The sequence below is a fragment of the Conger conger genome, chromosome 5, assembly GCF_963514075.1.
Source record: "Conger conger chromosome 5, fConCon1.1, whole genome shotgun sequence".
NCBI classification, from domain to species: Eukaryota; Metazoa; Chordata; class Actinopteri; order Anguilliformes; family Congridae; genus Conger; species Conger conger.
The window spans coordinates 17,081,215-17,153,303 of record NC_083764.1 but is presented as its reverse complement, the minus strand read 5'-3'; the positions used below and the strand labels follow the sequence as shown (position 1 = coordinate 17,153,303).

Sequence of the window (72,089 nt, the reverse complement as noted above, 5' to 3'; positions counted from 1 at the left end):
ACGAGATGACATTTCAAATCGAATCAATATAGTCAGGTGATTTAAATGAATTTCCTTTCTCCGCGTTTGGTGCTAATATGTTTTAGTCTGTGAGATTTCCTCAGCATAGATAAGGAGAGTGGCAGTCAAGTGCATAATTCCTTTGACAACGTTTCCAAAGCGTGCTCCACCAAGGGGAAAAAACCCACAAAAGGCCACATATTTGATTAAACACGATGAGCTCTTGAGAACCATACAAACATTCTAACCTTTTCAAAGAGAAGACCAGTTTTATTAGCCACAATTAGATTTAATTTGGCATTTGGCTTTCACTTGGCAAGGCAATAACCTGGCCGGATTTGTGAGCACAAACTACGCGGGGGGCTACTGCTATCGACAGCTCACAGTTCCCGCATTAGGCTAATTGGATATTGTGGTTAACCATATCCCTGGCCTTTGTCTAACCTGATCAGTATCGGAATCGATACTGAGCTGTCTTTGACAAAATCTTACTGAATACTCTCAAATCTGATTTAGACCTTTTCCTTACGTTTAGTGTAAGGCTGTGGGTAGAATAGGTTTACTCTATGGCTAGCTAGCTCCAGAATTAAGGACATAGCTACATAGGGCAGTAGCTCTTCTCATATGTTTTACTCACATTGTAACTTCGGGAGCAGTACATATTCACAACAAGTTGGTACAATTCCCACAGGTGTGTAACGATGTAGGTCTTCCACACTTCACTTCCTCATCTAGTACATTTTAAAGGAGCAGTCAACAATTATCCCACATTGGCACAAGCTGTTGGAATTTCAGGGTGATATTTACTCAAAGACTGGATGTCTACTTGTGCATGTATTGTCATTAATGCGCCATTAATTTTGAGACTCCACCACAACATGGCAACTGATAGTGTTTTCTTGTTTGTCAAAGTGACCTGTAGAAGAAGGAACCGTGTAAAACATTAAAACCAGGCAGCCCCAAAAAGAGAAGAAATGTTAAAATCTCCAGTTTGCTGGTGTCCTCACAATGATCCCTCACCTCTGTAACCTTCTCCTCTTTGGGAAAAATGATGTGGCGTGTCCTGGACAACAAGCAAATGGACAGTAATCTCCAGCCCCTCATTCAGCCAGGCAGCGACGGAGCACAGCGAGAGAAGAGTGCACACTGTGAAACGATGCCAGGAAAGAGATGGACACATTTTGTTCAATGTGCCAAATGGAGGGATGCTGAGTGCACAGGTCTCACTGCAGCTATATCGGGTTTCATCCAAGACAAAACTTGATAAAATTTGCAGAACTCACTCCTTCAGATACCAACTAGACACCACTCCCTCCTCTGCCTTATGAGAGCCTCTACAGACAGTCTATCGGGAGGAGACTAGGTTTTTTTTTTTTTTTAAAGCCGTTAATGTCCAGCCCTGTAAAGAAAATGATGTGGCATTAGCATTAGCACATTAGTAAGTAAGGTAACATTTAAAATGATAAACAAGCCACAGTACCTTGCAGCTAGTCCTGTGTCCACGGAGCCTTCAACCAAGCTGTACTTAATGTGCAAATAAAGTTTGATTGATTAATGTGTGGTGAATTTATGCTCTCACCTGTCTCTCCCCCACCCACCTCATGCCCCACACCCCTGCCAGCAAGCCCCAGAGCTGTGGTGGGTGACCTGTAGCAGCCAAACCACTGTCAGCATTGCCACCCACCTAGAACCCACCTGGGTGATGCGTAGATGCCATTTTGGGACAGAACTCACACCAGTTGAGGTGGAGTGGGTGAGAGCAATGTTTTTGCCAATTGTATGAGGCGATGATTAGGTGGCAGGTTGAAAGGAAGAGGGTTTATCCAGGACACAATGGAACCGCCTACTCTTTGCGAAGAGTGTCATGGGATCTTTAATGACCACAGTGAGTCAGGATCTCAGTTTGCATGTTGCATCCAAAAGACGGTGTCTACTACAGCACCGTGTCCCCATCACTGCACTGGGGCATTGGGGATAATTACCAAAGAGATCATCCCCTACTGGCCCATCAACACAACTTCCAGTGACAACATAGTTGTACCTGGACACCTCCCATCCAAGTACTAACCAAGCCCACACCTGCTTGGCTTTAACCATTTGGCAGGAGTTGAATGCATGATGTCATAGCTGCTAGCACTAGTAGTGTTTCCAATTAGTGAGGTGCATTCACTAGTGCAGGTCTAATAGAGCTTTCAGTATCTAGTCTTTTGATTGCTTTTGGAGTCAGTTATTGCTGTTTGTGAACATGAGGACCAGAATTGTGCCCATTAAAGTCAAGGAAGCCATTATGAGGTTGTGAAAAAAAAGTCAGAGCCACATTGGCCAAACAACCAAAATAAACAGTTTGGAACATTATTAAGAAGAGAGTACTGTAAGGTCAGTAATCGCAAAGGGACTTGTAGGCCAAGGAAGACCTCACAGTTGATGACTGAAGAATTCCCACCATATAGAACAAAACCCCCCAATCACCTGTCTGACAGATCAGAAACACCCTTCAGGAGGCAGGCATGAAGTGTCAGTGATTATTGTCTGCAGAAGACTTCACATGCTGAATTACAGAGCAAGATACAGCACTGCAAGATGGAAACCACAAGTTAGTCACAAAATAATATTTAATATATCATAAAGTAGTATATCATATATACATATTATGTATGTTTATTTATGTTTACATACAGTTTATACACTCAGTGAGCATTTTATTAGGTATTTATTAGGCTTTTTTTTTTCTTCTGCTGCTATAGCCGATCCACTTAGAGGTTTGAAGCGTTGGGTGTTCAGAGATGCTCTTCTGTAATGCATGGTTATTTGCGTTACTGTCACCTTCCTGTCAGCTTTGACCAGTCTCCTCTGCCCTCTCTCATTAACAACGCATTTCTGCCCACAGACCCGCCACTCAATGGATGTTTTTTTGTTTTTTGCACTATTCACTGCAAACTAGAGAATGTTGTGTCTTAAAATCCCAGGAGATCAGCAGTTTCGGAGATACGCAAAGTCATTTCTTTCCCACTCTGACATTTGGTCTGAAAAACAGCTGAACCTCTTGACCACGTCTGCATGCTTTTATGCATTTAGTTGTTGCCACGTGATTGGCTGATTAAATATTTGCATTAACAAGCTGGTGTACAGGTCTATGTAATAAAATGATCACTGAGTGTATTACTGCTGATAGAGAGAGAGAGGGCAAGAGAGAGAGAAAGATAATTACTGTGTTGTCAAACACCCAATATTGCAGAGTATAAAAACATTCCACCATTTCAAGTAACTGAATGCAGTCCAGGTGCAGTAGTTGAACAGGTGTCATACCGTAGCATTTGCAAGTACCATATGGTTATCAAATGTGTTTATTCAGAGCTGAACTGAAGGGTCATGCTCCACTGGCCGATAGTATATTGGACTTTAGAGACCGTAAAGAAGAGCCTTGATTGCCTCTTAGAAGGCTAAATGAGCGCATCGCTCATGTGGTAAACAAGCTGTTTTACACTGCTAAGTAGTTTGTAGCACCTCTGTGATTGGGGTTATTTCCCATCAGACGAGTCCCTTTATGCTGGCAGCTGGAGAAAAGTCTCATAACACGTATGAGATATGGCCCCGCATCATAGCGATTATTGATTCAGTGATCGAATCTCATCTCTAGAGACGCATGTAACATTACAGTACGCTTCAGGTTTACATGACACATGCATTCCAAAGAGCTAAGGCACACAGATATCCTGTTTATATATTTGTGGCTACTCTTGACCCAGACTGCCCTTCTTTAAAATATTGAGGACACTCGTGCAATTACAGAGTTGTCTGTCCTGACCTCCAAGATCCTGTATTTGTGCCCTGTATTTTTTTCTTCATTTTTGGGGTGCCAGCTTTGCCGGTTGCTCCAGTCACCCCTCAAACTCTGTCCTGCTTGTCTAAGAGAATGAAATTATTTATAAGTCTGTAAGACCTCAAGTTTAAGACTACAACCTCCACTATATCATACTCCACACACGCTCCAAGTGTGCAAACCTCCCTGTTTCCTTGTCTGTCAGTTTTGCTGTAGTTATTGAGAAGAAATATTCCATGCCCATTCTTCTAGTGGCATATCCATTGCTGATTTTTTATGTGTGAAATTTTCAGACACACTGTTAAAATGACGACGTATAAAGGATTTAATGTTGCACTATGTGAACTATGCATGGACAGAAATATATTTTTCAATTAGCTATGTCTTCATGCCTGTCTAGTGTGTTATTACAAGTAAAACCTGTGGATAAGGAAGCCAGCATATGTCTAATTGCTAACAGCATCAAAATTTGGAGAACTATTTTATTGTACACATTTCAGTTGCTTGGAGATAAAGCATTCCCTTGCTTTAGTCTTGCCATTTCGCCAATATAGCAGATCTGTCTCCACTGTCCTCTTTGCTGAAGCAGCTTTGACATTGTGGAGACATGCTAATGAACTGATTGGCATTCCACACTACAGAAAAGCAATGATTGATTTTAATAGGTTTTCAAAATGATAAAACTGTGGTGGGATATCAATTAAGTATACTTCGTGTTTATATTGCATAATCTTTAATCCCTGGGGAATTGTAATGTTCCGAGAGGATCAAAATACATAATAAATAAATGTAAGTGAGCACATTGGGGGAAGATGAGAACGTACACTGCATGATTATGTGGATTAGCTCTACCTGCTGAAAGGAATATGCTCTCAGGGCAATTCATGTCACTCCTGTTTGTATGTACATCTTTTTCAAATTGTAAATGCTAGAAACAATTTTGTTTTGATGTTGTGTTTTCTTTTTTGCTCCATGTTTCAGTTCAGTAGAAAAAGACATGAAGTCAGAAGTGCAGGGTGGGGCTTGTCACAAATAATTCTGTGGCAATAAGAGATCTTTCACAGATTGTCTTTTATCTGCACAGCAAGCAAGTTACAGTGTGTTGTACTGCAATTACTTGTGAGATATAATCTGAGTGACAAGTGACTGGGATATGCAATCGCAGAAACAGTAGGCAAGCTATTTCCAATATAAACACTGTGGCATTTACAGTATGTTGTCCAGCATAGTTTCATTTAGCAAGTGCAATAAACAAAGCACAAATTGTAAGTGGTTGGATTCTTAAAATGTAGTCAAATGTTATACAACCCTACCATGTGACAGAGATAAAGAGTCACATTCAGTGAAACAATTTGCTTCCTATGCTTGCCTCCAAATGCGATTTTTACATTACATGCATCACAGATTTTGCTTGCGTGTTTTGGCCAGTCCGCGCGTGATTATGAACAGCTCTCTACAGATAAAAGATGGATGAAAGGCCTCTTGCTGCCACACCTTCTATACTAACAGAGCAGAGGCATGCTTACCCATTCTAATGTCATCACATTGACTAGTAACTATAGAAACACAAAATCTGTTGGAAATGAGGCAATAATATAGCAAAATTGTATTTTCTTGATTCAGCTATTATACTGAACAGGTTCTCAAACCAATACACTTGGATTGTATGAACACATATGAGTACATTCAACCTTGCAGGGTTTTGTCTCTCTGGAACTCACATGGAGTTAATCTGAAATGTTTGTTCATTTTTACACAGGTTGTGTAAAGTATATGGGTCTGACCTTCTGGAAACTCACTGTTCTCACTCAGACCACAAGCCGGACCACACTTGGCCATCCCATCGGGACTTCAAATATCCATCACATCACCTGATTAGTAATAAGTAGGGCAAAACCATAGACTGGAGAAAAGATATGGAACCCAAGTGCCTTTGATGTCACCCATTTACTTTACATGGGCTTGTAATAAGTGTTTTAACACCGCGGAAGTGGAGTTTTCAGGCGCCACCATGTTGTACAAATTGGAGTGAGACTTTGCAGTATGAGGAAGGGAGACCCGTATATTGTTGTGAAGTTCTGCTGAATTAGAGTCATCCTCTGAAATAGAATGATTCGGCAGAGATGCAAACTGCTCTTGATTTCTCCACCAAAAATTTCTATGTTGTCCGAATAACACAACCACTAAATAAATAGGCAGATGGGAAGACATTAAAGCTGGGGTAGGCAATTTTTTGAGGGTAATATTTGATGAAATTCTCTTCAAATTGCTACAGCTATCAATACACCAACTGCTCCGGGGGAAAAAATCAGATATTGGTGACTGTCCCAGGACAGATTTTCAGGGACTTCTGTTTTTCATCGCTCCTGATAGCAACATCCAATGAGGGCAGCTTTCAGCCAAGAGGCGGCCTTACCTGCCGATCAAAATTGTTCCCCGAGAGGCTGACTGGAGAGGAGGAGGTGGGTTTTGCATCTAGAGTTTCTTGTGGCAAAAAATTATGAACATATTTTTACTGTATTGTTACCATGGACTGCAGCTGCTGGCTGAAACAGTCTGCTAGTCTCTCAAGAAGACCAGGAAATGAGCTTCAAAAACAGAGCCCAGTTTCGGCCGCTTGGGCAAAACACATATCATTAAGTTATTACAGGATCAATAACAGAGGCCTGAGGCTGAAAGTTGATGCAGAAAGAGTTATTACCATGAGACTACGGTTTTCTGGTGACGTGTTTGGCATGAGTTATCCTCACAAAATTAATGAGAAGTCCTTCTTTCTCCTTTTCGTGGTGCTGTTTTTTCTCATTAGTGTATCGTTATGCTCATAATTAAGATGGATAGTGTTCTGAAGTGTTTCTCCAGAATTCTTCACATTTGTAATGTGAACAGGCCAGCATAGCAGTAGACTTGTATTGCATTCCCTTATCATTTTGACTTGGTATAAGGGTACGGGGTATGGTTTTGGGGTTATGATTGTGAGGCAGGGAGAAAGACCTCAGGGATACCAGCATGGTTCCATTTCATTAAACTGGGGCTCAATATAACTCAATATATCTCCGTACACCTCTCAATATCTCTTCTCACACTCTTACTGATGGCTCAAAAAATCTCTGTTAACACTATCACAAAATATCCACACGGACATACTCTCATACACACAAATGCAATCTTTTCTCACAAACTTTAAAGTATGATTTTATTTTCCAATCTTTTTTTCAGTTGAATATTTGTTTTCAATCTGCCACAGTCTATTGTCAAGTCTGGTCCAAGAGAACAGTTTTCAAAATATCTATATGAATTTCAGTCCCTCTGATCCCAAAAAATGCATTAGTTTCATTTTCCAAACAGGATATTATTGAATGAAAGGTATTTAATAACCATATGGCACAGCCAGCAGGATTTTAATTTGAGTCTTTTATATACCCACTGATTAAAATATAGCTTGTATTCTCTCTCCTCTGTAGACACAAATTATTGTGCACACCAGCACATCTGTACTTTTTCATTTGCATTTTCATAATTGTGTTTTTGGAACACAATTAATAAAGCAGTCACATTGACAATATCCTTGCTTTTCAAAAGTATAAAGCAAATTTACACTGTCATGCCTTTATATTTTACATTCATCTGCATATTATATTGTCAGCTTTGTTCCAGCAAGCCTGTAAATAAACAATTGGCCTTTGACAACACTTGGATGATCTGTACTGTATGTTAAGAACCTGACTAATTTCACTGTGCCTTTGGTACAGTATGACAAGTCATAGCTTACTTACTTACTTACTTACTTATACACAAGTCAACATATTGCCTGGATACAGTAAATGCAAATTAGACAGCTTCTCTATAATTTGCTATGGCTAAAACTCTGCATGCATGTGCAGTAGCGGTCATGACTAATGATGGGCCAAACATTTGATACCCCAAGGGACAAAAGGCTTTTGACCTACAGTATAATGACAAGACCATTAATACCCCAACCAGGAACATATTCCCTTCTAGTTGATCATGAACAGAAGCTCAATGAAGCCATTTATCCTGATTCCATGAAAAGAATCAAGGTTGAATGAACAAATGAGATAAACCATTTGAGTCTCTGCAAAGTGAACACTTCAGCAGAAATGATGCAAAGGGCTGTCAACCATTCTCAAAAATGCTAAATATTCTAAAAACTTTAATACATTTTTGTAGGGCCATACGAGCTTGGGGAACTGTATTCAAGCTAAATTTAGGCTGAAATCACCTTAGAAATCAATTATGACTTGGATAAGACCAGTGGAATGTCAATGACAAAATGCAACAATTTCTCCTCATGTCAAACCTCATACAGATCTAAATACACTCACCGAGCACTTCATTAGGAACATTTTACATTTATCACACCTACTTATTCATGCGATTATCTAATAAGCCAATTGTGTGGCAGCAGTGCAATGCATACAGTCATGCAGAACAGCATCTCTGAACACACATCGCATCATAACTCTAACCCTAAATGTGTATGTGCATGTGTGTGTGTGTGTGCATACTCAAGATCATGTGCTTCTAACAGATCCTTCTGTCATTCTTCTAAAATCTCCAATGAAACGGGCAAATTCCTCAAAATTTTTCAGTTAAGATTTTATTTATTGTATCTTTTCATAGCAGCAGCAATTTTAGCTCCATTTTGAGGGAACCTCACCCACAATTCACAGCACAGTCGCATGTGTGCAGAGAAGCTTTTATTGTACAGCAGACCTTGCATGAAAGATGATTTCCATTACACGGGTACTGCAATTCTGGTGTTCCACATGGAACAGAACACATTTTCATGGCAAATTGTGTCATTAAACACATGTATTATTCCTGTCGTAGATTTAGGCACACTTTTGGTCATATCAGCTGCAACTACCCCTCTAATAAAATGTTAGTTATGTTTTTTAATCTTATTCCACTTCTCAGAACTAAGTAATGCAGGTGTTCTATTATGGGATTCAGAATACATTATGACTGCTTTCCAGATATGTAGCTCTTGCACAATAACATATGGAGGCTGGCATATCAGAATTACATTGTGCAAACGGCAAGCAACAAACTGAAACTAGTACAGTAAGAGAAAAAAATAATACATATTTTGCCATTCTCTGACCAACAGGTAAAATAAAATGTCTGGCTTCAATAATTCTGCCTTTGTAGAAATCTACCATTTTAAGGCTGCTATCCTGTTTAGTTTAATGTCCACACAATCACCAATATCCATATAGCAATAGATAAGTTGGCCCCAAAAATAAATAAAACTGAGAAATGAATACATGGATGTATACATACGTGCATACATATATTTTACTGTACATACATTTCAATTTACACATTAGGTTTTAATAAAAACATGTATTGAATCATTTAAATTGTTAAACATTATCCATAATACAACTAGGAAGTCATTTTCATGGGAAGACGTGCTAACCCACATGTCATTTGTTTCCTAAACGTTTGTGTAATATTTGCAGTAAGTTGCAGTCATGTTATTATTTTCTTTTCCATTACACTACTGGGATGTTGAAAATGGAATAACCCAAGCTCATAATACGCCTCATTCAGACGTAACATTAATTTGGGTATACATAATGATCTATAGATCACATTTTACCAGCTGACACCATTTTGAAATCTGATTGTATATGTTTAAATAATTCAATCAACGACTGGCATACTTTAGCAAACAATTGGTTACATCCACGAATGTCAATTTTATTTTATTGATTTTTTAGTCGCTTAGAAAATCGCATACTTTAATGAATATGGGTAGCCTGTATGACGACATAAGTAAATATAATACATATTCATACATTTACAAAAAACACAAACTATATAAATTATATTAACAATTACACTGCTTTAAGCCACGTTGTATATTAATAACCAGTCTGGAAACAGTTATTTTGGTAGTAACGGATGCCACATGAGGGTTTATTCTGTTTGTTTTAACAGGCCGTCATGAATAATACGATAATGATGAAGTTTAACTATTACATAATGATCAATGGCCAAACTGAAACGTTCGCCATATTAACTCGCTGACGGGTAGGCTATAATGTTCTTTCGTTCAGAAACTGCTTGGCTCCATTGATTCCGTACAGTGAAGATAATAGCCATTTGTCTCGGATTTTAGATTATAATTAGACATCTTAGACAAAACAGAAATTGCGCAACGCAGCGACACAATCAGATCTTCAGAAACTGGGCATTTATTTTGTATGACGAACTCGGTGACAGTATTAATAAATAAATAAATAAATAAATAAATAAATAAATAAATAAAGGCTTGTGTAGGCTACATAGAAGCAAATATTTTGTCAGAGATTACTTCTTCCAAACCTTTGACAGCTTTAAGCTTGTGTATATGCACAAAGCCAATCTTAATAGCAATATTGTGTTGTGTCGGTTTTAAAACACGGTTTTGTCATTTAAGGATACGCAGTTCTGAATTTGTGCAAGCTTTCTGAGCAGTGCTTTTGGCCGTAGGCTAGCCCACAAGATGTTTTGCTACAGTGGTGTAAACTCGAATTGTAGTCATGTAGGCTACTTCAGTCTAACTGGAAACGATATGTAGCCCGTGTTTACCAGGATCACGTGATAAAGATTTTTTGTCAACCATTAGAACAGGAGAACATTTTGGGAGCGATAGCCTATGTTTCACGTAGCGCTTTACCAATATCTCAAGATCTACAACACCTAAAGCGTAGGAGTTTGTGAAAAGCCTTTTTGAAATCATCGTTGGACATTGTATAAATTATGGGATTTATTAAAGAGTTAAGGTAACCTAGCCAGGTGAAGATGTCAAACAACTCTGGATAGAAAGTGCAGGTTGTACAGATAGACACCAATAACGTGTAAATGAAGAAGGGCAACCAGCATATTATGTACGCGCCCAATATTATTCCCAAAGTTTTAGTCGCCTTTCTCTCCCTGGCAGCGGATATTCGCTTCTTTTCCAGAAGTGCATCGGACACTGTTACTTTAACCTGATTTGCACTGATGGAGGAACCTGTGTCGCAAGAGGAGGAATCGTGCGTACCGTAGGTCAGAGACGTTGTAGACGCCACGGATCCCGGCGAGTTTGTGATCAAATGAGCTGAAGTAAGTCTTTTCCCTGTTTTTTTAGGCGACTGTTTTAAGATCCGTTTTCGGGCTTCAACGTAGATCCGACCATAGAGAGCTATAAGCAGCAGGGTGGGTATATAAAAAGCCCCAAATGTTGAGTAGATAGTGTAGAAAATGTGGTCTGTATTTACATCACAGCTGGTCAACTCCCCCGCTTTGACCTGGCGCCAGAACAAGGGCGGCATGGAGATGGAGATAGCAATCACCCAAGCGGTCGCAACCATGCCCGCCGCGCGCGTTGAGGTGCGCTTTTTTGAATATTCGACTGCATCCGTTATAGCCCAGTAACGATCCAAGGCAATCACACACAAATGAAGAATTGATGCTGTGCAACACGTGATATCCGAAGACAACCAAATGTCGCATATAACTTGGCCCAAAGACCATGTGTGGCTTACCGTGTACAATGCGCTTATGGGCATCACCAAAATGGACACTAAAAGGTCGGTGACGGCCAGTGAAGCTATAAGAAAGTTCGCCGGAGTGTGCAGCTTCCTGGACTGATAAATTGTAGCAATGACGAAAGCGTTTGATAATGTTGTGGCAAAAGTTATAACTGACAGGGCTACCGCCAAACCTGCCTGGAAAATAAGACTGGCGTCTTTTTCCTCCACTTTCGAGGTGTAGTTCGCGTTGGTGTCGTTGGTTGAAATATTTATCAGCCCTCCGTAAATCACGGGCGTCGGCTTGAACTGACTAGAGCGCTCCATCCCTCACAACTGTCTAATCGTAGGTCTGATGAAAAGCACTATCTACAAAATTATCAATGAGCCTTTTCTTTTAAAAAAAGAAAGAAAATAGAAACATTGCCGAAGCAGAGGCTTGTCTTCTCGATAGAAAATCGATTTCCTGGACATGTTTTCCACGTATAACTCAGTTCCACAGACAGGTCACAGCAGTTACCGTTAAATAAATGTCTAGAAACGTTGCATTGGCTAGTTGCGCTTTCCGTTCACAAAAACTCCTCATTCACATTTTCCAAAAGTTAAAGCCTAAGGTCTCGATTACCGAAGATTCCACTGTACCCCACTTAACTTATATAATTCTGTCCATATTTGAAAAATAACTGTACATTTAAGTATAAAAAATACATGATCCCTTTACAGATGTAATATTCTAGTCCATTTTTGAGGCGCCTTATTGCAATATGCAGTTCTTCAGAAGTTGGGCAATAGAGTGAAAGGGTGTACACCCAGCTCTGTACAACGCATTCTGGCAGAAAACAAGCAGCACTGATCGAAATGACCCTTTTCCTCTCCGAAAGGAGCAAGAGTTGTCGTCCACCGGGTCGTAACGTCCATGCGTTTCTCATGCGTTTGCAATGCAGCTGTCTACTACCAACGAAGAGTGGAAACTGTGCCGTTATGAGGTTGAGGATTCAACTAAATTTAGTTTCACTGGACTGCGTCAGGACATTCGTGGGTCCAGCATTAGGTACTCCAAGAGGCTCGACCCTCGGGTTACTCTCGAATTTCAGATTTGAATCACAGCTCGTATTGGCTGTAAAACCTTGGACAACTCTCATCTCAGCTCCATGGGGAATCCGTGAAGCAGCCTTTTACGCATGCTGTAGGCTATGGTTCTTTGCTGTTTCTGAGGAAATGCCATGCGACTTCGTTGTCCAAGTTACTTTGACTTTTTAAATGAAATCAGCATCTGTCGGTGACGTAAAATGAACTTTTAAAAATGCACAATTGTACCTGCAACACACGCCCAAAAGATGATAATCATCCGTTTATTCGTCGTAGCAATTCCATTGACCGTGGTACACAAGATCAGTTAGTCCACCATGCCGAATAGTATTAGAGATGCGAAGCGTTGACAATGTCGTCCTAAAGTCGAGTGGGATGTCTTTCCACAGTTTCCAGCCCAAATGTAAACGCCGCTCTCCAGTTCTGAAAGCTGTAGTACAATGCGTTCCACTACTGGTTCGCGCCATGTCGCGTGTCAGTGTTTACCGAACTAGCCTGCTGCACCACCCCTTACCCACAGGGGTCTCTCTAATCACATTTGCCCATTGACATACTACTTGTGTCTTGAGTGCTCTCGGGTGCCCTGATGTTTTGAATATTCAGTGTGTTCTCACCTAGCTGGAAAACATAAATCGCACTTTCACCGTCTTTTAAATGTATTTTTAGTTGCCTTTTGACATTTATTGGTGTGAGTTCAGCTATTATCCCTTTAATTGTTCCACTATTCACAATCCATTCTACTTAAAAGTAAAAAAGAACGAAAATCTCTCTGTGTGTATTTCTGTAATGTCTTCAACAAATTACATTCTAGGCAATGCATCCATTATTTAAACAAGGCTTTTAGTGGAAGTTAATTGGATCCATCCCTTGCAGTAAAATAAAATTTTGGTAGCTCCTTACTCTGAGTAGCAGTATTTGGGAGAATAGGGGCCGGCCAGGCACACAGGAATCATAATGGTTGGGCAGGCCAAAAGATGCTTTTCAAGTGTTATCTGTGGCATTTCTAACTTGAGGTTTGTGACAAATGCATTTATACCATATGTTCAAACACACACACACCCACCCACACACACGTACATATGCATGAATGCACGCACGCTCGCACACACATTCAGGATGGTCGGGCGATGTTACACCTCCTAAGACTCAAAATCATTACCCCTCCACAAGCTGGTTTGTGATTTTTATAGTAGCACTATTCATAAAACTGGGGTATGAATAAAAAAGGCTGTAATTCCTATGCACCCCATATGGATTGAAATACAATACAATTCTGCATATTAACCTCATGATTACATTACATTACACTACATTATTGGAATTTGGCAGACGCTCTTATCCAGAGCGACGTACAGTTGATTAGACTAAGCAGGAGACAATCCTCCCCTGGAGCAATGCAGAGTTAAGGGCCTTGCTCAAGGGCCCAACAGCTGTGCGGATCTTATTGTGGCTACACCAGGATTAGAACCACCGACCTTGCGTGTCCCAGTCATTTACCTTAACCACTACGCGACAGGCCGCCCTATCATTGTTCCATTTCAAATCCAATGTGCTGGAGTACAGAGCCAAGACAACAAAAATTGTGACACTGTCCAAATACTCACTGAGTGCACTGTAGCAGCTGAAATGGATTCAAAGACAATATCTGCAAGCCCAGGGTCTGAATACCCTAGAGAAAGGAGCTTTCCACTTGACTTTTCCGCTCTGACATTGTAGTGTGTACTTTGCCAAGGAGAGTGTAGAAAGAGGCTAGTATATTTTCTGCAAGGTATTTTCATGCATCTAGAACAGTGGTTGCAGTGGTTGCAACACAGCACACTATGCAACGCAGTCAATGGAATCCAATTCACTAAGTATTGCTATGAAGAAAATGTGAAATGTGAAAACATGGAGGGTAGTCACTAAAAACCAAAGAGTGGAAGGTTTAAAAATATCACTACAACCAATTGAGCGCTTTTGCTGTCTCAGGGCAGGGGGCATATGCTTCAGCATATGTTGGTGTCTCTCTGTGCATGTACCTGCTGCGAAGGGCTTCATGAACACATTGTATTATAAAACAGGAAAATAGTCAAAAAGGTGTACAAAAAAGATGAGATGCTGCAATTACCGCTAATGCCACAATAATTACTTGGTAGGGATGCTAAATCATCTTCTTTCAATTAGCTAAATTTCTCATTCAATACTGAAAGTATAAAACACAAGGTCTGTAGATATATCTGTGTAACTGTGAAGGATTGGTGGCCTGCCCAGGTTGTATTCCCGCCTCTCCCCCAATGCATCCTTGGATGGGCTCCCGCATCTGCTGTGACCCCGACCAGGAACTGTACGGGCTCGGTAATAGAAGGATGGATGGATATCTGTACATGGGATGAAACGGAAAATGGCATGATGTGTGGGACTCCCAACTTGTGAGCAAGTCACGTAGACAATATCACACAATCACACTGAAGGATAACTGGCTTACGGAGACAAGGATTGTTATACAAAAGGTACACCCTACTGTTCAACTGCACAGCCTTTCTCGGTGTCAGATCATACACAAAAAAAATCCATTTTAATTACCCATTATTTCTGCTCTCTGCTTGTATAAATAGGCGATAACAGGATTTCTCCAGGGGCATCTGCAGGATTGAATCTGTCACCCCTACAATGCTGATATTATAACACTGCCAGTAGTGTCTCCTCTGGGCCTAGTATTGATCCACAGCTATGTAAGTGTCAAAATGGGGGTATAATGGGGATTCTGACTACACCACCTTTAATGTAATTAACACAGGTTATTTTATTTGAATTAGACAGGGTGGCTGTGGAGTGCAGTCAAGAATGAGAAAATAAATCCAGCCAATAATTGTATTTTCTGTTTTTTTAAAGCAGAGTATCTTTAGTTGCAGTACAATTTAAACCTGTACATCTAGCTGTAGCAACTTGTAGAAAGGACATGCTTTATCTTCACGTTCATATTGAATGTATCTCTAATATGCATCTGAATGTATGAATAAATGTGACCTTTTGTTAGACTTCAGTGTAGATTTTATGATAGTAAAATGATAATTTAGGAAACAGGATTCAAATATAATGACACGTGTGCTATTACTATGTAGCAGTGAGGTATCTCACATCTTCTATGTACAGAATATAGTATCTGTAATCAAGCGTGACTCTAAATCTTGAAAATGATGCTGGTCAATGGTGAACTATTGCCACAAGTCTCAGTTTATAGAGAATGGTCCTGGTGAAAAAGGTTATTTAGCAAGAACTGACCACTGCTCTCACATGCACATAGGCATATGATCACTCATGTTCTCATTAAAGCCAACCATGTTCAAACCAGTTTCAAGTGGCTACAGTCCAGTTAAGATTGATCCTAAGGATCCATGGTCCCTAGTAGGCCATTGTTAGGTAAGGACACATAAATTAAACTGAAAGAGAAACAAAAACTGGTGATATTGATTGACCCTGAGGTTCAGCAAGAATCATTCAATTTTTATGGCGCTATCAATTTAAATGGGACGGAGTATGTTTAGCTATGCATAATGACATTGTGGTTAGTGTAGCTGCCCTCATGGTATGGGTGAAGAATATGAATGGGCAGGAGCAGTCACACATTCTGAATTATTTCATAAGTAATGAAAGACTCATGCATAATAACATTGGATGCATTGACCAATTGTATGCAAGTAATTTCCAATGCTTGTATTACATTTAAAATTCAGCAAACAGTAAACAAAATAGTAGCATTTGGTGTATTTCAGAATTTTTTTTTAAATCAAGATGTTGTATTACGCTATCTTTTTTCATTCTCCGGTTTTCTTGTGTAAATATAAACACTGCTGAGAAATAGAATTAAATCGCTCATCTTCTGTAGTTAGCAGAACTTCAGGCACATTATAACTGTCGCAAACGCGTCTAAAAGCACTATAATCATTTTCTCAGGCCATTTTGAGATTTGAGTCTTGCCCGAAATGTGGACTACAGTTAGATCCACTTGCACAAAGACACATCGAATCAATTATCTGTGGCACCATGTTATTTTCGAAAGCAGACACGATTCTGACAGCAGACATGTCACCCTTAGCATCTACCCCAAGACTCTGGAGGATTTGTCTCTAGACTCATCGTCATCCATGCCTCGCCTCATTTTTCAAAAAAACATCTGTCAGCTCAGTTCGTCTTGACAGGTATCTCCATGTCTGACATGGGTTTTCACAAAGAAACAATGAATAATTCTGAATTAACCACTTAAAACAGAGAACAGTAGATAGCATCACAATTCTGCCCATTCTGTAGTATATTTACTGCTCATCACCCAACGTCTACTGAGGTTCAGCTGGAGGACAGCCACCCTGACATTATCCTGCAGAATACCTTGATAAACTTGGGTTATTCATTTTTCCCTTGATAATACCAAGCTGTCCAGGCCCTGAGGCAGCAAAGCAGCCACAAAGCATGGTGCTCCCTCCACTGTACTTCACTGTTGGGATGATTTTTTCATGTTGCTATGTGGTGACCTTTTTACACCATATGCGTGTTCTTCCTGAACAATTCAACTTCAGTCCACAAAAGATTTTCCCCAGTAGTGTTTTGGAGTGTCAAGGTGGTCTTTGACAAACTTCAGGCACACAGTGATGCATTTTTGGAGAGCAGTGGCTTCCTCTGTTGCGTCCTGCCATTGACACCATACCTGTTCAATGTTTTGCGTATGGTAGACTCATGAACAGAGATGCTAAGTTCCAATGATTCTTTCAAGCCTTTAGCTGTTACTCAATGTTTTTTTGTTTTTTTTACCTCATTCTGCATTGTGCCTTTGGAGTCATCTTGGCTGGCCACCCACTTCTAGGGAGAGTAGCCCGTGTACTAAATCGTCTTCATTTATGGACAATTTGTCTAATTATGGACTTATGAATATCAAAACTCTTTGGTATTACTTTGTAACCCTTTCCAGCTTTATGCAAATCAACAATTCTTGATTGTAGGTCTTCTGATCTCTTTTTTTGATGCGATGGTTCACATCAGCAGATGCTTCTTGTGAATAGCAGACTCAAAAGGTTTGAGTGTTTTTTATGAGTGCAAATATCTCTAGCCCACACCTCCAATCTTGTTTCATCGATTGGACTCCAGGTTTGCTAACTCCAATTAGCTTTTGTTGCAGTCATTAGTCTAGGGGATCACATACTTTTTTCAACCTACACTGAATGTTTGAATGATGGATTTAATATGGAAAAGAACAATACAATAATTTCTGTGTTAAATCAGATCGTGTTTGTTCATTATTGTAACTTAGATGAAGATCAGACCATATTTTCAGCCAAATTTATACATAAATGCAGGTAATTCAAGTGCACATAAAAGTGTTCACTTACTTTTTCTTGCCGCTGTATATCTTATATGGTATTCAAAATAAAAAAAGTTTTTACTGTGACGCAACATTCAAAAATGTTTCCATTTTACACTTATAATTAATTGGGTGCATCTGCTAAAACTAATCTCAGTTGTGTTTGAAACAGATTGCATGCATAAAACATGGTCTAATTATGGCTGGAAAAAGGTTTAGTTATCGACATCTGGTGTTACCAGTCAACAAGATCACATCTGCAAGTTCTGATACTGTATATTCAGAAGGCTTCAACACCTCCTGACTGACAACAATTTGGACAGTAGACATGCCAGCATCCCATTCCATCTTCAGTGTCAGCTTGAGAAAGTTTGAGGGTTAATGTTTCCTGGCTTTCCCAGGTGCAGCAGAGACATTTGGACATTGCCAGACTGTACAGTAAAGTAACAGGCTCAAGATAAAAGCACAATGGTCTATTGCACAATGTGTACAATGTCTTGAAAGACAGGAATAAGACAGTATGTTCTGGATGGACATGTATATATTACAACAGAACCTATCCAGGTAAAAACCGGTGCAATCATACATTCAATGGTGACTGATGGCTCAGTCTGTTCCAGCACTGAGACAGGTGGAGAGTGTACACTGCAGGAGGGAGAGAGATATATTGCTATCCATGTGCACTGTGCAACTGAGGTGATTGGAGTTTTCTTGATGACTCCTTGACTGAACTGATTGCCATTTCACCATGACTACAAACACATAACCTTGCATTGAGTTATGTGCTATACACTCACTGAGCACTTTATTAGGAACACCTGTACACCTATTTATTAATGTGATTATCTAATCAGCCAATTGTGTGGCAACAGTGCAATGCAGACAATCATGCTTCAGTTAATGTTCACATCAACCATGAGAATGGGGAGAAAATGTGATGTAAGTGACTTTGACCATGGGATGATTGTTGGTGGCGGACAGGGTGGTTTGAGTATCTCAGAAACTGCTGATCTCCTGGGATTTTCACACACAACAGTCTCTACAGTCTGCAGAGACTGGTGCGAAAAACAAAAAACATCCAGTGAGCAGCGGTTCTGTGGGCAGAAATGCCTTGTTAATGAGAGAGGTCCGAGGAGAATGTCCAGACAGGTCAAAGCTGACAGGAAGGTGACAGAAACACAAATAACCACACAAGAGCATCTCTGAACACACAAAGCATCAAACCTAAGTGGATAGGCTACAGCAGCAGAAGACTTAATAAGTCTAAAAAATACATAATAAAGTGCTCGCTGAGTGTATGTCCAGGTGAGAGGAATACGTTTTCCTAAGGATAAATAAGCAGGTGTGAGCATTACTAGCAGCAAATTGAGAGCATATTACATTTTTCACTCTGTGAAATATTTGTTGAAAAAAGACCCCTTCAGTAAGTGCATTTTGCCAGCATTCATACTATCCCTGTACCTCTTTTCATGTCAAAGTGTTGCAGCTAAGCAGTGGGTTGGTTAGTTGGATGGGAGACCTCATGAGAATGTTAAGTTGCTGCCGCAAGAGGTGTTGATGGGCCAATAGGGGGCACCCTTCCCTCTGGAACAATTTGAAAATCGAATGCCCCAGCACAGTGATGGGGACACTGCTGTAGATGGTGCCATCCCACAGATTGGATGTTAAATAGAACTCTAAACTAAGGTTTAAACTGTGGTCACTAAAGATTCTGTTACACTTTTTGAAAGAGGAGGGCTGTTAACCCTGAAGTCCAGGTCGTCACTGCAAAAGCAAATTGAGTTCTCAGTTTAACTACCTGGTAATATACATTATACAGTCAGCCACAGATTTATTGAGAAAAAGAAAAAAGGCCCCAAATGATAAACAACAGATAATTATCTATATGTCATGTTCAACCATATGGGAAAACAATATACTTCATGTTTCAAAGTTTTTTATTATCTATTTTTTTAATAAAAACGATAGGTGTCAAAAGTATTGTCACCCATAACAATTATTGGAAATAAATTCAAACAAAGTGAAATTTGCAATGCTTACTTCATTTAGTTAGCCTACTCTCGGTCTAAAGGAACAATATTGTGTACATTATTACTGGAAGAGAGTGCTATGGTCAGATGAGACCAAAAATGAACTGTTTGGCCGTACACGCCATTGTACACACCAAAAAGGAATGCACACAAGGAGAAGCACATCATACCTACTGTAAAATATGTAGGTGGGTCATTGATGTATTGGGGACGCTTTCCTGCTAGTTGTGCAGGAGCACTATTTAATATCAATGGCATAATTAATTCTGGTTTACTAGGCTATAGGCGGAGTGTCCCGCAGGAAATTGACTCCAAACTTAGGCTACAAAGCCTTTGGTTCGAAAATGAATGTGTAATAAATGTGCGTGCTCCGTCTTTATACTTCGGTTTTTTCCTATTATTATTCTCTGATCGGGTATTAAACAAGCGGCGGCACGGATGGTGCAGTGGGTAGCACTGCCGCCTCACAGCAAGGAGGTCCTGGGTTCGAATCCCTGTCGGCCGGGGCCTCTCTGTACGGAGTTTGCATGTTCTCCCCGTGTCTGCGTGGGTTTCCTCCGGGTACTCCGGTTTCCTCCCACAGTCTAAAGACATGCATGTTAGGCTGATTGGAGAGTCTAAATTGCCCATAGGTATGAGTGTGTGAGTGAATGGTGTGTGTGCCCTGTGATGGACTGGCGACCCATCCAGGGTGTATTCCTGCCTTTCGCCCAATGTATGCTGGGATAGGCTCCAGCCCCCCTGCGACCCTGTTCAGGATAAGCGGGTTCAGATAATGGATGGATGGATGGGTATTAAACACATAGCATTGCCCACGCGTGAAGGGGGAAAAACTGCGACCGTGGACGACTCCTTACAGCTGCTTCTATTGTGATCGATAGACCCATTGCCTTCAGAACAAGAGATGAATCATACAGTAATTAATGGGCAACTTTTGTGCCTCTTTTCAGACGGTCATTGTGCATGGCAAAATATGCAGTATCCTACACAAACGTTTGAGCCCATGTAATGTCTACGGTGGGATCGTCTAGTTGTCCGGGAGTCAGTCGGTCTCTCTAATTTAACCGTTAATGCTGCATTCTTAAGCTCGGTCCATTCATCTTGTTGAATCATTCAGGTAAAACTCACAACATGAATTCAGGCACGTGTCATTTTAAAGCTATGAAAGTTAAATGAACATGATGATTTTGTACGAATGAGATAATTTGCTCGTTTGCTCATAAATCTGTAGCTACGTTTGCATTGCGTTCAAAGAGAGATCCGTTGGTGGTTTGTGTAAATCGCCGAAGCGTTCACGAGGCCGGGATCACGTGTTGCTTGGCGAGAAGTATCGCGCAAGTAAACTAGCTTCGTAGCCAACGGTAGCTACTAGCTAACAGAACCGCCAATGTTAGTTAACTATCCCGCCCGTGGTCTTTGGATATTCAAATGTGCTATAGCAAGGAAAGATAACGGATCATCTGACTTAACTTACAACTGTGGATAGCGATGAGTGGGGCCGAAGGAGGTGATAGCAAGTTGGAAAGGTGCAACAAAGAAAGTAACGTCATCCACTTTTCTTTTTGGTTGCAACCTAGCTAGATAACGTTAGCTGTAATGAACTAGCGAACCTCAACTAGTTAGCCGACTGTATCCACTCAACATTTGCATTACCCCGTGTTGCTTATAAACTACATTAGCTATTGTTAGCTGAGCTTTGGATAAAGGCTCGCTAAATAATGTGGATGATCGATCGTAGCTAATCGTAGTAATTTAGCTCCGCCTCCGCCCTAACCTATTAGAAACAGTTTAATTCTGAACTGATAATGGAATAACTAAATTATTTTATTGTTAATAAATACGTCAGCAATACGCGGGTCTTGCTTCATTAGAAGTATAATCACAGTTAAATGATGATATAACCCCTTTGACTATAGCTATACACTCAGTGATCACTTTATTAGGTAGACCTGTACACCAGCTTGTTAATGCAATTTAATCAGCCAATCATGTGGAAGCAACTAAATGCATAGAAGCATGCATACGTGTTCAAAGCGGTTAAGCTGTTTTTCATACCAAATGTCAGAATGGGGAAGAAATGTGATCTAAGTGACTGACCATGGAATGATTGTTGGCGCAAGACAGGGTGGTGTGAGTAGCTCAAAACTGCTGATCTCATGGGATTTTCACGCACAACAGTCTCTTGATTGGTTCAGACAAGTCAAACACAGAGAGCTCATTATGGCTCTGCCCAGTATTAGGTTTGTGAAACCCTGCTGCTTAAGCACAAAGCTCAGGTGGAATGAAATGCGGCAAATGCAGTGTGCTGCCATGGTTAGGCACAAGAAACTCTAAGCAACTGCTTCTAATAAAGATAGCTGGATGCAGGAGTTCAGACAAAGGAGTTTTTTGAAGTACTGTATAACTTTACTGCCTAAGGAAATTAGTCAATCACCCTAATTGTTTTTTTTTTCCTGCTGTAAATCAGGAGCTGCCCTGAAGAATTGGTACCTCAGGACAGTTAAACTAGCTGCGGCAGTCGCTGTAATAAAGAGCAAACCACCTGGGAGGAGTGGGAGACAGCATGCCGAATACCTTGCAGCCAATCTCCAGAACCGGGATGTGGACTGGAAGGCCAAGGCTCAGACCTTGCAGCAAGAAGTTCTGCATCTGCGCCAGGAACTGTTTCTTACTAAGATCCTGTCAAAGACTAGCTCTTGTGATGGAACAGGTGCTGTTTGTCCCTTATTGCTGTCTTTACTGTCTGACTGTCTTTGTTTTGTCAGTGGCTGGATGGACTGAAGCCTCCGTGAGTGAAATTACAGCCAATTATGCACTACCAAGGTTGCTTGCAATAGTACTTACATAGTCCTAAATTGACATGAAGGCACATATTCACACCAGGAGATCTAACAGACTGAGCCTCCCATAAGCCATATTCGTAATAGAAATGCCATGCAAATCAGCTGATACAACCTGAAATCTACACAGTAAAATGATCAGTCCTGCTAAATCCACTTCACACTCAGTGAGCAATTTATTAGGTAGACCTGTACACCAGCTTATTAATGCAAATATTTAATCAGCCAATCATGTGGCAGCAAATTAATGTTAAAAGCATTCAGACATGGTCGAGAGATTAAGCTGTTGTTCAGACCAAATGTCAGAATGGGGAAGAAATGTGATCTAAGTGACTTTGACCTTGGAATGATTGTTAGTGCCAGATAGGGTGGTTTGAGTATCTCAGAAACTGCTGATCTCGCACAACTGTCTCTAGAGTTTGCAGAGAATGGTGTGAAAAATAAAAATATCCAGTGAGCACCAGTTCCACCAGTCATTGTTAATGACAGAGGTCAGAGGAGAAGGGCCAGAGTGGTCGAAGCTGACAGGAAGGTGACAGTAAAGCAAATGACCACACATTACAACAGTGGCCTGCAGAAGAGCATCTCTAAAGACACAATGCGACAAACGTCTCAGTGCATACGTTACATCAGCAGAAGACGTAATAAGTAAAAAAAAGAAGTCTAAGAAATACCTAATAAAGTGCTCACTGAGTGTATATTGAGTCGTATTGTAATGTCCTCAAATGTATGATTTTATTAAACTATAGCACACAGGGATTCCGGCTCATTAATGTTGCCAACCCTCAGTGAGGGGAGACAAAATCTGTATGCATCATTAGGGCTTTGAATGGCTATTGTTGCAGGGGATAAGGTTCTGTTCAGAATTCTGCAATGCTAACATATCCATTGAACCAAGGAAAATGAACAAGACTGAGGAGAACTTGTGTCTATTGTCTTATTTTTTGAGCATCAAAGGTATTGAATGAAGACCACCCAAAGAGGTTTGTTAATGGGGATTTGTGAATCATGAGCACAAAAGGTTGCCTTAGGAACCGGTTCCTTTGATGTGCAAACCAAATTTATAAATATGCCAAAACGACTCTGGTGAATGTGTTGTTCTATGGGAACTGAATTATGAAGTTCAGTGTGAAATTGGTAATTGAGTTCTAAAAGAAGCAATTAGCATCTTATAGAAGCAGGAGGTCTATGGCAGGGTAGAGATGAGCACAGATGATTAGACATTATCTAAGACTTTAACTGACAAGTTTGGGTTAGCGCAGGGTCAAGAGCTAATGCACAAGGTGAATGCCTGGCAAGGATAGCAGGATAATTATGTTGAGCAGAATTGCAGATGCATACATTGAGCTCACGCTGATGCTCCCGCTGTTGTCTGGAAATCTCAGGAGACGGCAGCATCGATCCGGAATCCGGGGGCTCCACAAAGGACACATCCACCTGGGAGGACTCTGGCTTTGAGACGCAGGAAAACTCGGAAGTTCTGCCACCCGCCCCGAAACCTGGGGAGATTGCGCCCGTTGCCCCCGCCTGCCAAACCTTATTCAGCTCCGCCCCGAAAGGCAGAACCGTCCTGCTTCACACCCAGTTCCTGCAGAGCCTGGTGGGCCTGGCTCGCCTGGAGGACAGGGACCTCCCGGATGGGGAGTGCTCCATAGTGCCCGATTCCATTGCCCAGCTGCTGGCGGGCATGGTGTCGGCCTGCAGAGACGTCCAGCTGCTCCCCTCTGCCCCGCTGCTCCTTCGAGCCGCCAGGGTGGCGGCACGGGCAGCAGACTGCAGGATCTCTGGCAGACCACCGTCAGTGGACGTCATGAGACAAGTGGAGGACTCCCTGAAGGAGTTCACTGACCTGCTGCTGAATAACAGCCAGCTTAACAGGGTAAGATCAGCTTCAGTTACACCTGCCTCTTGTGTGATATATCTTGCATAATCACTTCAGCAGTTTGTTCATTTATTTTTGGTCACATGCCAGTACATGTGGTGGCAGGCAAATGGGGGAGGGGGTGGTTGGAAAATTAGGAACACTGACAAGGACTTTTATAATTGGCTGACCAGTGATGAGACACCCATCAGAGATTTGCAATTTTATTCCAATTTCACTTGGGTGAGCCAAAACAAACACACCAAAAAACCAAGCTATTTAGGGTTTCAGGTCGAGAAACAATAAATCACACACCGGTCAGGGAAAGCCTCCTGAAGGCATGTCAGGTTGTGCTTTTTTTAAGTGCCAGATGAAGGCAATAGAAAACAACCGAGCTGACTACTATTCAGACTCAGTTGTGTGCGGGAGAGCTTGACACTTTCTATGGTCCTGAAAGTCTTCCAAACTTTGGAAGATGAACTTAAATGAATACACCCAACATTTTGGGAAATATACCTTTATATATCCGAATTACACAGACTTACACAAGATTGGATTTCATTTTTTTTCATTTACTGGCTCGGTTTCCATGTTCCTGGCTCGGTGTTAGTTAGCGGAAGTCGGAAGGATATATGTGTGTTCAGTGGTCATACTTCTAACCGTGTAAGTTCTCTGTAAACAACGTCTCGTTTAAAATTATTTTTTGCTGCATGTGTATTTCAAATACATGATACCTTGTGTAAATATGACAGCCTCAGACTTGCTGTAAGGTGTATTTCTTCACTTTGAAGGAGGTAGGCTACTGACTCCTGTAGGCTTCAAGTCTTTATGCTAAGCTAACATGTTATGCTAACATGGAAACTGAGCCAGTGAAAGCACAAAAATGAAAATGAAATCGAACATCTCGTTTAAGCAGTAGTAGCTGTGCTGATTGTGATGGCACACCACTCTCCCAGACTTGGAATAGTATCTAATCCATTTAACAATGTTTCCTGAGGTATTCGAGAGGGAATATGACCATGTTGTGATCAAACTCCAGGAGCTTCATGCTCTAGCCGTGCCTGCAAGATTGCTTGGTCTTCATGCTTCTGACGCGGAAAAAAAATCAGTCAATCTCATTTGTGCACCTACACGAATCATATTTAAATTCCGTGGCGGATTCACACACGTCTTACTGAAGTTAAACACGTTCTTTACTTTCATTACCAGGATCAGCATGTTTCAAGTACATTGACCTCCCATTGTCCTTTTGCCCCTGCCTGTCTTGTTCAGATCTCATCTCCTTACAGCATGTGACTAGAGCAAAGCCAGCTAATTTTCCACGCTGACGCATTTTGAATAGCGCTTTACGTGAAATACCATATTCTTTGACCTCAGGAAGAACGAAAAAAGCACCGCCTACCTAGAGACAAAAAGGTTAATCACCGCTCATGTTACAACCTGATAATTTCAATTCAAAGTCTACCGTGTCCCTCCCAGAATGTTAAATGGCTGTAATAAAGCCAAAGCCTGGTCTCCTGGCACTGATATGTTTTGACCCGAACTTCATTAACGGGAGGGTGTTCGCGAACATAATTTGGAGAGCCGCAGCTTTGACGGTCGGGGCGGTAGATGTATGCCTGGACTTTTTGAGTCGTGCTTCCAAGTGACCTTGCGCTCAGGAGATAATGTTTTGCCGCGATGTTATATACCGTCGACCTGGTGTCACAATTTATGGCATCTGCGTGGTCTCGAAGGCCCGTATCTTCCCTTTCCCTTCGCCCGTTGGGGCCCTGTGCAGCTGGAAAACAGGTCGTGGTGTCACCCGATTCCGACCTGTCACTCAGCTCACAGCTGACACGTATGGATGCCCCCCTCCATCTCAGAAGCAGCACATAAAGGCTTGTCATTCAGACTGTGATAGACATGGCATCTTAACAATCCACGTGGGGGTAGCTAACGCAAGCTGTATCGCAGGAGAGTCCTCCTGGAGTCGCACCTCGTTTCCAAGGGGGGACACAGTCATTAATCACACTGCTTACAGGATCTTGCTTGTTTTCTATTATCATGTTGAGCCATTCCAGTCACATGGTGCTCCACAGCAAAAAAAAGCTTTGCTTACTGAAGTCAGAACCAGCAGCTTTGTGCAAACCACAGTTAAGCTTAATCAATAGTTGTCACAGCAGTTCATATTTGCATCATATATCATCAAAGTGTGGCCCCCATCTTCACAGCCTTATCATCTTTGCACATCGGGATCTTTGAGAAGACGCAAACCGCAGCCTCGTCGTTGATTACTCTTCTTGTTTCACAGCATGCTGTTGAAAGTCCTCTGCCTTTTTTCATAACATTACATATGAAATAATCAGGTTCTAAGGCAGCTGGAAACACAAAATGGTAGCAGAGCTTGGTGCAGTTTGTCTAAGCTCAGGGCTGAACGACCACTGGCAATAGCATATTAGAGTTTGGGGGAATGACTGGTTAGGGAAATGTACTTCTGGGAGATATTTAGTCTGTCCCATTACCCTTGAGCATACTTTAATTCTGAACAATAGATATCATTAAATAGCAAAATATATTTTATGAGATTTTATGAGCATGGAACATTGCCCAATGGAAGGCAGGTAATAATACGCTGGCCCCAAAGCAATAATCAAAAATTCATAATTCCGTACTTTGAGCTTATACAGTCAGAAGTTTTAAGTTCTAGTCTCCCTGGCAGTATGCAAAAAAAAAAAAGACTTGATCTTGAAGACACTTGATTCGTTTCACCTTGAAGCTTTCGCCTGCCAAACGGAAAAAGCTGAGCAGGGCTGAGGTTTCCAGTCTGCTGCTAGAGCTTTTTCCTGGGCCAGTAAAAAGCACCTTGTCCTCTAAACATGGCCGGAAATAACATTGCTTTCAATAACAATTATGCTAAATAAATTGTGATTTGAACAGCTGTTTCTGTTGCATTTTTATGTAAGAATTTAAATGTGCATTGTTTGTATCATGCCTAAGGTATTCCTTACACTTAATCTCACAATATCTTTTAGATTTAGGCTATTCCTTCGACATTATTTTTAAAAATATCACGTCTTAACAACATTATTCATCCCTTCAAGAGGATGATATAAGGTGCATGAAAATGGCTGCAAATGCTTTGTAAAGTGCAGTAAGCCTATATTTAATATGGTGACAAGAAAACCTTAGCAGTTTGTTATTTCAGAACTTAATTTAGCAGATGGAGCAGTTCGTCTTAACATTTACAGATTGTTCACTTAGTACAATATTGTATTTTTCTTTCACTAATTTCTTCCATTTACAGAGGAAATTAGGTTATGCATTGCAGTTAATTGAAACTCTAATCATTTTGCTGTACAGTATATGCACAGCAGAATACATTGCCTCTGGCTGCTGGAACAGGAGTAGGCCTATGCATTGAGTAGAGCATGTGCTTCTGTCAGCTAAATAGGTTGGTGGTAATGGAACACAAAAGTGGTATTATATTGCTTGCATCATCAGTTGAGTCTAGTTTGTTAGTCGCAATTTGTTACAGCCTGCCCAACTCAGGCATCAGCTTAAAGTGCACTGCAGCCTCAAGCTCTGTAAACTTCAGCATGCACTGTGTCCTTTCGAAAGCTCATGAGTCATGGTAGTCAGCTCATGAATCATAATGGCAAGAACCTGGGATTCTGAAGAAATTGTATGCAATTTTCTGTGTTCCTATATTTTATTAACCTTTTTGGACTATGCGAAACTAATCACAGTTCAGACTGTTTGTTCAACTATGTTTGGGGTTTGGAATGACCCAAATGTTCTCCAGCTTCTGAGGGTTGACTCAGGGGGATCTGCCTTTAGATTAGGATCCGCCAACATGATCTAGAGCATATTTGTGGCTTTGGTGGCGCTTTCTTCACCATCAGTGTTGTAAAGGCCATGGGCTTCAATTACTCTAATGACTTTCAGTGTGACTTTGGGAAGCCATGATAATTCATCTCCATTTCATGGTATTTTCATATTATGCAGATCATATTAAGCTGATCACCGTGGACAGTCGTGATATGCTTGGGAGGGCAAGAGTGGAGAAGGCACTGGAATGTGAGATTGAAAAAGACCATTTGAACCGGTCACGAGGACTAAAGATATGATTAAAAACTGCCATGTCTATTAGGAACGGGAGCTTAAAAGAAGCTAAAACAGCTATGCTATAAAAGACATGGGCACCAGCTGTTCCATGTCCACAAGGTCACTCTAAAGACTGTTGCCTGTGAAAAGAAACTATATCTTGAATCTGTGACAGAGACAGATTTTTTAAATGTATTTTGCTTTTGCAGGGCATCATCGTCATGGCTACCCATTGTTTTTAATGCCCATTTTCTAGAATGTGTCTCTCAGCTTTATTTTTTTCGGGTTTCATGTTTATTAAGGCTGGTTTTAAAGAGGAGCATGGCGTGAAAGGAAGAAAATGAGAACTTGCATGATCAACAATGAGACATTTGTGCTATTTGAAAGCTGACTGAAAACCAATTTGCTTCAAAGTTCCTCAATTGAAGGGTAGCTTTACCTCAGAGTCGATGTCGTGCTTATTCCTCAGAGAGGTTTCTTTTCCAGTCTGTCTTAATTTGTCATATTCATGAAACTAAACAGGACCCAAGGATAGAAGTACTCTTCTTTATTCAACATATTGGATGTGATTTTCAAAAGGTTCCAAAACACGGTTTACATATTCTAACATTCTGCTCTCGCCTTGAGCCCGATTGTCCCAGAATTCATAATGCAGCTGTGGACACAGGTTTGCATGTAACTGGTGCAACTATGGGGTGATGTCGGCCCATTCATCAAGCTGATTTAAGTATTAAAGAAAGCTTTCACTCAGGGTGAAGCCACACGTCTTGCGAGGAGAAGCGATTATGACATCACCCCCATTCAAAAAAAGAGTTTGCTGGATCCCAGCCAGTCCATCTTTTTCATCGGCATGTCACTTGACTCACGCAGCATGAAAGCTTACTTGTCCCCTCATCGGGTGGACGACATTCTCAAGCTTCTTACACCATTTTGAGCAGGCAAGTCCCTGGCTTAGGGTGTAATTCTCCAGCTGCTGGGCATGTTAGCAGCAGCAAGTGTGGTCCAACAGCCTCCAACTGAACCCCCAAACAGGACAGGAACACCAAAGTCCTGATTACACAACAATTCCTCTGTGCTCTGCAACCACGGACGCGGCTGGCCTGCTCATGGCTTCCATCCCCTCCCGTCGGGAGGTGATGACAACGGAACCTCCCTGACTGCATGGGGAGCATTGTCATTGCTAAACTTAGAGGTACAATAGGTCATTTTAGACTCCTAATGGTCAAGAGAGGAATTGCAGCAACAAACACGCTCAAACCACAACACTGTTTATCCGTCCCCTTCTCTGTGAACGCACTGACGTTGAAACGCCATTGGCTGTGGCAATTAGAACCAGTTTTCAACCAGTGAGCTTGAATTATTGTATTGCTATATGATGTTTTGGTACAGATTGCCGGCCTGTCAACTGTATATTTTGAAACCCGAATTTAAGGACTATAAACACAGTGAGCCTTTTTCAATGATATTGGATTTACAATGGTCTTGTAACAATATTTTAACACAAAAATCTTACCTATTGTACCTTTAAATCTACAACAAAATACAGTGTGCAAAAAGTTAAGGGGTCTAAATACTTTGAAAACCACTGTATGTCACCAAACATTACAAAGCAGAAAGTGCCATGATGGGGCATGGATTGCATTGCATTAAAAAGGAACCCTTTCTACAGTTTTGAGTCAGTTGGTCCACAAAATTGAGATGTGGCCTATGAACTCAATTTTCTTCATAATATACTTTATGTGCCTTGGTGAACCAATCAAAGACCATTTGTCCAACAGAGCATTTGATGGGTAGTTATTACGTATGCAGTTTACATAACTCAGGTGAAAGATATTCCACCCATGCTGTTGGTTCAGCAAAATAACTGGTTGCGGCGTTCTGAAAATACATATGCAATCCTTACGTATATATAATTCCCGCAGCATTTCTGTGAGTTTGGCACAGGTAAGATGTGTGGGTAGAAGCAGCACTTTGACACTTTTTTGAAAAATAGAAAACTTAATGTGCAGGTAAGTGGAGCACAGTTGCCACTTGCCAGTTATACTTAGCGGTTCTTTCAAAAATCACCCCATTGTCTAAAAGTGTTTTTCTGTTTCCACAAAAATGGCTTTTCAAATTCGACTGTGGGAGCAGAGCGTCAAAGATGCAGTCTTGCACAGTGAGCAGCCATATAGCAATCATACTTCAATCTATGCTGCTCAATTTGACCAGTGCAGACTGGCAAATCGGCCTAAAAATGAACCTGCAAGAAACATTTCCCAAAATTGGAACGCTCCTAATTAGCCTGCGGGAGCAAGTCGGTGTGGCATTTCATTTGATTCTCGAAGGTTAAGATGTCGAAAATGGAAACGAGTCTATAATCTCATGGTTTAAGATAGACATTTTTGTAGTTTTTGCGTAACTGGTTCTTTCAAATCATTTTGCTTCTGATATGTGATTTATCTATTAACTTTTTTTCCCCCGTCGATCCTTCCATTCGCTGTGCACGTAGCGTCTGCTTGCTTCCCGAAACTCTCCGGAAGTGAGCGAACAGCTGCTGCCCTCCGGGAAATCTCGCACAAAAAAAAAACTATCTCAGGGAGAAAAACCGATCGAGAAAATGCAACAGTTTGGTCACCATTATGATGTCCGCTTCCGTTCCCGCCGAATGACGGGGCAGCCCTGTGGGCGGAGTGCGAAATGCCATCCGAGCAGGGTTAATTAAAAGCCTCGGGAGACAAACTCCATAGATTACCTTCTGAATGGGGAGACATGAGGAGAGGAGTGAATTAATCATCGTTTTTGGCAGAGACGGCGGTGTTGTAAATAAGGACGGTCTCATCTAGTTTAGGCTGACAGTGTTAGTTGTTTGTGGTTTTACGGTCGTGGGCGTGGATGAGCGAGAACATTAGCTCGATGAAATCCTTTCCATTCCCCCGCAGATTCCTCCCAAGATTTCCGGCCTTTACAGTAATATCAAATCCGTCATTAGGTGAGACGATTTATGCAGTGCTGAAATGTATTCAACAGGGTTAAGGAGAGGGAGGACAGTGTCTGTGTTTACATGTCTAGTATAATCATACTGTGCGAAATAAGATGATAGTCCATGTGCAGCTGTGTTTATTTATTTGTAGTGCATATATTTTCTGTCTCCCAACATATTTCCATCAGATCCTATGGGTACTATTGAATATAATAAGATATAGGCCAACCAGTAGAAGAGGGGGAATAATGCTAGGCCAGCCGGAGTAAGGGATGAGGCTGTTTACTCATTTACAGGGACAGTAGTGGTTATTATCTGAATACAGAGACAGGAAATGGAAGCACGGGGCCTCCTGACAGGTGTAAATTAAATTCCCCTCGCAGGGCAGTGGGCGAGTCAGATGGGGTGGCGTGGGGAAAGAGGCCGGCTGGGATGTAATATCACCCTCCCCCGCGGCCGGAGGAAAACAAGCCGGAGCTGGCAGTGATGGGAGTCCGCGCCCGGGGGTCCGCGACCAGGGCGGGTAGCGAGGGGGAGGGCACGGCGGGAGAGGCGATCCGTAACGCGGAACAGAGAACATGTACCATACGGCACGCGTTTTCAGTACGGGGCCGCGGGATGACTAATACGGACAGTTACTGTAACAGTAATGATTCTGTGCACGAGGGGCTCTTCAGCGCACGGGGGGTCCCCCACCCCTGAGACCGGACTGGCGATGCGGGAGGGGAACAGATGCGCTCGTGCTGTTTGGCGTTTTCGACAGCACTAATTGCAGACCGTGTGTAATTCGCTACCGCTGAAACATAACGGCTAAAGGAAATGGTCTCATTTCATGCAGCAGCCCTTACCAATCGCAGGCAGTTTGCTTTTGCTTGTTTGTGTGTGTGTGTGTGTGTGTGTGTGTGTTTGTGTGCTTGAGTCTGGAAATGCAACCTGTCTCTGAGAGGAACAAACCCATTGGAGCTTGTCTCTTGTGAATTTTCTTTTGCTCCATTCTTATTCCAGACTATTCATGCAGTCTCCGGATTCTAAATTAATGGTTGCCAATTTTTAGGTACAGTATAGGCTAAGTCAAGCGCTTCATGTAAATGTTGTTATATAGAGTGCTTTTTCCTCTCGTATGCCTGAAGATGAAAGTAGCAATGTTCACATGTATGACAATGTTATAGTGCAGAATGTCCACTGTAATGAACATTCAGCAAAATAAACCACTTTAAGACCAGCAAGAAAACGAACAAACCACTGACAAATAGAGGAATAATACGGTTCTGCCATATACTGTTGCTCTTGGTTTGTGTAGCCATCTTATGGTTTTGGCACTGACTAACCCAAGAATGATGACACCCAACTCTTTATTTCCTTCCCCCCGACACCCAAGTCACCACACAGATCTCTGCCTGCTTGGCTGATATCTCTGCGTGGATGACTTCCCACCACCTGAAGCTCAACCTTGCCAAAACTGAGCTTCTCTACATCCCTGCTAAGTCCTCTCCATCAATCGACCTCTCACTGACTGTTGAGGACTTTCCTCCTCCCGTAGGGCAAAGAATCTTGGGGTGACTCTTGATAACTGCCTCACCCTGGCTCCACAAGTATCCTCCACTGCCAGAACCTGCAGGTTCTTTCTGTATAATATACGCCATATCTGTCATCTCCTGACTGAGAAAGCCACCCAGCTCCTAGTCCAGGCGCTCGTCATTTCCCGCCTGGATTACTGCAACTCCCTCCTAGCCGGTCTCCCAGCGTGTGCCATCAAGCCCCTCCAGCTGGTCCAGAATGCTGCAGCCCGCCTGATCACCAGTCAGCCCAGGTCGGCTCATGTCACCTCGCTTCTCATTGGCCTCCACTGGCTTACTATTGCTGCACGCATCCGTTTCAAGGCCCTAGTGTTGGCATTTCAGGCTGCTAAGGGGACTGCCCCACCTTACATACAATCCTTGATCACTCCCTACTCCCCAGCTAGACCACTCCGGTCTGCCAGCTCTGGTCGCCTTATGGTTCCCTCTCTACGTGCACCTGGCGGTCGAGCTGCACGTTCACGCCTGTTTTCCGTTCTGGTTCCTCAGTGGTGGAATGACTTGCCTACCACTGCCAGAACAGCAGAATCCCTCCCCCTATTTCGAATGACAAAATGTAAATGTAAAGAATGAAAAAAAACTGCGGTGTAGCAGTTAACCCAAGTGCCTCTGGACCTAGATGGTTTGTACAGTACTATGTATATAGACACAGGATGATGAAATGTTTAGCAAGAGGTTCTGAGCGTATAGGATTAGGATCTCATATTAATGTTAGCCTATATGATTCATTTTTTTCAGACAACATTTGTAGATTACTATGTCCAGTTCGGAGTACTGGACATAGGAATTTGAAACACGGAAATAGTTCAGATTAGGTTTCAGGTTCAGTTACCAGGTAATTGGTACATGGTGGTTGAACTCTTGGTGCCATGGTATACCACGCTTACTTCTTAATGTGCAGAGAACAACAACCAGTGAAGCCTTGTCTGAATTAGACTGTTGAATTACAGCAGAGCATGGTTATGTACCGTAGAGATAGGATCCATAGGATGACAATAGCTGCACTAGATATTTTAAAAGGGAACAGTGGCAGGAAATGAATGTAAATTGCGAGTAATTTATTCTTCAGCATTTGTGGAAAGAGTTATTTTAAAATGTATATTCCATGGTAGTGCAATTGTATTACAATTTGACTGTGAAATGTATTTTTCCTGGTGAACCGTGATAAGATCTGCTCTCTATGTACGCATGCCTCAGCAATGCAATCTCAAATGAGAGAGCACATTGTATACACAGACCCGGATTAATTTGTTAGTTTGGTGATGTCCTAGCTGCTTTTTGCCTTACGCCACAGATCGGCGGGCGGTGTTTTCCTGAGGTGTTTTCATTTTAAGAAGCATTTTAATGACATGTTAATCTAAGAATTAAGCAGCTCTGACAGCAATACAAGTTGTCATGGTAACACTAAAAGAAGGGCCCTGGTAGTCAATGTTTATGAATCGGAAAAATTTGGATATCAGAGTCTACGCCCCTATGGTCGCGGAAGCATCAATGGCAACTTTTATTGGTTAGCACTATAATCTCTTCGGGTTTAGCATAAGCATTGGCCTAATACATTTTAAGCCGATTGATATAGTGGATTACTGAATCTTTCCTGCTTTCAATTTCTTTGAGTTACACAACTGCACATACAGTAAGTGGATAAAAATACTGTACATGCTGTACTCAGTTGTTAATACACGGCATGACAGTTAATCAGGAAGAAATATCAGAGAAATACTTGAGAAATACATAAAAAATGTCTGTTATATTGTGCATGCAAAGGGTACCATTCTTTTCATATCAATATGTTGCTCGTTATGAACTTCCCTAGAAATGTCACATTTTCTCTTGTCTACTGACGCACGAATGCAGAAAAGAGAAAAAGAAACATTGAGACGAAATTTATATGAAAATAATCTAGGGTGCATAATTCTTTTGCACAGTGCTGTAGATGCCGATACCACCACCTGTTGAGCAACAATTAGCAGTCAATCCATTGCTGAATCATATCAATGAATAATTGAATGATAGCTTATTACATTTTGATGCATGCAGTTATTAAATTAATGATGCCTACAGTAATTGTTTTATGAAACAGTGTGTGTAATTAAATAATTATGATTCAAATGCAATGTTTTTTCAGGCATCAAATTTCATCATTCCCAGGGCAAGGTCACTTTGACCTTCGCAAAGTCAAAATGTATTAGGCCACCAGGACCAAAAAAACGAATTCAATAAGAGCGTGTTGTAAATAATGTTTTTAATGCAACATTGTCTCGCCCGCTAGATACTATTCATGCTCCATCTATTTTCTAACATTTTATTTTGTATTCCTAATACAATTCTCAGTATTGAAGAAGTGCTGCCATTTGGGTCAAGTGCCCATAACACAGTCAAATTTGGCATTTTGTTGTTGAATAAAAACCACCTTCTCTAACTCTAGTGTTTTTCAATTTTAAGAGGAATATTTTAATAAGATGAGAGAGAATTTAAGTGGCATCGACTGGCAGCATTGACTGCCTCACCATTACCGCACTACAGAGTAACAGAGAGCAGTAAATAGGATCAGCAGGTAATCAATGTGGTTTGGGAGAGTCTTAAATGCATCCAAACGGTCAATGGAGAAATAAACAGTTGAGTGAAGCTGACAAACAGTGCTCAATGCTCGGAGGCAGAAGGTTTCAGATGGAATGTGATGTTTTACAGAAGAAGTGTATTAAAGTTGTTCATCTCCCACTTGTGTGTTTTTCTCTTTCCTATAAGCATAATTGATGCACTCAGCCTTCCGGAACGATAGATTATGCACAAAAACATTAAATAGATGCCTATTTTTCTTCCATATTTCATGGTGAAAAGGACCGGTTATGCCTACTTGTACACGGGGGTGAACAAGAAACTGGTTGGAGCTGGGATAAGTTTTAGTACACCTTATTTTCGAAGCAAAACCAGCATCTGCAGCATACTGTATTCTTGTTTTCTGGTTCATGTACTCTCCAGTCATAAGAAATCTGTTTTCATCTTCTCTTCGCAGCAGTAAATCAAAAGGACTGTTTGGGTTTGGTGACTGTCAGGTGTTGAAGGATGTCAGCCGTCACAAACACTTTTTAAAAAGTGTGTTCACTGGTATTTTTGTCCCCGTTAACTCCTAATTAAGAAGATGCGTCCTTCTGCAGGCACTCGAGGCAGCGCAGGGTCTCGAACCCTGGCCCAAAACAATCGCAGGGCTTGCCGATTTTTCATCGGCCCTAAAAATCATAAACTCATTTGGAACGAATAAACCAGATGAGACGAGATACAGTTATTCTGCCATTTGAATTCTTGGATGTCAGCAGAAAGCGGCAGACTCAGCAGGGTCCGGCTGTCCAGGAGTAGGGTTAGGTGTCGTTATGTGACTGCGTGTTGTGTTAACATGTACCCCCCCCGCCTCTCAGTTTGGCATGCAGGAGACTCTGGCTGACTGCCTGGCCCTCCTGGGTGGAAGCCGTGTGCTGAAGCCCTTGCTCGTTCCTCACATCCTTCACCAGATCAACTGCTTCGCCAGTCAGCTGTGGGAGACATGCCAGGTATGTGGCTAAGTGCTGAACGCAGGGGCTTAACCTGGACTGAACCGATACAGGGGAGGACAAGTCACATTGTCCAATTTAGGGCTGGGCGATATAGCTTAATATTGCTATCTAGGTAAGTCTGTTATTTTGGTGAACAATAAGCACTATTGTGATATACTGTACATCAAATGATTCTCTATACAAAGTTTAAAGAGGCTGAGGAATCAGTTTAGACAGTGGGTTCACTGATGGCTTACATATGAAATTATTTTCAACAGAACCAACAGTTGACATTTAAACATTCTCTTAAACTGAGCCAATAAGCTGGTTTGCATTCAAACAACATTATCGTACACTGAGCCAACAAACTGACATTGAGTGAAACCATTGTACAGGCTATATATAGCTATACTAATACAGTAGAAGCTCTTTCAGAATGGGGCTTGTTAATAACTTTGGAAGTGAAGCCAAAATAAACACAATTTAATTGTAATTATTTATTTACAACACTGTAGCCTTAATTATTTTAAAATAGCTCTCATTTTGTTAATAGCCAAAGATTAATAACCAATATGCAAACAACCTACTGTATAAGCAGAATCTCATTAGAACATTAGTCTTGTCAACATTGACTTTCTATAATTAAATGTGATATAACAATAATCTGTCTGTCTATAGTTTACTACCAACATAAAAAGGTAGTCTTGCACAAAACATTTTGAACTTTAAGTTAATGCCACTAAGAATGTTGACAATATGTCACAGAGAAACTGACAGCTGTTGCCTAAGAAAATAAGGAAACACGGCCTGAACTGCAAGTTCAAAACAGGCTTAGGGACAGTTCTTGTGGCATCATAAAAGACATGGCATCAGCTTGGGAACACTGAAAGAGAGGCGGCAGCCTGTGGATTCTCCTGACTATGTTAGACTGCTCCTAGCACTGTTACCGAATAACAATGGCTGCCAGTTCTTCATCCTTGGTTGTCCTGCTGTCTCCTTTTGCTGCTGTTGTCACACTGGCTCATCTTAATATCTTCCTGGCTCAGCAGGTGTGGTCATTCCAAGCACTTTTGCGCAGGTAAATAAACAATGGGAAACCGCGCCACGATTGGCTGTCCACGTTGTATTTCTCTGCATGCAAGTTACGTGGTGTAACACACACAACTGGACACATCGACTATTGAAAATGACTACAGGTTTTTAAAGGTGGTGCATTTTATCTTGATAATTATTGAAATAGATTTTATGCCCAGCCCTAGGCCACTATTGACCACCCACCCTCAAAAAAACGCCTTCACACCCCCTACCAAACACTTCCTCAGGTTCTGTACTCCCTGGAGCCTACTGAATTCATATCGCTCTTGGCATTGCCTTTGGCGAAAGTACACAGAACAGCCCCTTCTGCTACGTATGCTAAGTCTGGAGCCATCGGGCTTCGGTGCTTTCAAACGGCTGTTCAGGAAAAAATACAAACCGGTTAGGAGAAATGAGAGAGGCACAGCAGAAATAATAACGTTGAGGAGATCAGCTGGGTAGAGTTTGGTTATTATTAAACAGCTCACAAGGATTGAAGCGAGCTCCACCCTGTCACACCGCTGGCTACATTATTGATTGAGTTTCTATTTTATCAGGCAGGACAGGTTCCTTCTCTCTCATATCTAAAATCGATCCCATTACATCTGAACCAAACCTCCCACACACATTCTGACGTGACGTGGGTCTGGTGTGGATTGTGTGAGTTAAAGACATGCCTCTGTGTTTTTTGTTATTTTCATTTTCTTCAAATGGCTGCCTTTCCAGCTATACAAATAATGTTTTTTGTTGTTGTTGTTTATAATTACATTTCTTGTAATTTCTTTGGAATGCAATATCTTTAAAATGTTTCTCTAAAGAAGGAATGAGTTGTGGTTTGGGGGCATTAGAAAGTAAGTACTGTAAAACCTTTGGTACAACATTGTTGTATGCCAGAACTTTACTGCGTTGTTTACTCAGCTTTACTTTGTATTAAAAAGTTATTGTTTTGCAGACACAGATTAAGCCTAGTCCTAGATTAAATTAAATTTTGAATTTCATTCTCATTCTCACACTGAATTTAGTACAGGACTAAGCTTAATCTTTGTCCATGAAACTGGGCCATAATGTCATGCTAACATGTGTCACATTGTAGCTTGTGCACAGTTTGGATCTCAGCATCATAAATTTGAATCAGTGTTTTTTTTAGGATATCTGCTTTACTAGTAAACAATGCTGTGCATAGCAATATCTAAATTGCATTTATGAACAAAATGATCCCCAAATCTCTCTTTTTTCACAACTGTTGCATCTTCAAATTTTCATATCACTGTCTGACAATAGCTCTAGGCATAATGTTTTGGGTGTCATATTATATGTCAAATTCCAGATAGGCAGAATAGAATGTAAAGATGTTCTACTCTAATAAAGTTGGCCACTTCTAGTTTACATATTGCCGTTTGCCATGTGCTGACGTGACCATGCTAAGGTTACTGAGTTAGCATAGCTATATCCAGTTTTATGAGTCAAAATCTTTTATTAAAACCTGCTGCCTTGATAATGATGAGAAAGCATGGTCAAAGTATTACTCAGCCTACATATGGACTGAAACACTTGCAATGTTTCGCTGCCAGTTTAAACCATTCGTTATCCTAGCCATCTGAAGCCCCCCTTACCCCTAGAGGGACAAAGTCTATTTTTATTTCATTTTTACAGACTCCTGGTCAGTCTGCTAATGACATCACCACAGTCTAAGCCTTATGGCCCTGCTTGCACTTAGGCTGAGCATTTTCATACTTGGCATTCAGCAAACATGGCACACTCAAATATTGGCATGGTGGTTGGCTAGCAAGAGTGCATGTGGGTGGACTTGCAAATTTTCTAATATTTCTCATTTAGAAACCAAAAAGGTAAATTGTTGAAACATATTGATTCAAGGGTGTGTAAGTTCTTAGCTAGAGTATGTAACATTTAGAGTGTACTATCACTTAGTGTTTTTGTTAAGGCTATTTTCAGCCTCTGACAAGAGAAGGTGTTAGAGAACCTCACTGCATCTGAAATCTGAGGGGGTAAAAGTCTGAAATACCGCGGTTTATTATTCCTGGCTGGGCTTCCTGTCCTCCGGGGTTGTTGAGTCTTATTTTGTCTGTGTAGAGCCAGGAGGCCAGAACATTTGCGTAGTGAAGAGGTGTGAACACCAAAAGCAGATATTTTCCCACTTCCTGTTGTGCTCTGTTCTTATGATAGAGCATGAGTCACTGATGCTGGCATTGATGGCTTTTCTGCATTCTCACTTTTTAGGTGCGGCCAAGGGAAATTACGATAAAGACCAAGTCATTCTGTCTTTAGCGCACTGGCTCTTTTGCAAGTTGGGTTTTTTTATGTTAGTACCCCGAATGGGGCATTACTGTTTGCCCTTATTTATCCGAATAAATGGCCTTTGGAATTATATTGGGTGTGTATACACAGTATAAGTTACCTTGACCCAGGGGTCTGCTAAGTAAATAGATAATGTAATGACTTTTTGAGTTCATTTACCTTGAGTGACATTAATTACTGAAAGGTAGATAGGTAGTTGGTTTTTATTCTTCTCTTTGGAATCAGAAAAAAGATCAGCCTGCTCCTACAATAAGTGGAGGTGAAGCCTCTTTCATTTGGTTTAACATATTCAGCCGACCTGTAATTGCACAGTTCAGCGATGCATTCGCGGTGGCTGACCCGTGACACAAAGCATTGATTCCGAAGTGCTTTCTCCATCATCATCTCCAGTGATAAATGGGTCACTTGACCTGTTAATACCGGAATTCAAATTATTTTGAAGAGTTCTGCCTTTCACTGCTACCACCTTGACTTTCTAACCACATTCATCTGCATGAGCTGAGATGAGATGTTGATGTTTTTTTACAATTTCAGTTATTAAAATTATTTTGTAAGAGTTCTGCCTTTTGCTGCTACCACCAGACTTTCTAGCCACGTTCATCTGCATGAGCTGAGATGAGATGTTGATGTTCTTTTGAACAATTTCAGATATTGAAATTATTTTGAAAGAGTTCTGCCTTTTGCTGCTACCACCAGACTTTATTCTCAAATTCTTCTCTATGCTTTCAGGGGAGATGTTGATGTTTTTTGTGAATGTTCAGAACATATAACGATTATTTGTCTGCCACACAGTTGACGCACAATCTCATATTTGTCGAAGCGTTTTCCCGGCGGCTCCTCCTGTACAAATAAGCGCTGGACTTTCAGCGTATTGATGTGTGCCACGGTTTGGTATGGAGCATAGTGCGCACCGCTGCTAGCTGTGACTGCCGGCCCTGCGGGACGATGTAGAATCGGCTGCAGCCTCGCCCGAAGAAGGCGGGATTTATGTCAACGGGATTGATGTCAGTTGGATTGATGTTCGACAGGACCGTCCTCGTGTCATCCGCAAGAGCACTTCTCCGTCTGGAGTCCCCGGACCAATTGCTTGTAAAGTGTACTTCTCCACTACACAGCCAGCAGTGTGAATAGAGTCAGAAGCGGCTGGTAGCTTATTTATTTGTTTTATTTATTAGAAGAAAGCAGACAGTCCGCCCTCCTTATGTATTTTCTGTTGTACAGAGAAAGTTACAGACGCAGAAGGGACCGCAGTACAATAAGTGCCAAGGCAGGGAGACAAACTACCGGTCTCACAGGCCATTTGTATATGGGGTTCAGAGTCAGCCGCCCTAAGGACCGCACCACAGTGCGTCCCAGTGCGTTTTTTTGATTTGCTAGGGCCTCATCTGCACTCTCTTGAATCTGTCTTGAGATGTTGCCGCTACGAGAACTTGGCCGGCGAAATGAGCATCGGGCGTTCCTAATTGGTCGAAATGGAGAAATCCAGGGTGATATTAAGTTTTAAAAATAACTGCTGAGTCATCATCTTAAAGCCTCAAAAGCACTCTGCCATCCCATATTGTGCTTAAGCAGTGCATAGAGTTGCAATACGCCGCAAAGCCAGGCAGGGACCGCAGATCTGCATTTCAAAGATGAACTCTGTATCAGCAAGGGGATTGTGTAACGTGTCATGGTTTTATAGTAGGAGGGGAAAAATTGAGCTTTAGAATGTAGGCTGGTGTGTGTGGATGTGAACTAGACAATACATTTCTCACAGAAGGTTTGGTAACCTTTAATGGTCCCCGTTTGAGGTTAGCATGATGTAGCTAACATAAACCAATAGCACTAACGCATATGTGTTGCTTAACGGTACTTGGTCATTTGAACGATAAAATGTTAAAAAACATTCGATTACGGTCAATGGCACCAGAAATTTCTGTTGCAGCGTTCATAAATGACAAAAGTCCCACTAAAGGACCGATTAACATTTAAAGTTATACATTTTATTTTATACATAATGTTGATTGGCAGATTTTCTTTTTTTTCAGTTGTCCTGCCTATTTATAGACTGCACTTTCCTGTCCTGTATTTCTGATACCACAGTGGGGAGTGCTATTTGGGGACTTGAGCTCTCTCTCTCTCTATCTATCTGACCAATTTCACCAAAGAGCAAAGAGATGATCTATCACTGCTCCGTCAAACCCCCATCACTGGATTTTTTAACCGGATTCACCATCACAGATGGGGGGAAACCTCATAGCAAACATATACTTTCTTGTTTATTTTGTTGTCTATGTACTGTAACTGTGAGTCTCATCATTAAATATTAAATATTGCTGTACATCTATGCTCAATGTCACTCTCTGGGTGTTGTCCGAGTTAAGAGCGTCTATGACGCAAACGGTAGTTTAAATGTCAAATGTCCTCTACACTTTCAGACGGTGTTTTGTATTTAGTATCTGTGTTCACTGACATGTACAGGACAGGACAGCCTCTGAAAATCCGGGACACCGTGTCTGGTGTTTGTTCAAGGCAGTCCTAGCGAGGAAGTGGCAAAATTACAACCAAAAAAACGTCTTTGATACGTCTTCTTCATAAAGCGCAGTTATTGATGTTTCATTTAGGGAATAAAATCAATTTATGACCTTCCTACAGCTACTTGAACTAGCTGCAAAAAAACACTTTAAAGTTTTGCTGGCTTGGCTCCAGTGCAGAAGTTGTGTTGTCTATGTAGGCGTGAGTGCCTGCAAAGTGCGTGGACTCCGTAGCGTTTCTTAGGGCTTTTCTTTTGAAATCGAGCCTTTTTTTCGTTACAGGATTATTTGAACCCTTCCATTATGTCCTTGTGTGCCAGTTAGTTGGTAATACTTGTCCAATTTCGCTCAGTACTGCTCTTTGTGAATCCAGTTTAATTGAGTTTAATTCCAGTTCTCTAAGAGGTCTTTCTGTCTCGGCACTGAAAGATTTGAGCCATTATGAGGGCCAGGGAAACCCTGCTTTCTTTTTATACCTCTTTTTTTCCATGAAGGTGCATGTGACGGGATATTTCTCACTTTTTCCTTGACAGTAGTACGGAAAGCCCTGACAGGCACAGTTTATTTTTTAGGACGTCGAGGCGATGATTTATGTGTATGCTTAGGTTCTGTTAGCGGTAGCGAGAGGCCACCCTGCCTCGAAGGACTCAGGCTGGAATTTTTAAACAGAGAGCAACCCGCTGGAACTACATCTCCTAGGCCCGGGGCAGGGGGGTTTCCCAGGTGATCACGCCTGTCAATCAAGCTGTCGCTAGGTGTCCTCTGCGTGCCAGAGGTAGGGTCCCTGCCATCGTTTTACCGCCTGCTCACCCAGAACGGTGGGTACCAGCCCACAAGAAGGGGGGATTGTAGGCGGGCGGTCGAGGCAGCTTGAAGGGATGTCAAAGCGGGCCACAGCCATCTTCTAGCTCCCCCACTCTGGAGCCCTGGGGTCTTTTCCGTTGCAGTTGCATCTTCATCGCAGTAGTAATAGAAAGCAAATTCCACTTTAAGACCCGCTCAGAGAAAATACAGAAAGGCCTGCAGGCCTGGCACACACTGCTATAGGGTATTTGTCCAGCACAGCCAGCAGTCTGTGCTGTTGGATTGGCGCGGAATGCTAACTAGCCTCGCAGCTGTAGCATACTGAAACGGTCCAAGCAAAATGCCGACGCCCCGTGAACTCATGGTTAGACCGTACTCTGATACTTCTCCCCTGTGAGATAAGCGAGCGCGAGTCACGGCAGGAAAATGGCGGGCGTGTCTCGGTTATGTTTTCCAGCTGGATTTGGATTGCGTTTTACGAGGGAGCGTCGCCGAAATTAGCGCATGAGCAAACCGCTGCACCCCCTCCGGCCGTTCGAGACGAGCTGGGCTTCAGTGCTATCCCCCGAGCCTTCGGTGAGGGATGGGTCCTCGTAACTTAGCTTGATATCGCAGAGTAATCACCGCCGGCCCATGAAAGCGAAGGACGATGCCATAAAAACAGCCTCTCTGAAATGAACTTTAAAATCATCATCGGTCAGCGCGATTTCCTTCATCTTTTTCAGAGACGTGCAGAGAGTGGCACAACTTTGTTACATTTCCTATCAGATGGCTTGGTACTATTCTATATATTTTTCGGTCGTGTGATCTTTTATTTATTTTCTATTGTCATTTTTGGGTTCGCCAAGGGGACAAAGTTATAACAACATGGAAATGCTAGCCTAGCCAACTGAAGCTGACTAAAACCTTTGTCCTCCTAGTTGTATTTTCTAAATTGCATATACACTCACTGAGTACTTTATTAGGAACACCTATACACCTACCTATTCATGTGATTAGCTAATCCAGTCATGTGGCAGCAGCGCAATGCGGCCTGTAGCGTAGTGGTTAAGGTAAATGACTGGGACACGCAAGGTCGGTGGTTCTAATCTCGGTGTAGCCACAATAAGAACCGCACAGCTGTTGGGCCCTTGAGCAAGGCCCTTAACCCTGCATTACTCCAGGGGAGGATTGTCTCCTGCTTAGTCTAATCAACTGTACGTCGCTCTGGATAAGAGCGTCTGCCAAATGCCAATAATGTAAATGCACAGCAGTGCAGTCATGCAGACACAGGTCAGGAGCAACCATCAGAATGGGGAAAAAATGTGATCGCTGTGATTTCGACCGTGGCATGATTATTGGTGCCAGACGGGCTGTAACTGCTGATCTCCTGGGATTTTCACGCGCCACAGTCTCTGGAGTTTACTCAGAATGGTGTGAAAAACCAAAGGAAAAAAGTTTCTCCAGCAAGGGTTCATGTTACTGTAGCTCTCTCTACTATTAACTCTTGTGCTGCAACTTTAACCTTAAAAGTACAGATTGCCTCTCTTCCATAGATACAACATTACATAGCTAAGGGTTTTTAGGGTATTTTGAAGCTTTTCAGATAGAAGCTTTGCATCTACAATATACTGTATATGGCAGGTATGCCTAGCTTCCATTAAAAATGCAGAAACAAGGCTTTTTTGAAACTATTGAAAATGGCAAGTCTCCCTGAATAAGTGTGCACACAGTCAGAATGTGCATGCTTTAAACAGATGGTCAGCGTTATACCCAACTGCACTAAAAAACACTTTTCTGCTGTCGCTGTGATTCACTTTCCCCATATTCATGTCACAAAAGAGCCTGGTAATGCTTACAAGGCCATGCAAGGTAGCCTTGCATTCAAAGCATTTATACAAATCTCAAGGTCTGTACAGTTATAATGTTTCTTCAGTATGAGAGTATTACAGAACCATGGTGCATATACACAGAGATTTTTTACAAGGATAATGTTAAAAAGAAGAGACTTGCTCCTGTCAGAACACGGCATGTGGAATGTCTCATCTGTAATGTGGAGAAGCTGTCTCGTGTTATCAGACATCAGCCTTATCTTTAATATAACCCGTCTGATCATGATTATCTAAAAAAGGCACAACAAAAGACTGATACTCGAGCACTCCATTGGATCTTGTTGTTCTATTGCAAAGAGAAAAGTGCAGGTTTGTCTGATTTGTTCTAGTATGTTCATACTAGAACATACTAGAACATCCCCAGACTGAAATGCCATCAAAATCCTGTGGTTTGAACTGAAGACGGAGGTCTATAAGTGCAAACCCAAGGATATCAGTGATTCTGAGAAGTTCTGCAGGATGGGATGGTCAAAAATTCCTCCAAATGTGTTTTCTAACCTTATCACAAATAATAGGGAATGATTCATGGCTGTCATCTTTGCTGGGGGTGTTTGGATAAATTGTTACACCAGGGGTGCCAACACATAGACATTGAACCACCTTCTAGGGTGACATGTTTGGTGACAGGATTGGTGAGATCTCACGAGCAAGCAAAATTGCTGACAGATACCAGCATTGGTTGGGTTTCTGCACTTGGGAGACACTTATATGGTATGAGAAATAAAGATGTAATCTCTGTAGTCTCCAATGGAGTGAAAAGCCTATGTAGTCCATGACCAGGGTTTATTTTTTTCACCACATACCAATTTTAGTCATTCACTCAGTACTTCTGAAGAGCTTTCAAAATATTTACTGTAGAGGCAGCTAGATGGGACATAGAAACCTTTTGAGAGGTGTCCATATCCAGAAAAAGCAATTCAATTGCAAATCTAAATCCCCAGGAATTAGGGCAGCATTCATCAAATTTTAAGTTTTAAATCTCCAACAAAAGAAGAGTTTATCTCAGGCATGAATTGAAAAGGCATAGTTTGGTGCCAAAAACTTCATAACAATTTATCCCCTCTGAGTACTACCCCCTACTCCTGTGAATCCCAGTTTGACACCAGGCTCCCAATTAATCACAATTAAAACACCATTGGTTTTTTGTTGCAATGGAATAATTTGCACTAATTGTATGCTATGCTTGTTCTCAACCTCGATTGGTTTTTAATGAATCTTTTAGATAAAACTAAAATTTGTTACAGCATAATAAACTAAAACGTCTGAGTGATTGGCAAGTCCATTTCACGGACATCTAAGGTCATAATTACTTATAATTCCAAGCTGCCACATATTTCAGCGGGGCGTGCTGATCTTCCATCAGCCACATAGTGTAGATTATGGATCTACTTCAAGTTGTCCTTAATGACATTTCTATACTTGCATTGCTTTGCTGTAACACGTGGTTCAGTTTGTCAGATAGAGGATCAGAGTTGAAACTTCTCTCACTTTTCTGAAATTTGAACTTGAAATAGTCAAGGTCTTTAGAGGTGGCTGAGACATTGGCGCTGAGCTTAAGAGTGCTCTTCAGTTCCCCCACAGAGTTGTTCAAGGAATTGTTAGGGCTTTTTCCACGTGAAGCAATTTTATCATGAGTGGAGAATCAGCTCCATCTTTCTTGTTGTCAGTGAGAGGAGTTAGAAGCAAAGGGTTTATGGTGGCCTGGATTTAAGTGGTTCTGTCAATTTCTTATCCTGGGCTTTAGAAGTTGGGGAATGTGTACTGGGGATCATTTTATCAACAGATCTCTTCCGTGAGATCAATTTTCTACCTAGCAACACCAGTTACTGATAATAAATAAAAGAAATGAGCAAAATGCAAAGCAGTAGGCATTCTTCTGTCCCCAGAGCCCCTTTGTAAGGGGAGCCTATGACCATTTACAGTGGGCTCCAGGTATTATTGCCACCCTTAATAAAAATGGAACATGGAACAACATGGATAATGATTTGTATTTTATGCTCAAACATACAGGAAAACTATATACTTTCATTTGAATACATGAACTGTCATGTCTCAACATTTTTTAATTAGTAATGTAATTTTTTCTGAAAACCACAGGTGGCAAAAAAAATTTCTGGCACCTTTGGTCCAGAAATTATAATTTTCTCCAAAAACAACATCTCTCGTTTTACACATTTTTTCCCACATGTGTATTTCAAATACACATGATACCATGTGTAAATAAGACTTTGGCTTCAGACTTCATATTTCTTCACTTTGAAGGAGGTAGGCTACTATATGAAACTGTTCTGCTCTGTGCAAAAAACTTTAAAGCTCAATATATCAAAACTGTAAACGTGATGGATGCAATTCATGAATTTTAACGTTTCAACTTGTCTCTGAAAAATGTTGGCACATTTGGCAAGGATGATCCAATATGTCATCTTGTGCTTGTTGAGCAGTACAGAATGGATGCCTACTTTTCCGAACAGGATTGTGGGTAACTTTGCTTTTGTATCTAAAGCAGAGGTTATGCAACCTTGATTAATAACTCCACAGTCTCTGAGATTTCATATCCATTAACACATTTCACCCTGGGCACAGTTCACCCATGAATATGCCTCTTGTCAGTTTTGCTCCAGAGCTAGTATTTTTTTTTACCTTTCTTCTCCTAGCTGTAGCTCATTTGACCTGCAACACTTTGCACATCCTCTTATACTGACTGGTTAATAGACACATTAATCTCAGAAGAAGAATGGCTGGCTGGTTTTATTTTAAACCACTGAAGCATTTCATTTAATTTTATACAGAAAAGTACTAGAACACTCCGGGTTGCATGCAGTTTTAGTGCCGCTTAACTTCTTACTTCTTTTAAGTTTGGTTTTAATGTGGTAATGACAGTGCTTCAGAATGGCTAATCACCGTGAAGTCTTGTGCCGTTTCACATTTAAAACGGGCATCTGCATAATGCAACCGTTTGATCACTGTATAATTGAGGGATTGTTGCATCATTCTTGTTGAGGAGTCTGATTAAATAGAGATGAGCAGAAATCCCCGACATGAATGCGTCTGTAGGATTTTTGCGTGCAGCTATGGTGTCTATGATAGAGCTGGAAATCAAGGTGCTTGTTGCTCACATCACACCCTGATTGTGTTCCATGACTTCAAAATGGCCGTATTCTTGAAATCATCGCAAGCCAGGGCCTGAGAAGTTTAGCCTACCCTTTGCGTTGGTAGTTCCAGTATGTACTGGGTTCTGATTTCCATCAGCCTGAATTTTATCAAACATATTTTTGGTTCTAAAAACCAAATTTTTCACCCTTAGGAATCCTGCAAATTATTATTATTATTAATTCATTCATTCATTATCCTAACCCACTTATCCTAAACAGGGTCGCAGGGGGGCTGGAGCCTATCCCAGCATACGAAAGGCAGGAATACACCCTGGACAGGTCGCCAGTCCATTGTAGGGCACACACACCATTCACTCACACACTCATACCCACAGGCAATTTACACTCTCCAATCAGCCTAACCTGCATGTCTTTGGACTGTAGGAGGAAACCGGAGTACCCAGAGGAAACCCACGCAGACACGGGGAGAACATGCAAACTCCGCACAGAGAGGCCCCGGCCGACGGGGATTTGAACCCAGGACCTCCTTGCTGTGAGGCGGCAATGCTACCCACTGCACCATCCGTGCCGCCAACATTATTATTATTATTATTATTATTATTATTATTATTATTATTATTAATATTATTATTATTATTATTATTATTAGTATTATTAGTATTATTATTATTATTATTATTATGACTTTCGGGGCCATAAGCACATGATGCTTAAGTGTACAGAATAATGGATTAATGCATACAACTTTTTTATAGAAGAGGAATAATAACATGAGCAACAGAAAAGTATTCCAAACCTGAGAGATTCTCACTGCGAAGGCTGTTTGGCCGAAGGTGTTTCTCATTATAATAATATCCCCTATTGTGTATGTGGTACTCTTGAGTTTTCTGAATGATGTAAGTGCTACAGTATAATACATAATAAATAAATATTAATTTGTACAGTGACAATGGGTATAGTCACACAGGTGCACACTTATGACCTGTAAAAATATTTCTTAATTGCCTGGTGTGATAGCATGAGGGTTTCAGTGAGAATTCTGTCTGGCAGTTAGGCCTTTTATCTCTGAGCCTAAACTGTAGCTCTGCAGTAAATCCTGCTACTGCTCAATCATAACCACCACTGCCTGTCACCGACGCACTTTAGATCTTTGCTCTCATCGCAACTCGACTGTGCTCATGTCCTGGAATGTCCCAGTAAAGCGGATGAAGAAGAATTTGGCTTGGCTTGAGACGTGACACCAGACTCACTCCGAAGCACTTTCTTGTCAGTTTAACTTTCGACGCAATCTTTTTTGGTTTAAAATGAGCCACTTGGAGGCTGATTCACAGGTCTCATTTTGAGAACCTCCATTAGGCGCAGTTAGCGGGACCCTGCATCATTTTCCTGCAAAGCGCAGAACTGCTGTGAACTGGTAAAACTCATGCACACGCATTTAAGCGTTATTATTTCCAATGAAAAGCAGCAGCCCGCCCGCTGCCAGCACTTTCTAGTACCTTCCCCGCCCACCCCCCTCTGCCGTTAGAGAGGCAAGACTGTCAGAACCTGCCTCACCTCCGCCTGTGCATTGAAGCCTACTGAGAAATAATGCAGTGCTCCTTTCCACCCTGCTAATGCTGTTGACTCAGTAGCCAGTCAGCTCTTTCTGAGCTAACACCTCTCTTTCTTTCGTAATAAATAAATAATGCAGGCCGTGCCCTGAGAGACATTGCAGTTGCATTGTTTTTGCTTTAACATTCTGCCTCCGTACCTAGATACGCCTGCAGTTAAGACTGTCCTTTGTCTTCTTTTTTTTTATGCGTGTGTTTGGAAGCACATATCTGTATTTTGCATACCGTCTTCCAGAAAATAAGTTATTATTATTTCAGACGGAGTGAAGAGTCGTTTGGCTGGAGCGGTGCCCTGCGTTTAACCCCAACGCAACGGCGGTTTTTGGAGGTCGCACGGGTCGGTCATGGGCAGTAATCACATCAGACGGGCGGGTCAGCGAGCTAGTCGACGCACAGCAGGCTTTCCTTCGGACAAAAGCACGTAGCCTCGGAAAATAGCCTTTCCCAGGAACTCGTTTTGGGCCGTGATTTGAAACATTAAAGAGTCGACCCCCGCTCCGAAGATGAAAGAGGCCCCCAGAACCTCCTGCTCTCTGTGGTGCCTGGCCAGCCGCCAGGCCGGACGTTAGCAGCAAGGTGTGGGCACCCGCGGGTGTGAGCTCCACTTTAGAGAGCTATTTCTGTTTCCTGTCCAGCTTTTTAGTATGCTGATCAAAGTTGTTTTGAGTGACGTTTGTTGTGAACTCGCAGTGTTTGAATATGATACTGAATATGCATTTATTTGTAGGATTTCTGGTAATATCCAAAACATCGATAATAGCATTCATATGTACAAGTACGTTTTTGCAAGTATGCAACGGCATAGCATGTTTTTGGTTTTAGAAACTATTATGGATATGGTTTGTTTGACCCTTGCCATGAAAAGAATATTGAATTTACCAAGATTTGTGTCATCTGTGGTGAGGTCCCCCCACTTGTTACAAAATTAGGAACTGTTGTCGCTAAAGCAAAGGCATTGTAAAGCATTGTATGGCTTCCCGCCATATCGCTCAGGCTAGCCGTGATATTCGTATGCTGACTTTACCGTATTTCCATGGGAGTGTCATGTGACCGCCTGGATGATTAGCCGCCCATAAACCAGTCTCTGCATTTAAAGGTGGAGTTTGAGCGGCTGTTACCTTCTGGAGATTCAAGTCACTGGACGTGTTTGCCCTTAGAAGTTTGGCCCCGTATTTAGGAAGCGGCTACAAAAAGGAAAGGCCGTTACACAGAATTTAAGCATTTATTCCAAATGATTTCAACTGAAACCAGTGTGACTGTGCTCCTTTAATTGTTTGATCGTTTCTTTAGGTTTTTCATTTCGCTAAATATACTAGAGAAGGGGCAAAATGTCCTAAAACTTCAGTTATTCCTATTATTTTAATGGTGTCCTTTAATGGTGTCCTTAACTAAATCATTTCAGAGCTGAAAATTAATTTACCTTTCTACATTTGATAGGGACAATATTTCAAGTGCATTGGAGCGAATATATATTTTTTAATCCAATTATTCAGGCAGTGAAATCGGTCTTAAATTGTATGGCAAGTGGTATTTAAAAACTCTTTTAAAAACTCTTTTTAAATTCCCTCAAACCTGTGTAAACTCCGAATTAAAACGTCCAGTTAAAAATGCTCCCATCTTTTGCAGAATTCTGCAGATATTTATTTTTCGAACCTGCTAAAAAGAGCTTTGGGAACTGTGGAGATACGATAAGAAAAGGGCACATGTGCCCTTTCAGTGGTGATAATCTCACTTTCCCAGTGACCGACATCCAAGAGAATCGGACCGCATGAGCCCCGTTAAATAAATAAATACCTGAATAAATAAAGAAATAAATAAAAATGTGCTGTTGGCGTACGGTATGTTCCCAGCCTGGAGGGCAATACAAAGCGATCCTGTTGCACTGTACACGATTGGTGCTATAAAGCACTTTTCTTCCAAATGAGGCACTTGCTTAAGAGCACGCAGGGGCTTGTTAGCGCATCCCTGTAGATGTGGGTCAGGGGACCATGGGGGACTGGAGGGACTACATGTACACCGTGGCAGCTTCATAGAGCTCCTCATTATATCGTCTCCCACTGTCACTTGGACTTCTTCTCATTAGATATCTGCCTACATTCACAAGAGCCTGTTGTGAAAAGGGCAGTAGCAATAACAATGCCCTGCCGTATATACCCACCTTCAACCGTGACATCTGTTTTCTCGGAGAGACCTGAAGAGTGATCGAGGGTTTTCCGAGGCGGCGGGGGAATCAGCGGGGCGCTAAATACCAAATATCAAAGCCGTCCTGCCCCGGCTGCCTGCGGATCTCATTAAAACCGTAACCGGGAGCGAGAATGAAGCCTCTTGATCAAAGTCTTGTTAAGGGGCCCGTGCCGTCAGCGCGCAGGGCCCCCGTTATTATGATCGTAAATCGCTCCCCCTTGTCAGATCTTAGCGGACATTCGCGCCTTTTCTGCTGCTGCCGCCCCGCTTCAAACGCGCCGCTTTCAGCCGGTTCTATTTCTGGAAGAAGGGCAGGAAAAAGGAAATGTAGATGTTGTTCTTAACACCTCTTCACACTCCGCCCCGCGAGCCACTCGAAGCGACGCAGGCGGGGGAAACGCGCGCCGTTACTGCCTAGTTTCTTCCCACGCACCGTGCTCCTGAACTACTGGGATTTAAGGGCTCACGTCTCCCTTAAAGGAACAACAAAAAGTAGCTCAAAACAGTGTGGGGGAAGTGTTGGAGGTACCGCCTATTTGTTCATGGATACCTACTGGGTTTGTGTTTACGACGCTCAACTGGGTGCTCTGATTTAAGTTTGATTTCAATGTCGTTCTTGGGGCCGTGTTTACTACACACAGCTGGTCACTTCGATGTAAGTTTTATTTCAAAGTACTTAAAAGTGTGTGAAGAAATATCATACCGAGGCTTGATTATGAGGGTTAGCAGCCCTGTGTCTGTAGACTGGTTTCCAACTGTCTCACCCCAACAAGAGCTGTTTGGCTCCAACCCATAGTCATTGCGTTATTATACAACTATATTATTATACAATGGGCAAAAGTTGGGCTCACCTGGTCAGAATGCCTTTTAAAATTCTTATCTAAAGTAAACAGAAGCTAACCTCACCTCTAAATAGTACAAAGTTAAACACAACATTTTTATTTTAACTTTTGACAGTTTCAAATAAATATAAAATAATAAAAAAGGGAAAAGGGCCCCGTGCCCTTAGTATTTTGTAACTCCTCCTCGGGCTACTATAACAACTTGCACACACTTCCTGTAGCCAGCTAAGTCTTTCAATTCTTGTTTTTTCTTTCTTGCTTGCTCTTCCCCCATTCTTCCTAGCAGAACACCTCTAGTTCAAAAATATTCTTCGGCCCCTTTGCATATACAGCATGAGAGATCTCTCCACAGATTTTCAATAATATTCAAGTTTGGGGGTTGGGGTGGCCATTCCAAAACCTTCATCCACCTTTCCTGGAGTTACTTCTTGGTCAATTTTGAGGTATGCTTTGGAGAATTGTCTTACTGGAATACCCATCCTCTTCAACTTTAAAGTCTGTACTGACCTTCAAACATTAGCCTCTGGAATGTCTTGATATTTGGTTGAATCCATTCTTCCTTTCACCTACAAAATATATCCTGTGCCCCCAGCTGCCACACAACCCCAAAACATTATGGATCCAGCTCCATGCTTAACAGTGTTTAGAGGAACCCTTGTTGTTTACACCAGACAGAACAGCCACCAGTTATTTTAGAAGACATGGGTTTTAGAAGAAGTAATTCAGCCCTGGAATTATATTCACCTTGACTCAGTGAAGCCCTAACAAGTAAATCGCCTGGGACTTCGCAATAATCTTTTTAAAAAGTATAGTAACAAAGAATTATCCAAACTTTTGCACAGGGCCCTTTTACTTTTTTATCGTTCTTGCTTTACATTTTCAGAAAAGTACCATCAAGGGCTCAGGTTTGCTTTCAATCACTTGCAGATTCATTGCAACAGACACTTAAACCAAGGGTTCCAAAATTTTTGCCCATACCTGTATATGTTACTAATATGTAGGCAATAATTTGATTGTTTAAGTTGACCAATTCCAGTGTACTACCCTAAATATAAGGACAGTTAAGAAATGTATAATATTCAATAATAGGTATATGCTAGTATTGAGTGCCTCCAAATGGCTTACAATTTAACACTGCCCAACCCTTCCACACCCTTATGAGTCCAAAATTATTGACATAAATTACGGAAACCTGGATGCCGCCAAGGCACTGTAAGGTATTGCTGTACTTCAGTCATCATGACGGACAGAATTTTCATCTTCTGGACAAATAGCTCTGCTCAGTATTTGTTGGGAAATGGGAACAAACAGCGACAGTAAAGATGAGGTAGAGCTAAACCCTCCGCAGAACACGGGTACGGCGCATTCTTCGGGAGAACCGCACTCCACGTTCTCCATCCGCACGGGCGTGCGTTCAGCGGTCTCCGCGGCACGCCGTGGAGCGCGAGATTGAGATCGTCTCCATTTAGCAGACATTTATTAGTTTCGCTGACATGAATCAGAGCTCGGGTTACAGTGCGCGCTGACTGACGGAGAGCCGTAATGGCGGCACCGCGGAGGGCTGAGCGGCTCTTAGATGTAAATGTGAGAGATGGGCTCTGACAGTGCGCTGGGAGAGAAGGACAAGCGGGATAGATTAAAGTGCGTTAATGGGGGAGACATTGTGCCGCTCTGTCACCCAGGACCGCCTTAAGGCTCGGAGATGGCTGTGATTTGTGTTTTTGATAGATTTATTTCATTCATAATAACTTATTACTTATTCAGTGCGTTTGACTAGTATGCACTTACGGGCCAAATGTTCATTTCCTCACGATCTGAATCCACTAAAATGTCCTCTAAAGATTAAAGAAAGTAAAGTACACTCACTGAGCACTTTATTAGGAACACCTGTATGCCTACGTATTAATGCGATTTTCTAATCAGCCAATCATGTAGCGGCAATGCAGTGCATTAAATCATGCAGATACGGCTAAGGAGCTTCAGTTAATGTTCACATCAACCATCAGAATGGGGAAAAATGTGACTTTGTTGGTGCCAGACAGGGTGGTTTGAGTATCTCAGAAAGTGCTGATCTCCTGAGATTTTCATGCACAACAGTCTCTTGAGTTTGCAGAGAATGATACGAAAAACAAAAAACATCCAGTGAGCAGCAGTTCTGTGGGCAAAAACGCCTTGTTAATGAGAGAGGTCAGAGGAGAAGGGCCAGACTGGTCAAAGCTGACAGGAATGTGACAGTAATGCAAATAACCACACATTACAAGAATGGTATGCAGAAGAGCATCTCTGGCTACAGCAGCAGAAGTCTAAAAAAACAAGTCTCATAAATACCCAATAAAGTGCTCATTAAGTCTTTAGTATAGGATAAAGCAGAAGGTGGAAGTGAATCCTTTTTTACCTTGTTTAATTATACGAATACACTTTGCTGAAACGCAACATATTTATTTCCTGTAAAACCTAAACCATCCACCCGTAGTAAATGCAAAAGCAGCTTTTTCCAAAATTGGATTTCTGTGTTACTCCCTTCTCGTTCCTTCATCAAAATTATCATCAATTGCAGACCAAATGTTTTATAAAGAATAATTTTCTGTTCGTTAGGGCCTCAGCTTGATGCCGGCCCTATGATTGCTGCATAAATCAGAGTTTAAATATTTCAGAAGACTTCCTCGCCCCAATCAATAACGAGCATCTTCACTTCTCGTCTGACTCACCGTAAAGGCGCTTGGCTTGTCTGCTGTGAACCCGGTTGACAGAAAGCGATTCTGGCTCGTTTCTTCATTTATTCATAGTGTCATCTGTTGCCCAGAAACAGCTTTTGAATTGCAATAAGTACATGTAAGTCATCAAAAGGAATATTCTTGATTACACCTGTACCCTTGCATACATAGTTGAGCCCTGGGGATAGTGTGTTGTTGTTCGTTGAAGCTCTGTGTCCTCACACACTCCACTAGTAGGGGAAGGTAGGTCTAATGCTTCATCCACTAATACAGAGTGCAGTTCAGGCTCCTAAATGAACAGTGCTCTGAATGCTGCACCATATTCACTACATTATTTGATACAATACAGTTAACTGCACAACTACACCAAAATGGTTGGCATTTATATAGTGCCTTTTTCCAAAGCGCTATACAATTAATGCTTCTCATTCACGCATTCACACACACACTCACACATCAGCGGTGATTGGCTGCCATGCAAAGCACCAACCACCTCATCAGGAGCATTTGGGGGTTAGGTGTCTTGCTCAGGGACATTTCGACGCAACCTTCCGACTTCCAGACAGATGCACTTACCACCTGAGCCAATGTCGCCCCTATAGTGGCCACAGTTCACAAGAATAGTAATGTCATGAAGAATAATGTCATTTTATTTGTGAAACATGGCATATCTGCAATAAGATATGCCTTCAAAAGATATTTTTGGGGCTAGGGTCAGCTTCTCATTTATATTTGAGGCTGTACCTTGACTCAGCTGTTTTAGTACAATTTTTTCAAAATTTTTCTACGTTTCAAGTTACCTGCTAATTCAGAAAGTAATGGGCTCATAGGCCTGCCTCTTTTTGAAGTTGAGCAACCGCTGATTCAGTCATAATAATAACTGGAAACTTGTCAGATTCATTTACATTTGGCACAGATGGTGCTGCAAATGGGTCTCTTCAGTATCTCTTGGAGCAACTTACTGTCTCAGTTCACAAAATTGGACCATATTGAATTAATTTTTATTCATTCAAAATGGTTATTGCAATTGTTAAACATTGGCCTGTACAATGAAATAACCATATGAAATTGTAGCAGAAAACAAAGTACAGTGGGTAGGTTCAAAATCATCTTTGTTGTCAAGCAGTTGTAGTATGCCTATGCAACGATCTGTCTCTGTTAATGAGAGATTCATCTTGGAACAGTTGCTGTGGTCATTGACATGTTGCATGACATAGACTTTTTTTGAAATATACTTGAAATAGACTGGCGGATTAAGGTCATCAGAAAAATCCCTGGTTGTTGTGAGTGGTTATTCGTGATCATCTTCATCTGTTAAACAGACACTCAAATTGAAATATGCAATTTAAATTTGAAATTTAAATATCCAGACGGCTCAGCTTGCCTCTCTTCTTCTAGTAGCACAGTGGCGCGTGATTTCCACCCACTACAGGTGCTTTGTGAATCATACCTCCTTTTGTTGATACCCCCTCAGCATGTCTGCCATGTTCTTTCCAGAATGTTCTTTGTCAGAACACAAAAGGAAACACCCACCACCGCATCTCGTAAGTTGGCAACCGCACCCGTAACAACTCCAAACGAGTCGTGCTGAGATGGCTGGGACTGGTTTTGAGCCCGGCGTTTCTCCAGCTTTTTACACAGGTCTGTCCTCTCAGTCTGTCCTTGGGTATAGTTTCACTCTTTCTATTGCATTTACTTGTCAGTGACTTGTGACTCACTGCCACTATCCACCGTTAGCTTTGTCTCTCACTGACACTCTCACCGACCTGACCTACACAGTGGTGACGCATATCACATTTCCTTTACTGTGGTAATGGATCTGTACCCCCCCACTCCCCCCCCCCCCCCCCCCAAAAAAAGGAAGACATTGTTATTCAGACTTTTTGATGTACCAAACTTCTGCGACTGATTGTTGTTATTTGAACTGAGCGCGCTAGGATTTAAGTCCGCATACCCTGATCGCAGGGCTTTTCTGAATGTATTTCCTATTCCTCTCAAAGGGATTTTTGGCATTTCAAATTCAATTAGAAGTTCCGAATCTTCTTTGAGCAACATGGCACAAACAAGCCGATGCAGTCGCCTTTGTTTAATGTTAAAGCGCATGTTTTTCAATGAGCTCTCTTTCAAAAAGCCGCCTCCTCTCCGCCGGCTTGCGGCGCCGTGAATGAGAACGTGACGTCTCCTGACAGCACCTCGCCGCACGAAAGTGACCCGACGGAAGGACAGAGGCAGATAAAAAGAAGGGGAACAATGCGCCCGCACCTAAAGGGGGGGGGGGGGGGAATCCTGGCGGAGCCTGCTGAAGTATACAGCCTTTCTTTTGATACTCCAGCCAAAAGTGGTTACCTTAGGTCAGCCATTCTAAAGGATGTGTAGGGGTGGAAAGGACATTTCACATTTGTGAAGTTTTTCACTAAAATCCTTCAACTTGGTTACATGCACAGTGTCCTTTTGGATCTGGAAAGGCCCTATATGAACCTGTATCATTATTAGTATATATATCGTTATTAATAATGGTAATTATTGATCTATATTGTGCATTTAAGTGTTATGTAATGTAAACTTGTATTGGAACTTGCAGTAGACCTAATTAATGGTTTCTCTCTGAGATATGAACAGGAGAATGAATAAGGGACTAACCCAAGCAAAGATCTTTTATCATGACTGAATGAACACGGTCAAACGTGTTGCTATGTCTTCATCATGAAGACAGCTTTTCTTCCATAAAAAATGTATGCTGCAATGTTTGATGTTTTAGATGCTGCAATATTGCATACTGGACAGTGTTGTACCTGAGTGATCAGGTAATCGCTTGTAACATCAGGTGTTAAGATTAATGTCTTGAATACTATGAATAGTGCTCTTATGCAAAAATTACTATTATGTCTAATCCAGTCTTCTCCTAACTAGCATTAAAATAATTATATGGAAAATCACCAGCTGATTATTGATATTATTGAACATGTATGCATTCGGAAGTTTTGAAATGTTTACCTAAAAGTTAAAAATTAATCTCGCAGGAGAATGGGAGCATGTCAAGCACTCAGCTAAAAGGCCCTTTTTTTTGTTGGTATCATTTTAAAATGCTTGGTACGGTCAGCTAAACACGCTTCCCCTGGGTTATTTATGCACTGTTGTCAAAGCAGACGAGGGTGTTATGTTTTCAGATTGTCCTTCGGCCATTCTGGGAACATAGATCCACGACAAAGATGTTTTCCGGTCAGACACGGTCAATGGAGCATAAACTCCACGGTCCAAAATGAATGATGCGGTCCTCGCCGGCCCCCAGAATGCTCTCGGTCTTCAGGTCATAAGATGACAAATTTCTCATCTGTAACACGGTCAGCGGTGTATGAAGTTTGATGAAATTTGTCGCAAACGGCCTGCTGACTTCTCTGAAAACCGTATCAAGCGGTTTTGTCAAAGGTCAAGGTTCCGGGTTTAAGGTTTTTCAATTTCAGTTTTTCCCAGCCTGCACTACGGTATTAATCGATCGTGACATTAATGTCCTTCTTCCAGTTACTCACAACCCCGTCCATCCTCCTGTTAAAAGGTCAAACCTCAAGGTTGCCGAGTAATGGACGTTGTACTTTGAAAAAAAGAGTCAGCCTGTGTGTTTTCAATTCTCTTTTCGCAAATATCCGTGCGTGACCACAATGCAACACATGATTATGTTCCGCACCACGTGGTGGTAAACATGCAGACTCCAGGTCTCTGTCTTGCATACTTTTGTATTTATTTACTTCCTTATTTATTTTTGTGAAATGTTGGGTAGTTGGGTACTGTATATGCCTACCAAGAACTGCCTGGTCTAATATATCTACTCCGTTAGAACATCATAATTTACATTGCAGCTTATTCACATCGTTTACTGTAGAAACACCCAAGATGCCTTTCAGTTGGAGGCATTAAACAACAGTTTAATCTCGAATACATGTTTGAGAAACAACAAAAACTGAAATATGTACCTTTTTTTAAGAGACAAGAAAATAGAGATTTCAGTTGATAGCTCCATGAAAGAGCGCTTCAGGAAGGATCGGAATTGATTTCATGCTTTTCTCTTTATTGTACCTTAAGCACAGTGAATTTTAGAATATGTCAGAACAGTGGCCTTTCACGGATGGCAAAAATCAATTTTCCGACGTCCGGAGGGCCCTTTCGCCCTCCGCCGACACGCGTACCAGCGGTGTCCTTTCAGGTGGTTATCACTTTCCTTTAGTTCATTATCTGTGATGTACTCGCATCAAAAACACCTCGCCGTTTCTAGTGCAGCTTCAGGCTTCTGAAAGGACCCCGGGTCTTGACCCTCAGTGCAGGACCATATCGGGCAGCCTGTAGCATAGCGGCTAACCCATTATGGACTAAGGTGGTGTCCTGTAGAAAACCCATCAAAAGGTCTAGGTCATATGTCTTGAAAAAGGTCGTATGGTCAAATACAATGCTGGCGTCACATCCGTCTGTTAAGAGAGATGTAATGCGCTGGTCACATCTGTCTGTTAAGGGAGATGTAACGTGCAGGTCGCATTCATCTGTTAAGGGAGATGTAATGCGCAGGTCGCATCGGTCTATTAAGGGAGATGTAACACGCAGGTCGGATCTGTCTGTTAAGGGAGATGTAACGTGCAGGTCTCATCCGCCCATAAGGGGTTAAGGTACATGACTGAAAACCAAGGTTGGTGGTTGAATCGGGGGTTGTTGTGAACATAAGAGAAAAACATGAATATGGATATACTGATATTTGCGGTATCTACCAGAATTAAACGGTGTTGACAGATTACAGAATCCGTGCCATCTGGTCTGCTGCATAGATGCCGTGAATTTCATATTCTGTTAGGAGCACACTAATGCATCCCAATTAGTAGATGCACTCCTAAATTATTCCCCCAGTTAGCACACGTCAATTTTGTGGAGCAATTGCTCCTAAAATGGGAGAGCAGAGCAACCAACCCACCAACCCCGGGAGCTGATGCGTAGCAGTTGTTTAAGCGCACTGTGAATCAACAGTAGCTGCTCTTAGAGACTGTTTGTGGGTGGCCCAGATGGGCTGATCCACGGTCCCTGGCTCTCCATCCGCCGCAGGGGCCCATTCAGCCCACGTTACCGTGGGGCCGACCCCGGGTCCCACCACGAGGTCCGTAAGACACGTCGCACACGGAGAGAAGTGACCGTTGTCATACTTCCAGGATTCCCACGTGTGGGTTAAGGAGGCGTCGAGCTCACCCGAGGCCACTCGGTGTCATGTCTTGCCTGGGCTTAAGGTGGAGGTTCAGTCTCAGTCAGTTCAATTAGCCCTTGTGTTGTCTTAACATTCTGTATACTCCCCTTGTCCTAAGGGTAAAAAATTACCCGCCTTCACTAAACCCCTAAAATAGAGCAGCTTAATTCAATTTTAAACCACAAATCTATTTTGCATGAAGAGACAACCTGTCACTCATCACAAACTCATCAAATTTAAAGTTGAAAAAAGATAATTTTTCTCTGCGGTTAAACATAGTGGCAGGTCATTTTTGACCCTGAAGATAAGAAAAGGGTTAAACCTATTTGCCTCCCTCCCCTGATTTTGATTTGTTTGATTAATTGCCTAGAAATTATAATATTTTTGCAATACTAATCTTGGGTTTTAGGTATGTAGTGACCTTGCGTTCTTACTTTCTGGGTCGGTTTCCCAGACAATGGAGATCTTTATTAAATTCTTCTTTTAGTCTAGGACTAGGCTTAATCTGTGTCTGGGAAATCCGGCCCTAGATGTTTGATTAATATGACAAAATATGACATATTAGCTTTTACAGCTTGCATTTTGTGGGTTTGTAGTTTTGGGCCTTGTGATAAGGGGCAGTCTGATGTTACTTGTAAGGAAATATTCCGGCTCGATGATATTGATTCATAATTGTCTAGATGCTTGTTTGCATTTTGTGTGATGTAACATGAGATTCTTCACATCGCTATAGCATCCTGTCCCCCGCCCAAATTGTGAATAAGTGTGTGTGTGTGTGTGTGTGTGTGTGCTTGTCCAGATGCTGATAAAAACTTAAAGCTGGGTTCCGTCGTAACCTCACAAAATGTGAGCCTCATCAGAATAGTCACCATAGCGCTACTTTGTGTTTTTGTCTTAATTTAGGGCTTGCTTTCTCTCAAAGGTACTGCCTAGTTTTAGTATCACAATCAACACCTCTAATGAGAGAAAGCCATTAGCACCTTTTGTTGCGCCTTTTCCCTGTGACAATGTTCTTCTCTGTATTTTTAGTAAAATTTTAATTTGAGCCACAAGGCTTTGCTAAGAGCATTCGTGTGAAGCAGTTATGAGATATTTGAACGAAAACTGCTGTTTCCAGTGCTGTGAAGAGCTTTCTCTAGCATTCACAGAACATTGTCGCTAACCAATGTCCTGGGCGAACAGAATGCCCGTGTACCATAGGCAAAGGCTATGCATTTAAATGAAGCGCATTATCGCTTGTCTACTGTATTACGTGTCTGTAGAGCAAGGCAGTTCTCCAGATGGCTTCTTCATAACCTTTTTTTTCCCCACATACACAGAAGTCTCTGGTTCTTCCTCAAATCGTTCTGTTTCTTTGAAACTGTAAGATAGGTTGTGTTTAGATTACGGCCTAAGAGAGAGGAACAGAGGAAATGTTTCTGTACTGAACCAGGAAGGGGGTATACTCTGATAAGGTCTGTCTTATTGGTCTCATTCTTTTCTAGTATTTTCAGTGTAATGTCTTGTTTAATGTCTTCTGTGTTGGAGGAAGTAGTGAGCCTACATTCAGTTAAGAACATGATTTCAATTCACTATTCTAATTGTCCACTTCTCAGTTCATTTAATCTTATGATCTGATAATGTGTGGAGTTTGTTTTGACTCGATGGTTGATTCCACCAATCTACTGTAGACTGACCTATCAAAGAATTCAGCAATTTATTTGATAATTGTCATTCTTAATAATAATTATTCATTTAAATCACTTAAAATATATTTGATATGTAGGTGAAGTGAGTTGTTCTTGCACACAGTACTACTTGCGTTCAGTATTCAGTGCTGAACATCTTAACAAGCGCATTGATTGTTGGAACCATTGGATTCAGAGAATAAATGTATTTCACTTAATCCTCACGACAGCACATTGCCACTACAATCCTTATGATTTAAAAGTGTATGGTAAACTTTGATGGTAATCTCTTTTTCCCCTTCTCTCCCCTCCCTCTCAGTTTCTAAATCTCTGCCTCTTTGCGCAGTTGTAGAGCACTTACAGGCTTTCTTTTACTTGACATGAGTGTGCTGAAGTCTTTTTTTCTTTTCGAAGCAGAATTCTGACTGAGTAGATGTTCTGTTCTGCCGAGTCATATCTTTTGTCTTTATATTTGCATTTTTGCAGGCTAAGAAAGTGTGCACATTTCTGTTTAATCAAGACCGTTCTTGCTGAAATAGTTTAGTCAATTGGCTCAAACAGAGGCCCCGTGGAGAATGTTTAAAGTTAACCGTCTCCTTTAGTCATACTGTAGTATTTAAACGTGCCTTCACCACATAGAGTAAATTGCACATTTGTGATCTCTGTCATTTCAATCATAGTCCTACTGCAGAAAACATTCTGAGAAAAAGCCTGAAGTGGTACAAAGAAGGCCCCAGAGGCTGCTTTTCACGGGGCAAAAAATAATAAAACACCCAGAACTGGGGGAGGAATCTGGCTTATTAAACCAGCACATACTGAAACGGTTAAGACATCATTTCAGCCCTAAAATGTCGCCAAAGAAAAAGTAACTCTTGAACGATACAGTGAAGGACAGAATTAACAGGACTGGCATGCAAGAAAAATTGACAGAGGCAGCGGCCCGTGATCTTCTTCTGTGGTACGCTGGTGATATTGAACGAAAGTCAGCTGTGTTGACTCCCGCTAACCTTTACACGACACGACATGAGAGGAGAGTGAATTTTCCTGTGCTGACAGCCCATCCACAAATAAGTAGCAATGTCTAAACAAAAGTAAAATGTCGAAACGTTTGAATATTTTTAATTGCTATGGTTGAATTGTAACATTATTCATCCCTCCATTGTCTCCAAAGCATGTGAACTCTAAAACTCCTTCCTGTTTGAGTCCTTGAAACTTTAGAGCTGAAATCACTCACCCTTCATAAGTACAGTAGGTGGCTTCAGTATTATTTTGCTGAGATATTACTTTCTTTCACCGGGGAATATGTCTGGGTGTATAAAAATGTGTTTCACACTCTTAAAACCTCCAGCAGAGAGTGAGCTCGAAGACCCAAATGGCGAAAAAAAAGCTGTCGTGCACGTTTCTCGAGCTTTGCAGCGGAAAGCCTCGACCTCAGCCCCCACTGGTCAGAGTGACCGGCGTGCGTGTTTTTTCCTGTCTGCCCTGCCGGCACTGTGGTAGACGGTCGTATGGGAACAAGAGTTAAGAAATGTTAGTGCTGTGCTGCTCCTCGCCGCACTGACCACAGCGCAGAGTACAAATAGAGCTGAAGGCAGGGAGGCGCTGAATAATTAGCCAGCCCAGCTGCGAGAGCACGACGGCCGCTCTATTTCTCTCCGTAACTCAGACTGGCTCTTTCCTTCCCCAGGGCACGTATGACTGCGGTGGAACCAGTGTCTGGGGGATAACGGTGGACTTGTTTTCCTGTTCCTGTCCCCTCATTTCCGTTCCGCTCTAAACTTTTTCCAGATAGCGTTTTCTCTCGAAGCCTCACTTTACTTTTTAAACTCTCGAGTCCAAAGTCGTGGTGTTCAGTTTTATTCCATTTTTTTTATGATTTTGTTTTCTTTTGTGGGAACTCTGAGCCGCCTCAGTTTTGCCGGCTTCATTAAGAAGGATGGAGCAGTAATAGAGATGTTTGCCCAGGGAATCCTGGGAGGACCACTCACCCTGCATAGATAATCAGAGCAATGAAAAGCCCAGTCTTTCCTCCCATTGTCTGCGCTCTCCTCTGCTGTGCAGTGCCTTGTAGAGTCTCTTATCTCATCAGATGTTATGTGCACCTGGAAATATTACATTCTGGTCTGGCAAGCATTGATCAACATTCAGGGTGCGGCATTTACAATCGTCTCTCATTCGAACAATTTACGAATTAGAAATATGAATGCATAATGGGCTGGTAATTTCAAAAGAGTGTTCTTTTTTCGTTGTAAATCAAAACAGTGCAATAACGTGCAGGTTTATAACGATGCTTTGCAACATAATAGTACTGTGTGTGTGTGTGTGTGTGTGTGTGCATGTGTGTATGTGCAGGTATATTGTCTGTCACACTCATCAAAACATTCAATTTACCACATAATTTGTGGTAGTTGTGTCAGAAATGCTATACAGGTGTTACTCTACAATAAAACATATCCTTAAATGCACACATCTTAGTGAGAACCTTAAGCCTGAAAATCCGACACCAGAAATGTAATGCTTGAGACAACATTGCTGACATAGGCTGGAAATTTCTGCGCGCAGTCAGTTTGCATGCTTTTGTTTTGTTTGTCACAAGGGCAGCGCAAGCATTTTTCGGTGCCTATTTGAAGCTAGAATGCCTCGACAGTAATTTTCATGCTGATTTGTTTATCATCTGCCTCTGTGTTAAATATCCGACGTCATCGGCGTTTACAGGAAACGGGCCCAGAACCTAAGCAACTCTTGAGAAGTGCCATCAGAAAAGTGAGATTCGAACCGGTCACTCTGAGAGCTGTCACATGACTCACAGATCCCCTCATTGAAAGCTACAGGTGGCTGGGCCCTCAGTCTGTTGTGACAGCAGCGAAACTGAGAAATATCACCTTTGTCAGGCTCGCTGATTCATGCGGCCTAGTTTCTCAGCAAACGCATAAGTCGTTTCCTTTCGCTATGGAGTGTTGGCTTCTAAATCCTGGAGTGGCTGTTTTGTGTCATTTATAAAGGCTGGACACTTTAAATTGCACTGTATGTTACATAACATGCTGGGATATGTTAAGTAAGAGGCTTTAATGAGAAACTGATCCGTGACACGAGCCAACAAAACCAGGCTGCGCCTTTAGCAGGAACTCTCTCATTTCTTTCTTTGAGTTTAGTGAAGCACACTGGCACATCGCATTGTGAGAGCCACCAGACCATCTGTATGTAACCGGAGAAGAGAATGAGCTTCACCTTGGCAAAATTATACAGACGGCATTTATTAGTGCGTCAGCCTTTTATGTGATGACAGTCTTAACCGTCCTATTATGTTAAATTTACCCCGACAGTTTAAATAAACGCAAAATTATTGCAAAAGAAACATTTTGACACTTTGTGTGCCGCCTTCTTATTGTCTCCCAAATGACTAGCCTTTTTTCCATGAATTTGACAAATCTGTGAGAAACATCCCATTTTAGAGCCTGGGGTACAGGAAGTGAAAGTTTGGCACCTGTATGGGACCAGAATCATCCACAAAGAAATCGCAGATAAAACATTTTTTAAAATATTTTGTGCATTTTATGCAGTTACAGAGGGTCAAAATAGGCCGATACAACCCATGCAAATTTGGTACAGGACTTCTGAAAGCGGAGCATTCTGTTTATTGCATGTTTTGTATTTAATCCCACCAAAATAGAAAATGTAAAAAATGATACAGTATCAAGATGAGAAAACGTTTAAGAGATGTCAAACGCTGAATGCGGTCAAATTGACCCCAAACATAATAGGAGGTTAACTACAGCCGTAAGTATAGCATTGAGGTTTTCAGCTCGGACCTTAGGAAGAACCATGCAGTGAATTATCGGACAGTTAGGGTGACGAGCGAATCCTTTTGTTTTTTCCCATCGTCCAGGTTGCCCGGTCAGGGCAGCCGGGAACAGTGATTTCAAATGACAGGGCTGTCATCCGCACAGGAAAATTCACTCTCCTCTCATTGTCGCGGAAAGGTTAGCGGGAGTCAACACAGCTGACTTTCGTTCGATATCACCAGCGTACCACAGAAGAAGATCACAGGCCGCTGCCTCTGTCAATTTTTCTTGCATGCCAGTCCTGTCAATTCTGTCCTTCACTGTATCGTTCAAGAGTTTCTTATTCTTTGGCAACATTTTAGGGCTGAAATGATGTCTCAGTCGTTTCAGTATGTGCTGGTTTAATAAGCCAGATTCCTCCCCCAGTTCTGGGTGTTTTATAATTTTTTGCCTGGTGGAAAGCAGCCTCTGGGGCCTTCTTTGTACCACTTCAGGCTTTTTCTAAGAATGTCCATTATGCTAAATGGCTTCTTTGTGGTTTTTCCACAAACTTTTATTTAATGCTTCAGGGAGATTTGTTCCTTTTTCCTCCTTTGTTTCATGCTGTCATTTGCCGGTATCTCTCCATAAATCACTCACACAGGCTTTGTTTTTGTGGCAAGGTTCTACTTGAAACCAAAAACCAGATGCCAGTCAAGGTTACTTTGGGGCGTTATTTTAAACAGCTGATATTTTTTCCGATATCATGTTTTCCAGGTATAGTTTCTCTTCTGACCTTGTTGCAGTGTGACCAACAGTTGAAGTGCACTGAATAAAGTGCATTTCCAACCGCTGTTCTTATTAACGGTGACGTATAATCTCAGTCACCACAGAAGGTGTTGTAAAAGGAAGTGGCACGATGATTAAAATGGATATGATTCTGTTTCGGAGCTCGAGAGTCAACAAATGTGTATCACCAAGCCTATATGTTTTTGGTCAAAATTCTTTTAATAATCACCCCCAAAAACAGCAAATTGATCAACATGATTGGCAACCCCCTGGTCAGAGACGGCTAATGTAGCTAATCATGTAGTATAATGCTGCCAAGCCCGTGTCTTATCTCACTGCCTTCTAGTTTTTGGTCCAGGACGATGGCACAAGCCCGCAAATCTAAAATCTTAGATTAAATATATACCAGCCAGAACTGCAGGTAACTGAATCGTATACATTATCAGTGCTAGCGGGTTTATCTCAGCAAAGCGAAAGGGCTTCTCAGTGTCAGAGAACTCCGTGTAACCCGTTTGGTACGACAGCAGCACCAAAGCGCTTCGTTTTTCTGAACGAACCGACCTATCACGGATACGCTCCTCTTCTGTATCATGTCTGATCTCTCACAGCATGCACAGTCACACATTCACCTACGGAGCAAGCAAATTGAATTTTATGCAACCTCAAAAAAGATTGAATCTGGTTTTCAAAACGAGTCCAATTTCATGCCTCCTGAAGTAGGCGAGAATATTAAATTGTGATAAACTGTCCACAAATGCCCAGCCTGTGAAATCGTTTTTCGGCAAATAAAAGCTCTATTCAGAAAGCAGTCACTAACTGAACCCTTTTAAAAAGGGAAACATGTATTGGAAAGCAATAAAGCGCAGCTGACCTTTGGGAAAAATGTAGTATGGCTTGAATAGGTAAAAATTGAGGTTATTGACTGATAACCAGAACCACTTAACTGTGCAGCGTCAAATTGTTTAGAATGGTAAGATCTATTGATCTGGTTCATTAGTTGCTGCTTGAAGAGATATCGATCATGTCATTAGAAACATAATCCGTTTAGTTGTCAGCCCCTGCATCTCGGGGGTGTGTTTGATAAAGCCTTCTATGAAGTGTAGGGGCTCCAACAGAGTGCACTTTATTCCTCATCAATTTCACAGATGTAGGCTAATCGTATCAGCCCGCGTCTCCTCTTACGAAAGCAGGAAACCGTTAGCCTCTCGCGGCACGCGATATAGATCACCGTGCCCGAGCCACCTCACCGCCAGGGGCTAAGTGCAAGGTGGACCAACTACCCCGGGCACTAGCCATTAGTCGTCATCGACGGTACATTACACTCCAGCTCCCCTCAGCGTTTCTAAACGGTCGGGTTGCTCTCTCCCGAGGTGCTGGCGGATACACGAGCCGTCTCGAAGCAGAGAAACGCACACGGCGGCGTGACTACCAGTAGGACGATTCCAAAATAACCACATTCCTCAGACTCCCAGAGAGAGAGAGACAGTCCGGGAGTTTTCGAATGGGAAAACGGGGCCCCGAGACTGGCTATAAAAACGTCACACCCTGTCAGGCCACTGGCGTGCCGTGAGCCCAAGACGGAGCATCACCTGGCTGCTATTGTTCTCCGACGGCGGGAAAAGAAAGTAAGAGCCGCTATGCGGAGAAGACAAACGAGACCCTGTTACCGCAGGGTTTTTATTCCTCTGTAAAGGTTCAACACTCCACGTCGAGCCGCGTTCGTTCAAAGCCGAGCCGGCTACCACATTATGTCTAGCAGTCCCGCTCCTGTGTCTAGGCCTCTGTACAAACAAGGGGAATTAATTTTTCACGCTGCGCAGGAGGGGAGATAAGGCGTAAGGGAAACAGTGACCCTATCTTTATGTTTGCTGCTCATTCGAGCGCGGTCGTATTTGCCTCCATCCCCGTACCGAATCTTCAGAAATTTATCAAAGGTGCATGTGTAAATATGTAACTTGTAAATGGAATTCGTTGTGACCGTCTGGATTTGCCTTGCAGCAGGTGGAGGTGGTGGGGCAGCGGCAGTTAGACGCGGGGAGGTACGAGAACTCCTTCTACCTGCTGTGGGTCCTGGAGCGGCTCCTGCCAGACGGGGAGGGGGCGGGCGGGGCCGGGCAGAACCCGCAGCTGGGCCAGCTGGAGCGCCACGCCCTGCAGCTGTCCGAGGAGTTCCCGCTATTCGGCATCTACGCCTGGAGGGTGGCGGCACGCCCGAGACCCGCCCAGACCACCAACTCCACATGAGCTTGGAGACCAGCCATGACCGACCTGCCTGTTCTTTAGGCTGCTTATCATTCTGTCCCAGCGCTACTCACCTCCGTATCCTGCGGGCCACGGCATCTGCAGGTATCCGCTCCTGCCGTGTGCTACACCACCTGATCTCATCATTATTTTACCTGCTTGGTTCAGATAATAAGCTAATTAGTGAAATCAGGATGTGAAGTTGTGCGCCGCTGTTCTATCACAATGGTCTGCAGCCCTGGTTCTGGAGAGCCACGGGGTGTGCTGTTTCTGTTGTCACTCAGCACCGGTTTGGCCAGTCTGTTCCACTGTTGCCTCGTCTGACCTGGGTCTGAATCTGTTGCTGATTATACAGTGAAAACAGAAACCAGCAGATGTCTATCGCTCTGTAGGGCCAGGGAATGCAGGTGTCTGTGGTAGGGTTCTACTTCTGTATGTAGCTGTTTGTGTTAGGAGGGGTTTTGATTGACATGGCCTGAAGACTGAAGACTGAAGGGGAACTAGTCCACAAGTGGAATCGTGCTTTACACATAACTACATCCTAGAAATATCTGGATACGTTGTCACGAACAGTTCATCAGACACTAATCCCCTCTCATGCTTATAGTGCTCATAGAAATATGAGCCAGGTACGTGACACTACTAAGCAAAATTGAGAACTTGTATGAGCATATTATATGTTTTATATGATGAGGGTTTTTTAACTGAACATGGTAGATGGAACTGCAATATTTATACTGCTGTGTGTTGGTAAAGCTAGGCACTTGTGAATATCTGTTGTATTGCAGGATGTGTTGAACATGTAAATACATGATTTGAAGAAAAATAAAATCTTCAAATATTGTCTTCCTTGACCTTAAACTAAAGTAGCATGTGATACCAGGATATCCTGTAAAACAGTTAAGATTTTCGAATAAATAATAAATAGTATGCAGTATATGCCATACCATACCATACCATATATACCTGTAATATAGAGAATGGTGTCATCCAAATGTAGCTAGTTACTAAACTATCAGGCTCAAAACTGCAGAATAATAATAAGAATAATACCAGAATCTGTTTCTATTACAATCTGGAATGTGCTGGAAGACATCTTGGCTTTTTAGTGATGTTCATCACAAAGCCTACTTGCACATTCCTTGGGACAGACCAGTTGACTGAAGGATCTGGCTACATGTACTGCAGCACATGTAGCAAATTGGCCTACGATGTGCTTCATGTGTTGCCGTAAAAGCCGCAGATACCCTGACTCACTCCAAGTTCCGGCTTAGCGACAGTGCCACGAGACTCGCGTCATTTCCCGACGAAGGCACAGGGTAAACAGAGGTCCCGCGATTACGCACCTGAAATGTGAAGTTATTCCCGTAAAAAAACCTCCGAAGCAGTGACAAACGACGAATCGACCGCTCCGCTAAACAAGTTTGGCCACACGCGGCGAATTACCGACGCTCTCCAGCTTTGCCTCGCTGATAGCATCGCTCCCATTGTTCTGCCATGGGCTCTTGCCATCTCCTCATCTTTCATATCCTGCCAGTGGCAGCGAATGGGGAAACAGAAACAGACAGGTCCTACGTGCTCAGACGTGGTAATGTGCGACGAGACTTGTCTTCTTTTTTTTGGGTTTTAAAAGAACACACGCTTGCTGCCTGGGAACTTAATGGCATTTTGTGGCGTTTCTGCAGTGCGAACGGATAGCACCACCATTAAATTGACTTAGTTTTGATATTTAGCTTTCTTAATATGACCGCTTGCCCATTTAGGCTTATTAAACTTGTCAGAATTTAAGAGTTTTAGAGAGCAGTTAGAGCTTTAAACTTTTTTACCGGCAGAAGGCGTGACGCCAGTTGTATCCCAATATCCCCTGTGAAAGCAGGCATTGGTGAAGATGGCTCTATTGCTTTTGGGGAAAATGATATCTGCAGGACATATGCTTGCTCTGAAATTCAGCGATGCTTTTGGGGAAAGCATTTTCCGGGTTTTTTTTCATCTGTCGAACCGCAAAAAGGTTTTTATGCCCCCGCCCATTCGCCATTATGCTAGGCGCAGAAAATCCAGATCGTCTCGCCGAACGTCGCCGTGAGCGGGAACTGGATTTTAGGGGGTTTATTAGGGCCGAGTGCATCTCAGGTGGTCAAGCCATGGCCTGACCCAGAACAGCAATTTCATCCTCTTCCTGGAGCTGATACGTGCTTGTCCTAAACACTGACCATAGCTTAAGTTTTGAAAGTTACAGCGTCGCTATACGCTTTAACACTAATGTGATTCCCCTCGTATCCAAAACTTTACATGCTGTACATGAAACGAATGCATTAAGAATACCGTTCAATATTCAGAATATACTGTCAAACAAATGACATTGACAGATTAAAAATTATCTTGCATTATGTCTTGCCTAATTCTTCTTGTTCTAAAATAGTGCATTATATATGTCATTTATTTAGATATTTTACATATATGGGGTTTTATTGTCATGTGGTGTTAGACAGAAAAAACTGCTCTGTACAAGTCGACAATGAACAGACAGCAATGGCAGCGTTTTCTATTTCTTTGTTCATTATGTTCTTGCAGTAATCATGCAGTATGCTGCCATACCTAGAGGCACCAATAATACAGAGAAAGCCTACTTTTTTCACCTTGCACAGGTTGCTCACTTCTTTTGTATGGCACCTATATGTCAATGTAACCAACTAGAATGGGACCATACTTTTTTTTTTTTTTTTTTCAA

General features: G+C 42.0%; 2 protein-coding genes across 2 annotated transcripts; one reads left to right on the top strand and one right to left on the bottom strand.

Moving 5' to 3' along the window:
* Nucleotides 1–10,017: 10,017 nt before the first annotated feature.
* LOC133128781 (5-hydroxytryptamine receptor 1B-like) lies at nucleotides 10,018–11,670 on the bottom strand. Its single transcript, XM_061242550.1, has one exon. The coding sequence runs from the start codon at nucleotides 11,668–11,670 to the stop codon at nucleotides 10,516–10,518; it is 1,155 nt and encodes a 384-aa protein (XP_061098534.1). The 3' UTR covers nucleotides 10,018–10,515.
* A 9,480-nt stretch (nucleotides 11,671–21,150) lies between these two features.
* mei4 (meiosis-specific, MEI4 homolog (S. cerevisiae)) lies at nucleotides 21,151–69,364 on the top strand. The gene is made up of 5 exons (XM_061241680.1): nucleotides 21,151–21,334; nucleotides 22,262–22,504; nucleotides 24,020–24,513; nucleotides 36,534–36,665; nucleotides 69,119–69,364. The coding sequence occupies exons 1-5, from the start codon at nucleotides 21,283–21,285 to the stop codon at nucleotides 69,362–69,364; spliced, it is 1,167 nt and encodes a 388-aa protein (XP_061097664.1). The 5' UTR covers nucleotides 21,151–21,282.
* The last annotated feature ends 2,725 nt before the right edge of the window (nucleotides 69,365–72,089 follow it).

What these genes read in the sequence shown, in the direction of transcription:
- LOC133128781 (XM_061242550.1), bottom strand. Translation starts at nt 11,670, where the DNA reads ATGGAGCGCTCTAGTCAGTTCAAGCCGACGCCCGTGATTTACGGAGGG.
- mei4 (XM_061241680.1), top strand. Translation starts at nt 21,283, where the DNA reads ATGAGTGGGGCCGAAGGAGGTGATAGCAAGTTGGAAAGGTGCAACAAA. An exon ending in GGAAAGGTGCAACAAAGAAA is followed by an intron (nt 21,335 to 22,261) that starts GTAACGTCATCC and finishes GCTGTAAATCAG; the next exon opens with GAGCTGCCCTGAAGAATTGG. An exon ending in TAGCTCTTGTGATGGAACAG is followed by an intron (nt 22,505 to 24,019) that starts GTGCTGTTTGTC and finishes TGGAAATCTCAG; the next exon opens with GAGACGGCAGCATCGATCCG.